The sequence below is a fragment of the Tachyglossus aculeatus genome, chromosome 21 (assembly GCF_015852505.1).
Source record: "Tachyglossus aculeatus isolate mTacAcu1 chromosome 21, mTacAcu1.pri, whole genome shotgun sequence".
Lineage (NCBI taxonomy): Eukaryota > Metazoa > Chordata > Mammalia > Monotremata > Tachyglossidae > Tachyglossus > Tachyglossus aculeatus.
The window spans coordinates 253,128-322,121 of NC_052086.1; the positions used below are offsets into that span (position 1 = coordinate 253,128).

Here is a 68,994-nt window from a genome sequence, read left to right on the forward strand (position 1 = left end):
AACAAAGGCCTGGTTGTGCTCGGCCTGTTCGGGGAGGAGCTTCCAGTGGGGCTGGGGGAACGGTGGCTGCTAGGGGATTTATTGAGTGCTCACTGCAGGCAGAGCACTGGACTAAGCGCTGGGGAGAGGACAACATGACATCGTTGGTTGACATGATCACTGCTCCCAAGTAACTTGCAATCTAGACGGGGAGACGATCACAATGTAAGGAAAGGCAACAGGTATTTAATCCCCATTTTACAAATGAGGCAACAGAGAAGTTAAGGGACTTTCCCAAGGTCACACAGACTATAAGTGTTGGAGCTGGAATGAAAACCCACGTCTTTCGACTCCCAAGGCCATGGTCTTTCCACCAGGCCATGTTGATTCTATTGGCTCTCACCTCTGCACTTGGATCCGTCCCCCTTAAACACTTGCTATTCAGTCCACCCTCGCTCCACAGCACATATGTATTTATTCTGATACCATGTCATTGCCCTAGCTGTTACTTATTTTGATTCCTGGTTCTCCCTCTACCCTGTAAGCTCCTAGTAATAATAATAATAATAATGGCATTTATTAAGCACTTACTATGTGCAAAGCACTGTTCTAAGCGCTGGGGAGGTTACAAGGTGATCAGGTTGTCCCATGGGGGCTCACAATCAATCCCCATTTTACAGATGAGGTAACTGAGGCCCAGAGAAGCTAAGTGACTTGCCCAAAGTCACACAGCTGACAATTGGCGGAGCCGGGATTTGAATCCATGACCTCTGACTCCAAAGCCCGTGCTCTTTCCACTGAGCCATGCTGCTTCTCTTAGAAGGCAGGGATCCTATAATAATAATAATGATGGTATTTATTACGTACTTACTATGTGCCAAGCACTGTTCTAAGCACTGGGGAGGTTACAGGATGATCAGTTTGTCCCATGCGGGGCTCACAGTCAATCCCCATTTTTTTACGAATGAGGGAACTGAGGCACAGAGAAGTTAAGTAACTTGCCCAAAGTCACACAGCTGACAGTTGGTGGAAGCGGGATTTGAACCCCTGACCCGACTCCAGAGCCCGGGCTCTTTCCCACTGAGCCACGCTGCTTCTCCAGTAAGCACTTAATAAATGCCATTATTAATATTAATATTATTATTACCCATTTCTGTATTGTACTTTCCCAAGTTCCCTGGTGTGCCCTCGGTAAGTGCTCAATAAACACCATTGATTGTTTGGTTGAGGGAGTACCCAGAGCCTTGAGGAGGAGGCAGGAGCAGAGGGATCCAGTGGATGGGAAAGCCCAAGGGCCGAGGGAGATCCATTGGAGCCATTCCGGATTAGAGGAAGACCTGGGAATGTCTACTCCGGGGTGTTGGGGGCAAGACAATGGGGAAGGAATGCTAAGCTGCCAGCTCTTTATGGGCAGGGAATGAGACTGTTTGCTATATTGTACTCTCCCAGACGCTTAGTACAGTGTTCTGCACCCAATAACCGCTCAATAAATACAGCTGAATGAATGAATGAATGAATAGCAAAGACCTTTCTCCAGCCGGGAGCCTCCCCACCAAAGAATCACTGTGACGTGGGTGAAGAGTTAACTGTGCGCCCAGCACTCTCCTAAATCCCGGGGAAGATCCGGGATCATCAGGTCAGTCATACCTGGAGATCGGTCTAACAGGGAGGGAACCCCCATTTTACAGGTGAGGAAACTGAGGCACACAGACATTAAGTGACCAGCCCAAGGTGACACAGCAGGGAAGTAGTGCAACCAGGATTAAGGCCTCAAGAGTGGCAGGGGTAAAAAGGGTCTTACCTGGAATAATGAAAATGACAAAGTACCCATTCATTCATTCATTCAATCGTATTTATTGAGCGCCTCCTGTGTGCAGAGCACTGTACTAAGCGCTTGGGAAGTACAAGTTGGCAACATAGGTTCACTTGAGTCACGCATGTCTAAACAAAACCTCATCTTGAGCAACCAGCATGGCTCAGTGGAAAGAGCACGGACTTTGGAGTCACAGGTCATGGGTTCAAATCCCAGCTCCGCCAATTACTAGCTGACTTTGGGCAAGTCACTTAACTTCCGTGTGCCTCAGTTACCTCATCTGTCAAATGGGAATTAAGCCTGTGAGTCCCCCGTGGGACAACTTGATCACCTTGTAATGTCCCCAGTGCTTAGAACAGTGCTTTCCACATAGTAAGTGCTTAATAAATGCCATTATTATTATTATAACCCTAAAAGTAGGTGTGACTAATTTACTTGATATTCTAGCATCTGATTTTTCCAGATTATCCAGATTTTCATTTGACAGCTATTACATAAAAAAATCTGCACAGCTTCTGAAAAGTCCAGGGGGTTTCTGCTTAAGCTCACCATTCATGCATTCATTCAGTCATATTTATTGAGCGCTTAAAGTGTGCAAAACACTGTACTAAGCGCTTGAGAGAGAACGATATGACAACAAACAGACATAATCCCTGCCCACAACGCGCTCACCGTCTAATCAATCAATCAATCGTATTTATTGAGCACTTACTGTGTGCAGAGCACTGTACTAAGTCCTTGGGAAGTACAAGTTGGCAACATATAGAGACAGTCCCTACCCAACAGTGGGCTCACAGTCTAGAAGGGGGAGACAGAGAACAAAACCAAACATATTAACAAAATAAAATGAATAGAATAGATATGTACAAGTCAAATAAATAGAGTAATAAATATGTACAAACATATATACATATATACAGGTATATATGTCAAGCAAGTATTTATTGGGCATCCCAATGTTTATCCCCGTAGTCGACAATTGTATCAATAGCGCTGTACTCGACAACTGTATCAATGCCCAGGAAGCATACGCTTCTTTATCTTGCCTTTCAATACTGGTGGGGGGTGGGAGAAGGGACAGCGGGCACAGACTAAGCCCAATTTGGGGGGCGCCGGCTGGGCTGCCCAGGCATCACCTATTATGCAACACATGAGGAGGAGGGGGTGAGGAGGATAGAAAGGTGGATATGTGGCAAAGTGCCTAAATTATGGAGTGAAAAACAATACACGTGAAAGTGAGCATGCCTTCTCCTCCACCGTCCCTGGCTGTGCTGCCTTCTCCGTCCTCTCTGGCTGTGCCCTCTTCAACCACTCGCTCCATGATGGCTCCTTCACCTCTGCCTTTAAACATATCCACTTCTCCACAGCCCTCATAATAACCTTCCCTGGACTCGCTGTTTGTCCAGCCATTGCCCCCGCTCCCTTTTCTCCCTCCATGGACAGGTCCCCCCCAACCCCCAAAATCCACTAAAACTGCTCTTCAATGTTACCACTGACCTCCTTCTGGCAACAACGTACAGAGAGACGGGCCCATGGGATGGTGATGAAAGCAATTACCTCTTTATTGGATGAGAAACTCCATCTTCTCCAGTTTCCTGCCCTGTGCCACCATCAGGGCTGAGCAGAGGGAGGGTGGAAGAGGCAGCAGGGTGTGAGCGCGGGGGTCTGTCTATCGGCAGGCCGTTCTGGGGGTGACGAGTGACGGGGAGTGGGGCACGAAGGCATCTTCTCGCTCCATCCCCAATTGAACCCCATGGAAAGTTACAGGGGAGAGGGCATCAGTTCTTTGAAACAATCTGATGGTGGGGTGCAAGGGGCAGCTCTCTCTTGGCCCCAGCGTTGGGGACCCCCTCCCAACTCCACACTGGGCTGATGGCAAACACCCAGAAGCAGGAAGACTGGGTATCTTGCAGCCATGGAGTTGGAGAGGCAAGCATTCGAGTCTGCAGAGGTGCCAGGCTTGGGCCTCACGCTGCTGCTTCATCGGGGAGCTGGGGAAAGATGGACAGGGAGGACTGGGTGGACTGGGGGCACCGGGCAAACTAAGTGGACCAGGGAGAGTGGAGAGAATGGGAGTACGGGGTAGAGTGGGTGAACTCGGCCAGAGAACAGAAGATGTCTCCCTCGTTTGTTCAATCATTCATTCACCTGCCCTTGATTATCTACTGAACACACGCCAAGCTCGCTGAGCACCTGCCAAGCTCAGTAATAATCATCACTGTGGTAGTTCTGTGATTACTGTGTGCCAAGCACTGAAACAATCACTAGAGTAGATAGAGGATAATCAGGTGGGACACAGTCTCTGACCCACATGGAGCTAACAGGGTAAGGGGGAGGGAGGACATGCATTGCATCCCCATTTTACAGGTGAGGTAAGTGAGGCACAGAGAAGTGAAGTGGTTTGCCCAAGGTTACACAAAAGGCAAGTAGCAGAACCTGGATTAGAAGCCAGTTCCTCTGGCTCCTGGGTCTCTGCTGTATCCACCAGCGCTTAGAACAGTGCTTTGCACGTAGTAAGCGCTTAATAAATGCCATTGTTAGTATTATTAAGCCACTTGGCTTCTCTGGCTTGTGTTTTATTAGAGAAGAATGAAGGAGAGGCAGTGTGGCTTAGTGGATAGAGCACGGGTCTGGGGGTCAGAGGGCTTGAGTTCTAATCCCCGCTCTGCCACATGTCTGCCGTGTGACCTTGGGCAAGTTACTTAACTCCTCTGGGTCTCAGTTACCTCATCTGTAAAACGGGGATTAAGAATGTGAGCCGCACGTGGGACAGGGATTGGGTCCACCCTGATAAACTTGTATCTACCCCAGAGTTTAGAACAGTGCTTGGCACATAGTAAGTGCTTAAAAAGTACAATAATAATAATATTATTGGCACATACTGCTTAGTGCACTGCGTTGGGCTGGGCTGGGCCCAGAGTGCTCTCAGAGGCTTTGGGCAATCCCAACTCAGAAGGCCTGAGGGCAGTGGGTCCCTACTGAAGGCAGGGTGGTCTGCAGGGACGATGGATCGGCGCGGTCAGTCAGGGGAGGGGGACGGCAAAGACGTGGTGGGTGGAGACGGCTCAACAGCACCCAAGTCACCACTTCTGGCCTAACTCCTAGGGCTCCAGTGCCCTCTATGCCCACCTCTGCCCGTTTCTTCCCCTCCTGTGGCACCGTAGCCGCAGTGCCTCGCCGCTGGGTAACAGAGAAGCTTTAAGTTTTTCTAACATCCGAAGTTGTGGGTACACCACCTAGAAGCAGCGTGGCTCAGTGGAAAGAGCACGGGCTTTGGAGTCAGAGGTCACGGGTTCAAATCCCAGCTCCGCCAACTGTCAGCTCTGTGACCTGGGGCAAGTCACTTCACTTCTCCGGGCCTCAGTTCCCTCCTCTGTAAAATGGGGATTAAGACTGTGAGCCCCCCGTGGGACAACCTGATCACCTTGTAACCTCCCCAGCACTTAGAACAGTGCCTGGCACATAGTAAGCGCTTAATAAATGCCATCATTATTATTATTAATAATTATTATTATGGTACTTGTTAGGTGCTTACTATGTGCCAAGTACTGTTCTAAGCGCTGGGGTAGATATAAGCTAATCAGGTTGGACACAGTCCTTGTCCCATATGGGGCACACGCTCATCAATCCCCGTTTTACAGATGAGTAAACTGAGGCCCGGAGAAATTAAGTGACTTGCCCAAGGTCACACAAAAGCTCAGTGGCAGAGCAGGAATTAGAACCCAGGTTCTTTTGGCTCCCGGGCCCGTGCTCTATCCACTAAGCCACACTGCTTCTCTGTTCCCCACATCTGCTCCCGGGCCCTCTGGTTAGGCAGAGTGGGGTCGGGGGAGCATTCAGAGTTTCTCTGCTCCAGCCCAGGCGGTCTGGAAGACAGCAAGGACCCAGACAAGGTCCTTCTGTCACTGCTCACCTTAGATCGGTCTCTCCTGAAGGGCGCCGGGAACCCCCCGTGGAGGATGCGGAGTCTGGGGAAAAGCCCTCGGACTGCTTCAGAGAGCTCCCAAAAGTCCTTGTTCACGCTGATGTCCTACAAGGAAAAGTCAGGAAGCCCAAATGTCCCTCACGGCTGGGCCCGGGAGTGGCCAGGTCACTGTGGTGGCCCGGTCCATCTTGCCACAAGTCCTCACTCGGTTGGCCCTGTGCCAGTGAGGCTAGGGAACCCAAAGTGCCCACACCTCTCTCTGAATGGCCTCTTCTTCCTCCTCCTCCTTCCTCCACTGCAGTGGCTAAGTGGGTGCAGCCAAACTGCCCCCCCCAAGCCCCGAGGGTCCGGGCCCGCAGCAGAGACGCCAGTGCCAACCGTGGGAACTGACCCGGGGTCCACCTGGCCCCCCAGCACTGACCGTGAAGTCCAGCATTTCCAGGGAGGACCGTGCATTGGCCTGGATGGACTTGAGGACCCTGACGCTGCCCTCGCTCCGCATGGGATTCCTGGCCATCTGGGAGTCACCGAAAGCGGGAATGTCGGGTTCGGGGGTGGGGGGGAGGGAGCCCATTCGACCACCCGGAGGCTTCTGGATCCACCCTCCCCATCTCCGAGGGAGGGGGAGGAGCAGTCTCGCACTCCTTGCTGACCCAGGAGTGGCTGAGGACTGAGAAGTTCTGAAATTACCTCTAGCAAACCCGCTCACCCTGTCCCAACTCTGTCCCAACAAACCACAGCTGCCCTCGACCCCTTAACCCAGAGACCCCGTGGATCCTGGCCCACGGACGGGGCTGGGTATCTCTGCTGTGCCGGGCTGGGTGCGGCGTGGGAAATCGCCTGAGGCAGGGCCTCTGGCTTTTGGGGACCACAAGGACCACAACCCGACCTCTGGAAGATCCTGCTTGACTCAGGATCCACCATGCTGGGCCTGGAGCGCCTTAGGGTGGGGGTCCCACCCGGTGGGCCTGGGATTCCCCGTCCTGCGCCCAGAGCGCCGTGCAGCCAGGGATCGGACCGGCTCAGGATCCACCATGCTGGGCCCGGGGTGCTGTGTGTCCCAGAAGTCCCCGCCCTCATGTTGGGTGGCTCGGGTCAGCGGGGAGCCAGGCGGGACAAAGCCGTGGCAGAGCCCCTGACCCTGCTGCAGGATGCCCCCACCCCTTCCCCGTGCCACGAGCCCCCGGCCACCCTCCGAAACCTCACTCACCACCAGGGTCCTGAGGGTTCGGTTTTCTCGGAGGCCTGATGCCAAGCGCAAGGCTCCGGCTGGGGAGATGCGGTTGTTGCTACAAATCAAATGGGCGAGTTGGGGGTGACGATCTCCCAGGTGGCTGAAGTGCCAGCTCCGACCTCCTCGCCCCTCCTATCCCAAGCCTCCCGGGACCCCCGGGAAGGCAGATGGGCCCACCCCATCCACTCCAGGCTGCAGACCCAGGACAGGGCAGGGTCCTGTATCCGGGCCAGGGGCAACCCCACCATCCGGGCACTCCTTACAAGGGGTCTTATACACCCCAAACCCCCTCTGTCCCCAGCATGTCCCCAGCCTGGAATCACCCCAACCCTAATTCATCAGACCACCGCTCTCCTCACCCCTCAATTAATTGCCAACACCCTAGTCCCAGTCACCCCTCACGCCCCCAACTGCTAACAGCACTTAAAGATATATATTAGTCTGTCCCATTATTTATAAAGCTCCACCGTCCTGGCATACTTATACTACTATCTCCTGCTACATCCTCGCTTTCCTTCTGCTCCAACACTATCCACCACCAATTCTTGTTTCTAGTCCTCCTGCAATGTAAGCTCCTTGAGTTGAGGGGTTATTTGTCCTGTTACTACAGTACCCGCCCAATACTCAGCACAGTGCTTAGGGCCCAGCAAGAGTCCCAAACAAGCCCAGAACTGCTGTGTGATCGCTTAACCTCTCTGGGCCTCAGCTTCTTCTTCTGGGGATGAAAGCACAGCTTTCCCACCCTTTCAGACCGCGAGCACTTCATTTCGGCTGGTTCCGGTTATCCTGAACAGTCCCTAGGACTTATCACGGGGCTTAGCCCACAGTGAGCGCCAAATGGGCCCAGGAACAGTGTGAGGCGTGGGGCACAGCAGGCCCTCACCTGACGTCCAGCTCCTCCAGTACGTTGTTCCCTCGCAGGGCCACACCCAGGGCCGCGGCCCCCGGGTCCCCAAACCCGTTGTATGAGACATCCAGGACCTTCAGGAAGATGTTGGCCTGCGGGGGACAGGGGGTGGGGCCCCATACCCCAGGGCCCTCTCCGTCTCGCCCCCCCAGGGAGAGCTGCAGGTGACCCCGTCCCACCCCCTCCCTCCACGCGACTTGGGCTTTGGGGACGGGCGGGGAGGGTCGGTCCCCATGGGACCTGCTCCCCACCAGGCTCGCTGCAGGGGAGCCACACAGCAGGGCACTTTGGGGGTGCAAGCGTGAGCACCCCTTCCCATCCGCTGGGTTTACCTCCAGGCCTCGGGCCAAGGCCACGGCCCCGGGACTGTGGAAGTGGTTCCAGCTCAGGAACAGCTCCTTCAGGCCCGTGTTTTCAGCCAGAGCTCGGCCAAGGAACTCTCCTTGGGAGAGGAGTCGTGGTTATTAGCCAGGCGGCCGGCCGGGACCAAAGAGGCCAGCGGTTATTATCGATAATAATAATGATAACGGTATTTGTTAAGCACTTACTACGTGCCAAGCACTGTTCTAAGTGCTGGGGTAGATACAAGTAAATCAGGTTGGATACAGTCCCTGTCCCACATGGAGCTCAGTCTTAAGCCCCATTTTACAGACAAGGGAACTGAGGCCAAGAGAAGTTAAGTGACTCGACTAAGGTTACACGGCAGACCAGTGGCAGAGCCAGGATTACAGCCCTGGTTCTCCTGATTCCTGGGCCTGTGCTTGGCCATTGACTTCTCCCGTGGGACTCTCCTGGACCCTCACCCCCTACCCAGCCCCCACTCCCAGGTCCCAGGTTTGGTTTCCACTAGCCAAGAGCTAGTGGAAGTCACACAAGGCAATGCTCCCAAGGGGCGTTCAATAACGAGCCAACCGCTCCCCCGGAAAACCCAAGGCCGGTCACTCCGGCCTAGATGTCGGCTCCGCTCCGATCTGCCCGGCCAGGGGTGGAAGTGGGGGACGGGGAAGGGTTCCGTACCCGCCCGATCATCCAGCTGGTTGTGGCTCAGATCCAGCGACTCGATCTTGTGGTTGACGAGGAGGCTGTCGGCAAGGTGAGCGGCGGCCCGGGTGCCCAGGTGGTTTCCGGAGAGGCCGAGCCTGAGCAGGGTGGAGTTGCCAGGCAGCGCGGCACACAGCGCCTGGATCCCGCCATCGCCCAGCTTGTTCTCCGATAAATCCATGTCTGCCTAGGACGGAGGCACAGCACTCTAAGATGGGCTGGGGAGACCACCGAGCCCGGACCCTCTGGGGGAGGAGGGGGTGGGGGGCGTGTGTATTGGGGGGCTGACCCAGGCGTCCAAGAGGCCTTCCCTGACTAAGCCCGCCTTTCTTCTCCCACTCCCTTCTGCGTCACCCTGACTTTCCCCCTTGTATATCCCCCCTCCCAGCCCCGCAGCCCATACCTACATATCTGTAATTTACTTATCTGTATTAATGTTGGTCTCCACCCGTCTAAACTGTAAGCTCGTTGTGGGCAGGGGATGTGTCTGTTTATTGCTGTATTGTACTTTTCCCAGCACTTAGTACAATGGTGCTTTGCACATAGTAAGCTCTTAATAAATGCCATCATTATTATTATTACAGAAAGCATTTAATACGATTGAATAAATGAATGAATGACAGGCAAGAATTAGAAGGGCCTCAATCTGCAGTATTTAAAGTGACTATCATTTGTTTGCCTTGAGTGATAACAAAGTGATATCATTTGATAACCTTGAAGACGGAGAACATGAGGCTAATGCTTCTAGGGCATTCTCCCAAACCCCTAAAACAGTGCTCTGCACAGAAGGCACATAATAAATACTAACCCATCAGGAGCATTTACCGGGCACCTATTGTGTCAAGAGCACAACAGAACTAATAGATTCCATCCCTGTCTTCAAGGAGCTTACAGTCTAGCAGGGAAGACAGACACTAAAATAAACTAAGTGTAGGAGGAAGAAAGAGAAGCAGGTATGTGTGTGTTAGGGCTTAAGTCTCTATAAAAATTGCCACAGAGAGTTGTGAGTTGACCAGTGCCAGGGCACACGTGTTGCAATCGCAGTTGGGGGCTATAACCCGGGAGATGAGCCATGACTCAGGGAAGGCTTCCTGGAGGAGATGTGACTTTAGTAGGGCTCTGAAGGTGGGGAGAGCGGTGGTCTGTCAGATAAGAAGGGGGAGAGAAGAAGGATGTGAGCAACGGGTCGACGGAGGGAGAGGTGGGAGGGAGAGGTGAGAGTGAGGCACAGCGAGTGGGCTGGCGCTAGATGAGTGAAGTATGCAGCCCGGGTTGTAGTGAGGGGGAGCAAGGATAGTGTGGAGTGGGGAATGCCAAATGACTGCCTTAAAGTGAGGAGTTTCTAATAATGATAATAATAATAATAATGGTACTTGTTAAGCGCTTACTACGTGCCAAGCACTGCCCTACTGAGAGCTCACCTCCTCCAGGAGGCCTTTCCAGACTGAGCCCCTTCCTTCCTCTCCCCCTCGTCCCCCTCTCCATCCCCCCATCTTACCTCCTTCCCTTCCCCACAGCACCTGTATATATGTATATATGTTTGTACATATTTATTCCTCTATTTATTTATTTATCTTACTTATACACATCTATTCTATTTATTTTATTTTGTTAGTATGTTTGGTTTTGTTCTCTGTCTCCCCCTTCTAGACTGCGAGCCCGCTGTTGGGTAGGGACCGTCTCTATATTTTGCTAACTTGTACCTCCCAAGCGCTTAGTACAGTGCTCTGCACACAGTAAGCGCTCAATAAATACGATTGATTGATTGATTGTTCTAAGCGATGGGGTGGATGCAAGTTCATCAGGTTGGAATTAGTCCCTGTCCCACATGGGGCTCACACTCTTATCCCCATTTTACAAATGAGGAGACTGAGGCGCAGAGAAGTTAAGTGACTTGCCCAAGGTCACACAGCAGAGGAGTGGCGGAGCCGGGATTAGAAAGCAGATCCTTCATTCATTCAACCAATTGTAGTTATCGAGCGCTGACTGTGTGCAAAGCACTGTCCTAAGTGCTTGGGACAGTAGAGAAGCTGCGTGGCTCAGTGGAAAGAGCACGGGCTTTGGAGTCAGAGGTCATGGGTTCAAATCCCCACTTTGCCAAATGTCAGCTGTGTGACTTCGGGCAAGTCACTTAACTAATCTTTGCCTCAGTTACCTCATCTGTAAAATGGGGATAATAATAATAATAATAATGGCATTTATTAAGCGCTTACTATGTGCAAAGCACTGTTCTAAGCGCTGGGGAGGATACAAGGTGATCAAGTTGTCCCACGTGGGGCTCACAGTCTTAATCCCCATTTTACAGATGAGGTAACTGAGGCACAGAGAAGTTAAGTGACTTGCCCAAAGTCACACAGCTGACAAGTGGCGGAGCCGGGATTTGAACCCTTGACCTCTGACTCCAAAGCTTGTGCTATTTCCACTGAGCCACGCGGAAGACTGTGAGCCCCACGTAACCTCCCCAGCGTTTAGAACAGTGCTGTGCACACAGTATGCGCTTGATAAATGCCATTATTATTACTATTATTACTACAATATAACAATAAAAAGACACATTCTTTGCCCACAACAACCTCACAGTCTAGAGGGGGAGAAAGACAGAAATATACACAAATACATAAATAAATTATACACGTACACAGATATATGCATATGCGCTGTGGGGATGGGAGGGAGGGTGAATAAAAGGAGCAAGTCAGGGTGACAGAAGGGAGTTGTAGAAGAGGAGAGGATGGCTTTGTCAGGGAAGGCTTCTTGGAGGAGATATGCCTTCAATAAGGCTTTCAAGTCGGGGAGAGCAATTATCCGTCTGATATGAGGAGGGAGGGGATTCCAAGACAGAGGAAGGATGCGGCCAAGAGGTCAGTGGCAAGACTGAGGCACTGACAGAAAATTAGAATTAAAGGAATTAACTGTGTGGGCTGCGTTGTAGTAAGACAGTAGCGAGCTGACTCCCAAGCCCGTGCTCTATCCACCAAGTCATCGACGCGGAAGCTGACGGCCAACTATCGTTAAGTTTTTGGGGAGCGGGGAGATGTGCGGGCGATGGCGGGGGAGGCTGGACCATCCCATCCCCCCAACAATGTCATGGAGCCCCCCAAACCGGCGCCAAGCCCTGGCTCCTCTGGGCCCAGCCACCCCCGGCTCCCCACCGGAAAGGAAGCAGTTTTCCTTCAGCATCCCAGCGACGGCCTCGGCCCCGGCGGCGCTCAGCACGTTGTCCCGCAGGTTGAGTTTGACGATGCAGGTGTTGTTCGTCAAGGTCTCTGCCAGCGCTCGAGCGTCCTGGTGTCGAGGGTGGGGGGGTCTGGTTACGGCTGGTCCCTGCAGGAACCTCCCCTTTTCATTCACTCGTTCAATCGTATTTATCGAATGCTTACTGTGTGCAAAGCACTATACTAAGCGCTCGGAAGAGTACGATACAACAATAAACAGACACATTCCCTCCCCCTTCAGCTCTCCCTCACTGGCCACCGGCCCCTTGACCTGCTTCCCCCCTTCTAGTGCCGCTGGGGTCCTGCACCCCTGGCCCGGGAGGGAAGGAGAGGCAGTCTCATAGAGGAGGAACATCCCACAGTTTTCCCACAGATGAGGAACAGCCCTCGGACCCCAGGAAACCTCAGGGCCACTTCCCTGCAGCAGATTCCCCCAGGGCCTCGGCTCCCTGGTGGGCTGGGGGTCGCCACGGGCCAGGGGCCGGGGCTGGACCACGGGCTCATTCCGGCCTGTGCTGGCCAGCGAGGAAAAGCCCACAACTAAATTTGGGGGCCGGAGCTGGACCACAGGCTCATTCCGGCCTGTGCTGGCCAGCGGGGAAAAGCCCACAACTAAATGTGGGGGCCGGAGGTGGAGTGGCCAGTGAGGGAGAGCTGAAGGGGGAGAGAATGTGTCTGTTTATTGTTGAACACAACCAGAGGAAGCAGTTTCACCTGACTGTGGCTTCCCGTCAGGGGTCCTGCCTGTCAGTGGCCAGTGGTCAGCGGGTCCCCAGCACACCCCAGATTCTGAGGTGACCCACCCGAGGCGTCCCACTCCCGGCCCTTACCTGGGGCCCCAGCCCGTGATGCGGCAGCGACAGCTCCGAGTCAGTCACGTGGCGGAAAAAGGCAGACACGGGCACCGTGCCGTAACCCCGGCAGGCTGCCATGTACCGGGCTGCCTGCGTAGAGCCTGGTGCTCCCTCGGCCTCTACACGGGTGACAGAGGAGCAGGACGGAAACAAACAAACGATGCCCCCACATCCACCCCTGAGGGGTTGCCATACTCCCGTTTGGGAAGGAGTAAAGGGGAAGATTCATTCATTCATTCAATCGTATTTATTGAGCGCTTACTGTGTGCAGAGCACTGTACAAAGCGCTTGGGAAGTACAAGTTGGCAACATATAGAGACGGTCCCTACCCAACAGTGGGCTCACAGTCTAGAAGGGGGAGACAGAGAACAAAACAAAACATGTTCACAAAATAAAACAAGTAGAATAAATATGTACAAGTAAAATAAATAGAGTAAGATGCCAGTTACTGGCGATCGGGCACTGCTGTGGACAGGCCATGGTGTCTTATTGGGTAGAATCATGCATGCTGCACATCACTGTAGTAAGCACCTATCATGTACAGGCCCAGGACCGGGCCCTTGGGAGCAAACAACAGAACACAAGGTTCCCTGGCCTGGAAGACCAAACAATTTCCTGAGAAGGACCAACAAGCCCGGAAAAGGTACACAGAATGGCAGCACGATGAAGGACAGAGACACGAGGGCTCAAAGCAAGAGCAAGCAACGAGCCAAGGGATAAATGATATCAGCTGAGCGCTACAGGAGCTGTCGGGCTGATGTGACCAGAAAGTAGAGGGTGTGTGGGTATGTGGGTGCAGGGGAAGGGGAAGCTCCTGGAAGCGGCAATTACCAACAAACGAAGGAACCTGGAGTCAAAGATGGCTCGACTGCAGAGGAACATCAAGAGCTAAACGCTCAAAAGCTTTAGGTGGTCTCAGGTGACCGTGAGAATCCCCCCAGCCGCCTGCGGAATACCTTCGAGGTCCAGATCGGTGTCTGACCCTTCCGCGGCCTCAGAACGGTCCTCCATGCAGTCCTCCACCTCCTCCTCGCTCTCCGTGGAAGATCCCGGCAGGACAGCTGCATCCTCTGAAGGCTCTGAGCAGCCACCGGCATCCAGGGCGGGCTGGAAAAGCAAGCAGAAATGATGCAGGGTCTCACCCAGCTCGCCATCCTGTTGGGGTGAAGGAGGGCGCGATCCCAGGGCCTGGCCTGGGCACCGGGAGGAAGGGAAGGAAGGAAGGAACGAGGGCCTAGGAATGCTGGCCCTGGGCTCAAGGGGAGCAGCGTGGCTCAGTGGAAAGAGCCCGGGCTTTGGAGTCAGAGGTCACGGGTTCAAATCCCAGCTCTGCCAATTGTCAGCTGTGTGACTTTGGGCGAGTCACAACTTCTCTGTGCCTCAGTTACCTCATCTGGAAAATGGGGATGAAGACTGTGAGCCCCAGGAGGGACAACCTGATCACCTTGTAACCTCCCCAGTACTTAGAACAGTGCTTTGCATTTAGTAAGCGCTTAATAAATGCCATCATTATTATCATCATCATCAATCGTATTTATTGAGTGCTTACTATGTGCAGAGCACTGTACTAAGCGCTTGGGAAGTACAAATTGGCAACAATATTATTATTAAGGGGATGGGAAACTGGGACCAAAAAGCTCCTCCTCCTCTTCCTCACAAGGTGGGGCCCCCCGAGCTCACCCCCCCAGCACACATACACCAAGCAGCAGCACGACCTCAGTTACCTCATCTGGAAAACGGGGAATTAAGACTGTGAGCCCCCCGAGGGGCAACCTCATCACCTTGCAACCTCCCCAGTGCTTAGAACAGGGCTTTGCACATAGTAAGCGCTTAATAAATGCCATCAATATTATTATTAAGGGGATGAGAAACTGGAACCTAAAAGCTCCTCCTCCTCTTCCTCACAAGGTGGGGCCCCCCGAGCTCACCCCCCCAGCACACATACACCAAGCAGCAGCACGACCTGGTTCTTCCCGGAGCTGGGTCCAGGCCAGGAGGGGGAAAATGACAAGTTTTTCTTAAATGAGTTCAAAAGGAGCAAACCACAGGCCGAGCTCCCTGTGAGGAAGGGCTGCCCGCCTCTCCCTTCACCACAGGTGGGCCCGGCCAACCTCCAGAGTGGGGGGACAGGGAAGATGGGGGGGAGTCACGAGCCGGGGGTCCCGATCGATCAATCAATCAATCAATCAATCGTATTTATTGAGGTAGAGGGAGGACACAGGAGAGGAGTCCATCTCTCAGACCTCAACGCCACCGCTCATCGCGAAGCTCCAGCCGTCCGGACTCTCAGCGCCCCCCCGCGGCGGAGGCGGAGACCACCGCGGCCCCCGCTCACCGCGGCAGCCAATAGGGAGGGCTGTTGAGACAACCGACGTCCAGCTCAGCCAATAGGAGCGAGGCAGGGGCGGGGCTTGAGCGCCGGGACCGGTTTGTTGCCCGTTGCCATGGCACCCGCGCTCGGAGGGTGGGGCGGGCGCCGTAGGAGGGAAAAGCTTATTCATTCCATCGTCTTTATCCATTCATTCATTCAGTCGTATTTATTGAGCGCTTACTGCGTGCAGAGCACTGTACTAAGCGCTTGGGAAGAACAATTTGGCAACATATAGAGACAGTTCCTACCCAACATTCATTCATTCATTCGTATTTATTGAGCGCTTACTGTGTGCAGAGCACTGTACTAAGCGCTTGGGAAGAACAATTTGGCAACATATAGGGACAGTTCCTACCCAACATTCATTCATTCATTCAATCGTATTTATTGAGCGCTTACTGTGTGCAGAACACTGGACTAAGCGCTTGGGAAGTCAATCAATCGTATTTACTGAGCGCTCACTGTGTGCAGAGCACTGGACTAAGCGCTTGGGAAGTCCAAGTTGGCAACAGGTAGAGACAGTCCCTACCCAACAGTGGGCTCACAGTCTAAAAGGGGGAGACGGAGAACAAAACCAGACTAACAAAATAAAATAAATAGATGTGTACAAGTAAAATAAATAAATAGAGTAATAAATATGTACAGACATATATACATATATACAGGTGCTGTGGGGAGGGGAAGGAGGTAAGATGGGGGGCATGGAGAGGGGGATGAGGGGGAGAGGAAGGAAGGGGCTCAGTCTGGGAAGGCCTCCTAGTTGGCAACATAGGGAGACGGTCCCTTCCCAACAACGGGATCACAGTCTAGAAGATCCCGGACGTTCGGGTGGCAGTGGATCATTTGCATGAATCCCCCTTCTAATAATAATAACAATAATGATGGCATTTGTTAAGCGCTTACTATGTGCAAAGCACTGTTCTAAGCGCTGGGGTGGATACAAGGTGATCAGGTTGTCCCACGTGGGGCTCACAGTCATCATCCCCCTTTTACAGATAATAATATAATAATAATGATGGCATTTGTTAAGCGCTTACTATGTGCAAAGCACTGTTGTAAGCGCTAGGGGAGGTTAAAAGGTGATCAGGTTGTCCGGCGTGGGGCTCACAGTCATCAACCCCCTTTTACAGATGAGGTAACTGAGGCTCCGAGAAGTTAAGTGACTTCCCCAAGGGCACACAGCAGACACGTGGTGGAGCTGGGATTCAAACCCATGATCTCTGACTCCAAAGCCCGTGCTCTTTCCCCTGAGCCACGCTGCTTCTAGACTGTAAGCCCGCTGTTGGGTAGGGACCGTCTCTATATGTTGCCAACTTGTACTTCCCAAGCGCTTAGTCCAGTGCTCTGCACACAGTAAGCGCTCAATAAATACGATTGAATGAATGAATGAATCCGCACAAGGACAAACTCCCACCCGGGTGCCACCGTGCCCCAAGCCTAGAGAAAACGAATGAGGGAGGGATCCTCTTCCTAGACCCTCCCCACAACAATCAATCAATTGTATTGATTGTTCCTTCCCCATGAATAATAATAATGATGGCATCTGCTAAGCAGCATTCAATCCACTCGCCCCCTCCTACCTTACTGGCTCAATCTGAAACCTCTGTTCCTCTAATTCCACGTTAATAATAGTAATAATGATGGCATTTATTAAGCGCTATGTGCAAAGCATTGTTCTAAGCACTGGAGAGGATACAAGGTGATCAGGTTGTCCCACGTGGGGCTCACAGTCTTAATCCCCATTTTTTTTTTTACAGATAACTGAGGCACAGAGAAGTTAAGTGACTTGCCCAAAGTCACACAGCTAACAAGTGGCGGAGTCGGGATTAGAACCCATGACCTCTGACTCCCAAGCCCGGGCTCTTTCCACTGTGCCACGCTGCTTCTCTAGAGAGAAGCAGCTTCAAAAGAGAAGCAGCATGACCTAGTGGAGGGAGCCCGGGCCGGGGAATCAGAAGGTCGTGGGTTCTAATTCCGACTTCGCCCCTTGTCTGCTGCGTGACCTTGGGCAAGTCACTTCACTTCTCTGGTCCTCATGTTACCTCATCTGGAAAATGGGGATGAAGACTGTGAGCCCCACGTGGGACAGCCTGATTACCTTGTATCCACCTCAGCGCTTAGTACATTGCCCGGCACAACATAATTATTATTATTATCATCAATCGGTTGATGATTGATGCATCATGAAGCAGCATGGCTAAGTGGAAAGAATACGGGCTTTGGAGTCACAGGTCATGGGTTCGAATCCCTGCTCTGCCACTTGTCAGCTGAATGACTTTGGGCAAGTCACTTATCTGTGCCTCAGTTACCTCATCTGTAAAATGGGTATTAAGACTTTGAGCCCCCTGTGGGACAACCTGATCACCTTGTAACCTCCCCAGCGCTTAGAACAGTGCTTTGCACATAGTAAGAGCTTAATAAATGCCATTATTATTATTAATATTATTATTAATCGGTGAGTCCTTACAGCATGTAGGGCACTCGTACTCCCCGCAACGCGGACATCCCCCGACCCAAATGATTATATGGCATTTGGTAAGCGCTTACTATGTGCCTAGCAGTGTGTAACCTTGTAACCTCCCCAGCACTTAAAACAGTGCTTTGCACATAGTAAGTGCTTAATAAATGCCATTATTAATGAATGTCATTATAAAGTACAGTTCTAAGCACTTGGGGGAATACAAGGTAATCAGGTTGTCCCAGATAATAATAATAATAATAATGACATTTGTTAAGTGCTTACTATGTGTGAAGCACTGTTCTAAGAGTTAGGGAGGTTACAAGGTGATCAGGTTATCCCACGGGGCACTCACAGTCTTAATCCCCATTTTAATAATAATAATAATAGTATTTATTAAGCACTTACTATGTGCAAAGCACTGTTCTAAGCGCTGGGGAGGTTACAAGGTGATCAGGTTATCCCACGGGGGGCTCACAGTCTTAATCCCCATTTTAATAATAATAATAATAATGGTATTTATTAAGTGCTTACTATGTGCAAAGCACTGGGGTAGTTACAAGGTGATTAGGTTGTCCCACGGGGGGCATTTTAATCCCCATTTTACAGATGAGGGAACTGAGGCCCAGAGAAGTGAAGTGACTTGCCCAGAGTTACACAGCTGACAAGACGCAGGGCCGGGATTGGAACCCATGACATCTGACTCCAAAGCCCGGGCTCTTTTCACTGAGCCACACTGCTTCTCTTATCCCTCCTTCATTCATTCATATTTTCAATCATTTATTGAGCACTTACTGTGTGCAGACCACTGGACTAAGTGCTTGGGTGAGCCCCACGTGGGACAACCTGATCTCTTTGTAACCTCCCAAGCGCTTATAACAGTGCTCGACACATAGTAACCACTTAATACATGCCATTCTTATTCTTATTATTATAAATACCATTGATTAATTGATTGATTTTGGGCAACTATTGCTCTGAAAAAAGGAAAGTCCCCATGCTTAGATATCTAGCATATGCATATCCAGAAAATCGGGTTACCAAATTTTTGGTTGGGATAAACATTTAGAGGGGTGTGCTATTTATATTCAAGTCACTATGTATATATGTTTGTACATATTTATTACTCTATTTTACTTGTACATATTTATTCTATTTATTTTATTTTGTTAATATGTTTTGTTTTGTTCTCTGTCTCCCCCTTCTAGACTGTGAGCCCGCTGTTGGGTAGGGACCGTCTCTATATGTTGCCAACTTGTACTTCCCAAGCGCTTAGTACAGTGCTCTGCACACAGTAAGCGCTCAATAAATACGATTGAATGAATGAATACAAGTCAGCAACATATTTTTCAGATGAGGGAACTGAGGCCCAGAGCGGGCAAGTGACTTGCCCAAAGTCACACAGTAGAAAAGTGGCGGAGTTGGGATGAAAGCCCACGATTTCTGACCCCCACGCTCTTTCCACTGAGGCGTGGTGCTACCCCGCTCCTCGGCCTCTCCGACATCACGACTGCGGGATGTCTTCCTGATTCATTCATTCAATCGTATTTATTATAATAATAATAATAATGGCATTTGTTAAGCACTTACTACGTGCAAAGCACTGTTCTAAGCGCTGGGGGGGATACAAGGTGATCAGGTTGTCCCACAGGGGGGCTCACAGTGAATCCCCACTTTACAGATGAGGGAACTGAGGCACAGAGAAGTAACTTGCCCAAAGTCACACAGCCGACAGTTGGCAGAGCCGGGACTTGAAACCATGACCACTGACTCCAAAGCCCGGGCTCTTTTCCACTGAGCCACGCTGCTTTATTGAGCGCTTACTGGGTGCAGAGCACTGGACTAAGCGCTTGGGAAGTACAAGCTGGCAACATATAGAGACGGTCCCTACCCGACAGCGGGCTCAGAGTCTAGAAGATGACCTCAGCAGTGAGGTAGCCCCCCGTCCCCCGCCCCTCGGCAGAGCGGCCTTCGTCTGGCCCCCTCCGAACCTCTCGGAGGCCGGTCCGCCTCCGGTCACCCCGAGATGACGGCCCTGCAAACCGTGAGGAGGGGTCCGGCCTAGCTGCTGACTCACGAGGCCCATGGAGGATCTGGGGACCGTCCCCCGCTGCGGGGACCTGCTGGATTATAAAACCGAGAAGTATGTCATCACCCGGAACCGGCGGGTGGGCGGCCTGCACCGGCTCGCCCAGCTCGCCATCCTGGGCTACGTGCTGGGGTAAGGGCCAGGCCGCAGCAAGAGAGGAGGTGGGGGGGAGGCAGGCGGGGAGGGACCCCCAGGAACCCCGGTACCCCCGAGACCAAGGGGACCGGTCCCGTTCATCCCCGCAGGGCCCGGGCTGCTATCCAAAAGAGGCGGGGAGGAGGAAGGGACACACATACAGGCCTCCCCCGACCCACCGCTCCAATCCCCTGGGCCCAGTTTCCCCCCGATTCAAAGCCCTCTTCCAATCTTACATTCTCCAGGAAGCCCACCCTAAATAACTTCCCAAACTCCAGGCTCAGCATTCATTCAATCGTATTTATTGAGCGCTTACTGTGTGCAGAGCACTGTACTAAGCGCTTGGGAAGAACAATTTGGCAACTTATAGAGACAGTTCCTACCCAACATTCATTCATTCAATCATATTTATTGAGCGCTTACTGTGTGCAGAGCACTGTACTAAGCGCTTGGGAAGAACAAGTTGGCAACATATAGAGACAGTTCCTACCCAACATTCATTCATTCATTCAATTGTATTTATTGAGCGCTTACTGTGTGCAGAGCACTGTACTAAGCGCTTGGGAAGAACAAGTTGGCAACATATAGAGATGGTTCCTACCCAACATTCATTCATTCAATCGTCTTTATTGAGCGCTTACTGTGTGCAGAGCACTATACTAAGCGCTTGGGAAGAACAATTTGACAACATATAGAGACGGTTCCTACCCAACATTCATTCATTCAATCATATTTATTGAGCGCTTACCGTGTGCAGAGCACTGTACTGAGCGCTTGGGAAGAACAATTTGGCAACAGATATAGACAGTTCCTACCCAACATTCACTCATTCATTCAATTTACTGAGCGCTTACTGTGTGCAGAGCACTGTACTAAGCGCTTGGGAAGAACAAGTTGGCAACATATAGAGACGGTTCCTACCCAACATTCATTCACTCATTCAATCGTATTTATTGAGCGCTTACTGTGTGCAGAGCACTGTACTAAGCGCTTGGGAAGAACAAGTTGGCAACATAATAGAGACGGTTCCTACCCAACATTCATTCATTCATTCAATCGTATTTATTGAGTGCTTACTGTGTTCAGAGCACTGTACTAAGCGCTTGGGAAGAACAAAAGTTGGCAACATATAGAGACGGTTCCTACCCAACATTCATTCATTCAATCATATTTATTGAGCGCTTACCGTGTGCAGAGCACTGTACTAAGCGCTTGGGAAGAACAAGTTGGCAACATATAGAGACGTTTCCTACCCAACAGCGGGCTCACAGTCGAGGAAGTCATCCAACCAACAGCTTCACTTATGTACCAAAGCCTAACCTGAACACCTTGTAACCTCCCCAGCGCTTACAACAGTGCTTTGCACATAGTAAGCGCTTAATAAATGCCATTATTATTATTATTATTATTATTACCCCTAGTGCTCGCCTACAGGCATATTTTGTAATTATTTGCACATTCATTTATATATTCATTTTTCTACCAACATTAACGTACCCTCCTGAGCACTTAGCACAGTCCTCCGCAAAGAGTAAAAGCTCAATAAATACTACTGATTTTCTTACACACACCCTCACCCATATTCTCATTGCATCCAATGGGTGCTTGGCCCTGCACAGCAGACAGAAGACGCATTCACGCCCATGTACTTTAAACACTCAGTACAGTGCTCCGCACACAGTAAGCACTCAATATGATTGGATGAGTGAATGAATGAATGGGGAAGTTGGACGTTGAATGAATGGGAAAGTTGGATGGGGAAGTTGGCGTGGGAGCCGGTGGAGCCGGGATTCGAACCCATGACCTCTGGCTCCCAAGCCTGTGCTCTATGATTGGATGAATGAATGAATGAATGGGGAAGTTGGACGTAAAATATTTAAAATTAGCAGAGCCGGGATAAATATTTCCAATTAATGCATGGGTGAGAATGGATAGAAACCTGCAAGTATGGAGGAGGTTGGCTTGAAAGGAGTGAAGCATGGGACCCTAGAGAGGATAATGGAGGTTGGGTGGGGGATTACGGGGGGCCGGGGACCCACGATCCCTGTCCTTCCACGGGGCTTCCCCTCTGGCTCCCTGCGCCCACCCTTCTGCCCACGGAGGAATCTGAGCCAGGACTCGGGGCAGAGGGCAGACAGGGGGGAATCTTCCCACCGGCCTGGGCTTTCACCCTGATCTCAAGCCATGCTAAGCAGCTTCCTCCTGGGCCTTGGGGACCGGGACTGTCCCTTGTCCCACCCGCCACCACCTTCTCCCTGGGCATCTGGGACTCCCTGCCAGGTGCAACACAGGTCTGCCCCGGGGAGGCTGCCCTGGGGGCTCGGGGGGTAAGTGGTGAGCCCGGGCTCCACAGCGTCGCGATACGGTCAGGGTTTCCTCTCCGTGTTCCCCCCACCGGCCTCCACCACCACACCTGGCCAGCTGGGCCCTCCTAGCCAGGAAGGGCTACCAGGAACGGGACTCGGACCCCCAGGTATCGGTCATCACCAAGCTCAAGGGTGTCTCAGTCACGCGGGTCAAGGAGTTTGGGGACAAGCTGTGGGACGTGGCTGACTACGTGAAGCCCCCGCAGGTCAGTGCGGCCCCCGCTCGGGGTGGGAGCGTGGGGCCGGGCCGTCGCTGGGCCTGCACAGATTCCCTGGTAGAGAGGATGGGGGAGGGCCAGCCTGGGAAAAGGTGGGGGGTCATGTGGGGGCACATCACCCCCTCCTCCAGGTCTGGGCTATCAGCAAGATGCTCCACCTAGGTGGCACAGGGTAAGCGAACAGTGGTGTAGTGATAAGGGGAGGACAGTATGAGGGCCAAGGGAGGGGGTCTCATCCCAGCCTGAACCTGATGCCTGTCTCCCTCTGACTCCCTCCCTCCCCAGCCTTTCTGCCCCCCCCCCCCCCCCGGCCCCCACGCCTTACCCACCAACACTGAGCTCTGGGTTCAACCCTCTCCCTGATCAAAAAGGACAGAAGGCTCATTAAATACAAGGATCAGTCTGCTTCTTTCCTCACCTGTAGCAGCAGAGACTCGGTCCTAGGCCGGAGTTGGGGGGCAGAGCGGGGAGCAGCCCCAGACCCCCAGCCTGCTGGTCTGGCAGGCTGCATCAAGCCTGAGTCTCCTTCCTTCCTAGGGTGAAAATACGTTTTTCCTGGTGACCAACTTCCTGGCTGTGCCCAGGCAAGTCCACGGCCTATGTCCCGAGGTAAGTAACCCCCTTCCCCCCCCCCACCCAACAAACTACCCATCCTCCTCCCTCTGGGGTGGCGGGAGTGTCCAGGCAAGGGGGGCAGGGTGGGAAGAAGGGTCCATCACCACCTGCCATCCCCCTGTGGCATAGAAGAGCCTGGGGCTGATGGTGGGTCCCTGCCCACCGAAGTGGCCAGTAGGCACAGACCCCGGAGACACAGAGAGGAGCACCAGAAAACATTTTTGATTAGTATATTTTGGACATATAATCGGGAGGACTAATTCTCTGGAGAAGACACTAATGCTAGGAAAAGTCCAGGGAAAACGAGGAAGAGGCAGACCAGCAGCTAGATGGATAGAGACCATAACAACTATAATGGAGGAATCATTAGAAAGGTTCATTCATTCATTCATTCAATCGTATTTGTTGAGCACTTACTGTGTGCAGAGCACTGTACTAAGCGCTTGGGAAGTCAGAGGATGGGGCGTCCTGGAGAAAGTATACCCATGGAGTTGCTATGAATTGGAAATGACTGGACAGCACTTAATAATTAAAAATAACCCAGGGAGCTTCCAGTTTACCCAGGGGGTGGGCATGAAGGATAGGGTCTGACCCCGATAAACTGACCCCACTGCCTGCGGCGGGCACCCTGTCCTAACGAGCTTCAGGATGGGGAAAGTCAGCATGAGACCAGTACGGGAACCTCCCCCCAACACTTAATAATTGCCATTCACTGCACTTGTTCTGTCCCTCCCTCCCCCCAGCATCCCTCTGTCCCCCAGGGGCATTGTGTAGGAGACCTGGACTGTCCTGCTGGAGAGGGAGTGACCCATGGACATGGTAAAGGCGCCCCATCCCTCTTCTGGCTTGGGCTCCCTCCCCGGGGGTGGGGTGGGGCCATGACCTGAGCTACTGCTGCTGTTCCTGAGGAGGGCTGTGTGTCTGTCGGCTCAGCTCTGCCCCAGGACGGCCAGGGGACCTCAGCCAAGTCACTGCAGCTCTCCGACCCTCAGATCCTCAATTGCACAATGGGCGGTAAACTCCCCACCCCTCCACCCCTGGGATGCTGTGAAGGAGACCTGAGGGGACACTACCTCCTGGCCTCTGCAACTGGACATCTGGGAGAGGGCGAGGAGGCTCCTGGGCCGGGCTGGGAGAAAGCAGAAAGGAGGCAGGGGTTGAGGAGGAAGGAGGGATGGAGTCCAAGACACAGCTCCTCGGGTCTTTCAGGGATAAAGACGGGGAAATGCGTGGCATTTAACTCAACCCACTCCACCTGTGAGGTGGTGGGCTGGTGCCCCGTGGAGAGCGGCTCCGTGTCCAGGTAAGGGCGAGGCTGCACAGAAAACCCAGGCCGAGGGGTACGGGAGGCTCCAACGGGCACCCCACCCCCACCACGCCCCGGCAGACTTTTCCCCACATCCCCCTGCCCTCACCCTCTCCAACCCACCCACCCACCCTCAGCGGATGCGTCCTGCAGACAGGAGACTCCAGTCTGCCCCGGGGTCAGGGGCAGGGAAGGGGCCGGGGCCTACCCAGGGTGGGCGGGGGTCCGCCTCCCATCCCAAGCAGGTTGTTTCCCCCTGCAGGAGCGCCCTTCTAGCTGAAGCGGAAAACTTCACTCTGTTCATCAAAAACACCGTCACCTTCGCTAAGTTCAACTTCTCCAAGTAAGTGACCCCCAGCCCGTCGGTCCCCCTGGCCGGTGGCACGAGTGGCCATCGTTCAGACGGAGCTCAGTGTCCCCTGGAGAAACTGACTGGCACGGTCCCTGCCCTCCAGGGGCAGCCAGGCTGATGGCAAACTTGCCCAGCATCTGATGGCAAATGCCCGAAGGTGAAGAGATGGGAGACAAGAAGCATAAGATATAAGTACATGGTAAAATACAAAGGGATCACAGAGCTAGTCAGCAGACAGCCAATAGTCACCAGCCGACGGCCAGCAGATGGCTAATAGTCACCAGCAGCCGGCCAGTGGCCACCAGCAGGCAGATAGCCAATAATAATAATAATAATGGTATTTGTTAAGCACTTACCTCGTGCCAAGCACTGTTCTAAGCACTGGATACACACAGGGTGATCAGGTTGGACGCAGTCCCTGTCCCACATGCAAGTCACATTCTCAATCCCCATTTTACAGATGAGGTAACTGAGGCAAAGTGAAGTTAAGTGACTTGCCCAAGGTCACACAGCAGACAAGTTGCCAAGCCGGGATTAGAACCCACATCTTCGTGCCCTTGCCACTAGGCCATGCTGCTTCTCTGCCAGCAGATGGCCGGCTAGCAATCAGGGGTATTTATCAAGGGCTTTCTGTGTGCAGAGCACTGTACTAAGCGTTTGGGAGAGAAGAATGAATAAGATAATCGGTAAACACAATTCCCATCCTCGAGGTACTTTCAGTCGGGTGCGGGGAGGCAGCCAGCAGCCTGTGGCAGCTAGTGACAGCACACAGCTGGCCCACAGCAAGCCAACAGATGACTGCTAGCCGGACAATAATTGTCAGGTGGCCCAAGGCTGATTCACTGCCAGAGTGCTTGGGGTCTGTGGTGATTTCGGGACCGGGCTGGTTGGGGGGGAAGGGAGTGGTGAGGAGGGGGGCAACCAGATAGAGGGGGCTGCCATCCCTTCCACCCAGCAAGTCACCATCTGTGCCCCCTGCTCTCAACGACTCTTCCAGCCATGTGGTCCCAGCTCTGGTCTGTGGGCCTTGCTGAGGTCAAAGATTACCACCATTCTCCACTGCCCCCCGCCCCGACCTCCCGCAAACCATGTGCATCACAGGTCAAACATGCTAGAAGCCAAGGAGAGCACCTACTTAAAAGGCTGCCACTACGACCCCCAGTCCAGCCCGTTCTGCCCCATCTTCCGGGTGCACGACATGGTGGAGGAGGCTGGGGAGACCTTTGGATCCCTGGCCCCGCTGGTAAGGTTCCCTGCTTCCCCAGGAGATGCAGAAATATCCATTGGAATCATTTAGTGAGCACCCACGGGGAGCAGTGTGCTGTGTTGGAAGCCAGGGGTAGCCTTCCCCTCCCAAAGGGGGTGATGCTGTGACCAAAATCGTTCACAAATAGAATGGTATGAGTGAAAACCAAATGGGCACAGGAGCGCACACCAGGCTCTCTGCCCGCCTTGGCCCAGCCCGCTCCAGACTCCTGGGCCGGTAGATCCCCAGCCGGCCCAGCAGACGGGAGGAGGGGAGAGGAAGGCTGCCGGGGGTGGGGGGCTGCCGATGGGGTATCCTGCCTTCAGGGTGGAGTCATCAGGGTTCAGATCGACTGGGACTGCGACCTGGACCTCGCCTCCGATGAGTGTCGGCCTCGATACTCCTTCCGGCTGCAGGAGAGGAACTACAACTTCAGGTGTGTGGGGCCCGGTCAGCCCCCGCCCCAGACCTGCCCCATTGAAAGCCTCAGCCCTGCTCCCCCCAGCCCCGCTGACTTCTCCTCTCCACAGCCGGGACTTGGGAGCTGGGATTCCCGGCCTGTATTGTTGCCAGGAAAAAGAGAGCGGCTAGGGTGGCGGGGGAGATGCAGGGTGGTTGGGTGGGTGGGTGGCGGGAGGCCGGGGGGAGAGATGGGAGGGAAGGGGCAGGATCAAAGTCCTGGAACAGGACCATCATACACAGGAAGGAGGGGGAAGGAGGGATGGAACGAAGCCCTGCAGCAGGTACATCTCACACAGGACCGCGTCTTACTGGTGGGAGCCCGAGGGGCGAGAGGCCCGCAGCCTCCTCAAGGTGTATGGGATCCGCTTCGACATCCTGGCCCGCGGGCAGGTAGAGGGCTCTGCTTGGAGGGAGAAGAGCTGGGGGAAAGGCCGAGGCTCCCGATGCGGAACAACTTACCCAGGACGGGGCAGAGCCGTGGCTCTGGGAGGGAGAGTCAGGGGCTGGGGTGGTCAGCAGAGCGTGCACTTTGGGGTCAGCGCTGGGGGCAGGTGTGAGGTGAGGCTTGGGCTGGATGGTTGACCCTTCCCCACAGTGGCAGCGCCCAGCTGGGGGCACCGCATGCAGCAGCCCCCCGCCCCCCCGCAATCCTAATGAGGATGGTGAAAATTCAGGGTGACGGAGACTTGAGGTCTTGGTCCGCTGGCCCTGTCCCCTGACCGGATAGGAGAGCGGGCCATTCAGCCATTCACACCTGACCCAACTTTCTCTCCATGAGCCCGCCTGCCAGCCCCTCCCTGCTGGGAAGCCCATCCCCCACGGGCAGCGGGGAGCCCTGTGAGCAAGCACCCCTCTCTTCTAGGCTGGGCGATTTGGGGTCATCCCGCTGGCCGTCACTCTGGGCACGGGGCTCGCGCTGCTGGGAGCCGTGAGTAGCTCCCTTCCGTGCGGGTCTCCCTCTAGTCTCTTCAAGCCCTTTCCTGCAGGCCTGCCCCCACCCCAACTCAGTGCCCCCCTCACCTCCTGGGGGGAAGGAAGCAGGGAAGGGTGGAGGGGGGGGTTACAGCCCCCATTTCACAGGTCAAGTCCTTTGCCCAAGGACACACAGCCGGTTGGCCTGTGATGTGGGGTCACCAAGGGGCATTAATGTGTCACTCGCTCGGACACATTCCGAGCTGGGTAGGGGACAGAGAGGACCAGGGAAGTGCCCCCAATCACCACAGGCCTCCATAGCCCTGCTCTTCCACCCCGTGTCCTCATACAGGCCACAGTCCTCTGTGACATGCTCCTGCTCTACCTGGACGGGGAAGCTGCCTTCTACTGGGGGGTGAAGTATGAAGAGGTGTGGGGGCCCCTCCGCCTGCCCCAGTCCACCCAATACTCCCATGGGGTTCTCGGGGGTGCGGGGGGGCTGCCCTGGAGAATGACTCGCTAAACCTTGGACATGATGGAGGGCAGGGGAGGGAGTGGGACTGGGTGTCCTGGATTGAACGAGGGTTCTCCAGGCCCCTCAGTCCTGCCCCCAGGGAGACCCCAGGCAGGGTGTGGGAGGGGGGATGGGCTGGCTTGGGGGGGGCAGTGAAGCCCTTGGTGTCTCTCTCAGGCTAAGGCTCCCAAGAACCCCAAAGGCTCGCTAGAGGAAGCTCCCTGCTGAGCACCATTTCATCTGGTTCCATCTTGTCCCGATTTGCCCACCCCTGCACGGGGAAGGAAGAGGCGACCCAATCTGACCCTGTTCGACCCAGTTCAGCCCGGCCCGCCGACGGCTTGTCCCAACCTTCCGCTCACTGCAGACAACGCCACCGTTCTACAATCACATCTTCTACAAAAGGCCTTCCCTGGCCGCACTCAGCCCCACTGGGAAGCGTGTGGATTCCCTCTGCCGAGTGGGCAGACCAGCCGGAGCGAACCACACCCTGGTGCTCAGGCCAGCCTCCACCTCACCCCCTCCGGGCCCCCGGCCCACCCCGCCCCAAGCCCCCAAGGTCCCCCCGGGGTTTTGGACGAGAGTCAACCGAGGACAACTACGGAATCTGTTTAGAATAAACCTTCCAGGAAGAAATCAGGGTTACCTGTTCCAGCCCCTCAGTGGGCGAAGGGGTCGGTGGGCGAGAGGGTCTGCGGGCCGTCCCACCTGAACCAGGTAAGGGAGCAACCGGACCCTCAGCTCCTTGGGAAGGGGAGGGGCTGCTGCACCGTATCTGCCCCATCACCACCTGTGAGGGGGATGGGGGAGTGCGCGGGAGCAGGCCCTGACCCACCCTGGGGCCCGAGGGCCATCTGCTCGGTTGGGTCCTAGGGTGACCCTAGGGCTGGGGGTCCCGTCCGGGTCAGGGACCGTGACCGACCCAATTAACCATTATCCGCCCAGGCGCCTACTGACCTGCTGGGAATAGAGTAAGTGCTTAACAAATACCACCACTGTTCTTTTTCTTAGTCTTATTATTAGGGGTGGGGGGCAGGGGGCAAGGAGGAAGGCAGAGGGAACTCGGCAGAGGGCGGCCCGGGGGCGGGGGGGTCCCAGCTGCCTTGTTGGTGGCAGTGAAGGCTATTGGGGGTGGCGCATTCCTGCTAGCACGGGTGGGTCGGGTCCGGTCCGGCATGGGATCACCTGTCGGCGGCGGGGTCCGGAGTCTGCCGGGCCGGGGGCTGCACAGCCTGCAGCGTCTCGTCGAGGCTCCCGCTCGGAAACACCACATAGCGGGTGCCCCCGTCCGGTCGCGGTTCGTGTCGGTTCTCCCTGCTGTGCAGGATCCCGTAGCCGAAGTACACCAACAGCCCTGCAGCCGGGGGAACGGGGGTGGGGGGCGGGATCAGCCCGGCCGGGGACCCGCCGACACGGGGGAGGACGGCCCGGCGCGGAGCCCCGGGCAGGGACGGTACTCACCCACCAGCAACCAGATGGCGAAGCGCACCCAGGTCATGGGGCTGAGCTTCAGCATGAGGCATACGTTGAGCAGGACACTCAGCGCCGGAGTCAGGGGCACCAGGGGGATCTGAGAAGCAAAACGCGGGGACCGACTGGGGCGGGAGCGGAAGGTCTCTTCATCCCAAAGTCTCTGGGAAATTCCAGAAGGCCCCGGGGGCGAGCGAACACCATGGACGGGCCCGGGAGGGGAGGCTGTGGAGTCCAGAGTAGGCCCCAAGCCAAGGGTGAGCTGAGGCTACAGAGCGATAAAGGTGCCAATCCCCACCCGAGAGGGCCGCTTGGGCACGGGGAGAAGCCAGGGGTACCTACCTGGAAGGTGTCCGGGGTCTTCTGCTGCTGGTGAGCAGAGAGTAGCAGGAGGCTAAGCAGGAACACCAGGCCGCAGGGCAGGAGCAGCAGGGCAGAGCCCCAGGCCGGCAGGCTGGGCCCCGCGAAGGTGAGGACGCAGCCCAGGGCCACGGCCGAGCCCACCAGGGCCCCCACGGCAGCGGGCACCAGCGTCCCGGGCCAGCGGCGGCTCAGCGAGCCCAGGAGGGGTCGGAAGGCGGCTCTGAGCTGGCCAGGCCGAGGAGCTCCCTCCGGCTCGGCCTCCACCAGCTGCAGCTTGTCCGAGAAGGACTCATATTCCTTGGGGGCGGGGGTGGCAGGGCTGGGGCCACCGGGGGTGTGGCCTTCCTGGGCACGACCCTCAGGGGAGGGGCCCGCGGGGTCAGGGCCGGGAATGGGACTGGAGCCGGGACCCGCCCGAAAGCGCAGGACCGTGACGCTGGCCGCCACGAAGGTGTAGGCCAGGAGGGTGCCGATGGAGAGGAACTGTACCAGGGCCTCCAGCTCCAGCAGCAGCGCCAGCAACGCCATGAGGAGGCCGAACACGGCGATGCCCGCCACGGGCACCTGCGTCCGCGGGTGCAGCCGGGCGAAGGCGGAGAAGAAGAGCCCGTCTGCGGCCATGGCATAGGCGATGCGGGGCAGCGAGAAGAGGTTACTGAGCAGGACCGTGTTCATGGCTGCGGGCGAGACGGCGTCCGGGGTCACGGGCCCGCCCCGCCAGTAGGGACGGGGGCGGACGGGCTGAGGGGGGACTCCCTGGGAGGAGGCGGGGAGGGGGAGACCTCTCAGCTATGAGCCGAAACTCCTCCCGACGCCCCCTGCTCCCAACCTGCCCGGACCCCTTGGGGGTCCCAGCTCCGGGAACGGGGGAGAACCGAGTCGCAGGGACACTAGCCTGACCCGTGCCCTCTCCAGAGGACACCTTTCTATGGTATCCGCGGAGTGCTTAGTACGTGCCAGGCACTCTCCTAAACGCTGCGATAGATGCAACTTAAATTGGACACATAGGCCCTGTCCCACGGTCTTAATCCCCATGTTACAGATGAGGCAACTGAGGCCCAAAGAAGTGAAGTGACTCGCCCAAGGTCACACAGCAGAAAAGTGGCAGAGTCGGGATAAGAACCCAGGTCCTCTGACTCACGAGCCCTGGCTCTTTCCATCAGGCCATGCCGCTTCTCTAGCGGTAAATCTAGGGGTCCTGCCTTTCCCTACGCCCAGTCCCCTGCCCCAACCGCACGGGGTCTTCTCCTCCCCAGCCTCAGCCGTCGCCGTCAGCCACCCACATCCTCCCCACACCAGTTTCCCCCACCCCCCGGCCCCCTGCCTCCTTCCTTTTCCACCCACGCTATCCCATCATCCACACTCTCCCTCTCCCCGCCACTCCCCTATCCCTTCCCACCGCCCTTCCCGGTCCTCCCCATCTCCCCCTCACCGCAGAGGGAGCCGACGGCCACAAGAAATCCGGCCCAGCCGTAGCCACGCCGGTAGAAGGCGTCGGCAAGGGCCGACTCGGGGTCCAGGCGGTGCCACGGCACCATGAGAGTGAGCGCGGCAGCAACCAGCACGTAGGTGGTGGCCGCCAGCCCCAGGGCAACGGCGGTGGCCCGGGGGACGGACCGGCGGGGGTCTCGGGCCTCCTCACTGGACGCGGCGATGACGTCGAAGCCCACGAAGGCGTAGAAGCAGGTGGCCGCGCCGGCCAGGACCCCGGAGGCCCCGAAGGGCGCGAAGCCCCCCTCCCGCGGCCCCCAGTTGGCCGGCTGGGCCAGCGCAAACCCCAGGACCACCACCAGCAGGATCACGCCCATGCTGACGGCGGAGAAGGCGTGGTTGAGCCACGAGGAGGCCCGGGCGCCACAGGCCACGCCAGCTGAGGCCACCAGCAGCACGCCGGCCGCCAGGAAGTCGGGCGAGTGCGCCAGGAAGGGCACCTGCCAGTGCCCCACGTGAGCCTCGGTGAAGTTGCGCACCCGGTGGCCCAGGATGGCGTCCAGCGTGCCGCTCCAGGCCCGGGCCACGGCCGCCCCTCCGGTCAGGTACTCCAGCAGCACGTTCCAGCCGATGAGGAAGGCCCACAGCTCGCCCACGGACACGTACGTGAACACGTAGGCGGAGCCGGTGCGGGGCACGCGGGCCCCGAACTCAGCGTAGCACAGGGCGGCCAGCAGGGAGGCCAGCCCGGCCGCGGCGAAGGACACGGTCACCGCGGGGCCGGCCAGCTCTTTGGCCACCGTCCCTGTGAGCACGTAGAGGCCGGACCCGACCATGCCCCCGAGGCCCAGCAGGGCCAGGTCGGCCGTGGACAGGCAGCGCTGGAACGAGGTCTCCATGAGGTCGGCGTCCAGCGTCTTCAGCCGGTGCAGCTTCCTGCAGAGGTGGGCCAGGTCGGCCGCCGAGGGCAACCGTGGGGCCATGGGGGTGGAGGGCCGGGCCCCGGGGGCGCCTCCACTGCCTGGGGGTGGGGAGGAGGGAACCGCGAGTCCTCAGGCCCGGGGGTCGTGTCCGCGGTCCTCTCCCACACGCCCGACACGGGGCTCCGCACGCCGGGGGAGCCGACTAGACCGAAGGCTCTGCGACGGCGGGCGTCGGGTCTTGGATCCCGCAGGGGTTATCCCCAGCGCTTAGCACCGACTACGCAAGTGGCCGGCCAGACTCAGCTCCTCGAAGGCCAGGATCCTGTCATCTCATTCCAATGCGAAGGCGAGGCCGGCCGAGGCAGGGCCAGCGGTGCCCGGTTCGAGCCGCAGCCCAGCGCCAGCTGGGTAAAAAGTTGGGCTGCGGGGTGGACCCGTTCCCGTTCAGTGGATCCCAGATGGCTGTGCCGGAGGAGGCCACAGGATCCCTGGGTGGGATGTGTCAGAATAGCCTCCTGCTCCCCTGGCAAACTCTTCCAACCAAACAGATGTCAAGCGGCATCCAGAACCCTAGAAACAGACATTTGAGAATCAATGTGTGCCCAAGTCTGGTTCCCAAGAGGCCCCAGCTCCCCACGCCCTGGAAGACGGCTGTAAAAAGCTTCACTGTATCAGAGGGCTGTAAAAAGGTTCACAGCTCCTCAGGCTGAAGAAGCAGTGCGGCCCCGGGTCTGGGATTCAGGAGGACCTGGGTTCTAACTCCAGCTCCGCCGCTTGTCAGCTGCGTGACCTTGGGCAAGTCTCTTAACTTTTCTGTGCCTCAGTTCTCTCATCTGTAAAATGCGGATTAAGACTGTGAGCCCCACGTGGGATACGGGCCTGTGTTCTACCTGGTTAGCGTGTATCTACCCCAGCGCTTAGTATAGTGCCCGGCGCATTGTAAGCACTTAGCAAGTACAATGAAAAAAAGAAAACCGAGGGGATGGATCGGCCCACCCCGGTGACGTCGGGAACTCGACCCAGACTGGAGATGGGCGACACAGAGCTGCGCTCAGGCACCGAGTTGCGATACCCAGGCGGGACACTGATCAGTCACCCTCTTCTAGACTGTGAGCCCACTGTTGGGTAGGGACTGTCTCTATATGTTGCCAACTTGTACTTCCCAAGGGCTTAGTACAGTGCTCTGCACACAGTAAGCACTCAATAAATACGACTGAATGAATGAATGAAAGCAGACTGGGAAATAGAAGAGCAAATCAAGCAGGTCAGCACAAACTCTTAGATTGTTAGCCCCATGAGGGACAGGGACTGTGTTTAATTTCCACCTGTGTATATTCTCCCAGTGCTTAGCACAGTGCTCTGCACATAGTAAATGCTTCACAATAATAATAATAATGATTGTGTTAATTGTTAAGCACTAGAATGTGCCAGTCACTGTAATAATTGCTGGGTTGTGTTGAACACAGTCCTGTAAGTGCTTAATAAATGCTATTATTATTATTATTATTATTATTATTATTATTATTATGTAGGGCTCCCAGTCTCAATCCCCATTTTACAGATGAGGTAACCCGGGCACAGAGAAGTGACTTGCCCAAGGTCACACAGCAGATAAGTGGCAGAATAGGGATTAGAACCTGGGTCCTTCTTATTCCCAGGTCCATACTCTATCCACTATGCAATGCTGCTTTATAAATACTATTACTAGTATTCCTCCTCTAGAAGCCAGTTAGACAGGGACTTGTATTATTATAGTGCACTCTCCCAAGCGCTTAGTACACTACTTTGCACACAGTAAGCGCTCAATTAATACTAATGACTGATTAACTGACACAGTCTGTTCAGGAGCTGTCCTCCTCCTCCTCCAGAGCTATTAAGTGTGAGACCTGCCCAAAGGCCACATGCAGCTTCCCCACCATTTCCAGGAGAGTCATTAACAGGCCTGACTTCCATGGAATGGCAAGATAAGATCAGGGACAACATTGGAGTTCTGCTCCTCTTAATTAGAGTGGGTGGATGGATGGAGGGAGGAGAACAGTACACAGCAGAAGACCCAAACAGCTGCTGGTACAGAGCTGAAATTGGCAAAGTGAAAGGCAGGAGGGTGAAGGAAACCATTTAAGGGCTTGGTAAAAAACAAAGCCTCGGACCAGAAGGCATTAAGCAGAAGAACCGGAGTCAAAGGCTAAGGACAGACCAGCATGGTGCACTGCCATGGAGAACAGAGTGTCTCTCTGAGCAAAGTTTTGCAAGGAAGGAGGGACAGAGAAGAGAAGGCGAAAACAGCACCAATGCAAAGACTAAGCAAGACAACAATAATAATAAATGTGCTGTTCGTTAAGCGCTTACTTTGTGCCGGACGCCGTACTAAGCGCTGGGGTGGATATGAGCAAATTGGGTTGGACAGGGTCCCCATCCCATGTGAGGTTTACAGTCTCAATCCCCATTTTAGAAAGGAGGGACCTGAGGCACGGAGAAGTGAAGTGAATTGCTCAAGTTCACACAGCAGACAAGTGGCAGAGCCAGAATTAAAACCAAGGTCCTTCTGACTCCCGAGCCCAGAATCTATCCACTACTCCATGTAATATTAATAACACAACATGTAGGCCATTTTTGTGTGCACAAATGGGCGGGGTTTGTGACTCCACATTGGCTTCCTCAGTCAGTGGGTCAGTCATTCTCTCTCTCTCGCTCTGTCTCTCACACACACACACTTTCATGGGTGAATTTCACTGAGTGGTGTGCTCTAATATGAAGGACAATTATACATATGTTTGTATGTATGTGTATTTAGTACTTCCCAAACTCTTAGAACAGTACCCTTCCCATTATAAGCACTCAATTTATATTGTTGATTGTCTTACTACCTTGCTTCGCTCATTTCGCACTACAACTCTACACCTTCCTCATCTATAATTTATATTTTTGTCTCTCTCCTCCATTAGATTGTGAGCTCCTTAATAATAATAATGGCATCTATTAAGCCTTTACTAAATGTCAGGCACTGACGATACAAGTTAATCAGGTTGGACACAGTCCCTGCCCCACATGGGCCTCATAATCTAAGTAATAATAATAATAATGGTATTTGTTAAGAACTTACTCTGTGCCAGGCAATGTACTAAGCTCTGGGATGGACACAAGAAAATTGTGTTTGACACAGTCCCGATCCTATGTGGGGCTCACAGTCTCAAACCCCATTTTATCGATGAGGTAACCGAGGCACAGAGAAGTGAAGTGACTTGTCCAAAGTCGCATAGCAAAGTAAGATGTAGAACAGGCATTGAATTTCCATTTTACAGATGAGGAAATTGAGGCACAGAGAAGTTAAGTGACTTGTCCAACGTCACTATAGACAGCACAACCATCCTTCCCATCTCACAAGCCCATAACCTTGGTGTCATCCTTGACTCCGTTCTCTCATTCAACCCACATATCCAATCTGTCACCAAATCCTGTTGGTCTCACTTTCACAACATCACCAAGAACCGCCCTTTCTTCTCCATCCAAACCGCTACCATGTTAATCATCAATCATCATCAATCATATTTATAGAGCGCTTACTATGTGCAGAGCACTGTACTAAGCGCTTGGGAAGTACAAATTGGCAACACATAGAGACAGTCCCTACCCAACAGTGGGCTCACAGTCTAAAAGGGGGAGACAGAGAACAAAACCAAACACACCAACAAAACAAAACAAATAGTATAGATATGCACAAATAAAATAGAGTAATAAATATGTACAAACATATATACATATACACAGGTGCTGTGGGGAAATACAGTCATTCATCCTAACCCGCCTATATTACCACATCAGCCTCCTTTCTGACCTCCCAAACTCCCGCTTCTCCCTCACTTCAGTCCATACTTCACTCCGCTGCCCGGATTATCTTTCCACAGAAACGTTCAGGGCATATCATCCCCCTCCTCAAAAATCTCCGGTGGCTGCCTATCCACCTCCGTATCAAACAAAAACTCCTCCCGATTGGCTTTAAAGCTCTCCATCACCTCGCCCCCTCCTAGCTCACCTCGCCCCTCTCCTTCTACATCTCAGCCCGCAAACTTCGCTCCCCTGGTGCCTCGATTTCTCCTGTCTTGCCACCGACTCCTGGCCCACGTCCTACTTCTGGCCTAAAATACCTTCCCTCCTCAAATCTGCCAGACACTCTTCTCTTCTGCAAAGCCCTAATGAAGGCGCATCTTCTCTAAGAGGTCTTCCCAGACTAAGCCCCCCTTTTCCTCAGCTCCCACTCTCTTCCGTGTCACCCTGACTCGCTCCCTTCACTCTCCCACACTCCTTCCAGGCCTCACAACACTTAAGTATACACGTATATATCTATGATACTATTTATTTACATTAAGGACTGTTTACTTGTACTGATGTCCGTCTCCCCCCCCACCCCACCCCAGACTGTGAGCCCATTGTGGACAGGGATCGTCTCTCTTTATTGTTGCACTTTACTTTCCAAATGCGTAGTACATTGCTCTGCACACTAAGTGCTCAATAAATACAATTGGATGAATTAAGCAATTGGCATAGCCAAGATTAAAACCCAAGTCCTCTGTCTCCAAGGCCCCTGCTGCTCTTTCCACTAGGCCATGCTGCTTCTCCTTGAAGGCAGGGATCTTGTCTACCAACTCTGCTATGTAGTACTCTCCCAAGTTGTCTGTAAGGTGCTCTGTATGCAGTAAGTGCTCAATAAATACCACTGACTGATTGATGGATTGGGTGAGGGGGGATCCAGGGTTGGATCTCCTGATAATAATAATGATGGCATTTATTAAGCGCTTACTATTTGCAAAGCACCCAATTCCCCATGGCTCTCCACTGACTGTTCCAGAACCATCGCTACTGGAAAGAACCAGGGCCTGGGAATTAAAGGACCTGGGTTCTAATCCCAGTTCCACCTGTTGGGTCACCTTGGGCAAGTCACTTGACTTCTCTGTGCTTCAGGTACCTCAGCTCTAAAATGGGGATTAAATAATGATAGTGCTTAGTACAGACAGTACTCTGCATATAGAAAGCGCTCAATAAATACGATTGATTAATTGAGAAGTTCAGTATAAAATGCCATGGAATCATCTAGCTGGTAGATCAAGTGAAATATTCTATTTATTTTATTTTGTTAGTATGTTTGGTTTTGTTCTCTGTCTCCCCCTTCTAGACTGTGAGCCCACTGTTGGGTAGGGACTGTCTCTATATGTTGCCAACTTGTGCTTCCCAAGTGCTTAGTACAGTGCTCTGCACACAGTAAGTGCTCAATAAATACAATTGATTGATTGATTGAAAGGTTTGAGCTGTAGACTTGGGAATCATTTGCAAAAGAAGTGGTAGTTGAAATCTTCTGAGCTAATGAGCAGCCCAGGAGAATGAAAGTACAGTGAGGAAAATAATAATAATAACAATAATAATAATAATAAAAGTAATATAATAGTAAAAGTAAATAGTAATAGTAAAGTAAAATAATAATAAAAGTAATAATAAATATCATTATTTAATGATAGCATTTATTAAGCGCTTACTATGTGCAAAGCACTGTTCTAAGCGCTGGGGAGGTTACAAGGAGATGAGGTCGTCCCACGGGGGGCTCACAGTCTTAATCCCCATTTTCCAGATGAGGGAACTGAGGCCCAGAGAAGTGAAGTGACCTGCCCAAAGTCACACAGCTGACATTTGGCGGAGCCGGGATTGGAATTAAATCCTACTCTCTCCTACTTAGACTGTAAATCCCAAGGGGGACAGCGACTGTGTCTTAATCTGATTAATTTGTGTCTACCCCAGGGCTTAGAACAATGTTCGACAACAGTAAGCGCTTAACAAGTACCATTAAAAAAAAAAAGAAACACACGGGCGCTTCTGTAGACAAGCGCATGGGGAGGTCAGCCGATGCGAGACCCAGAGACCGGGCACTTAATTCATTTATTCAGTAGTATTTATGGAGCGGTTACTGTGTGCAGAGCACTGTACTAAGCTCTTCATCATCAATCGTATTTATTGAGCGCTTACTGTGTGCAGAGCACTGTACTAGGCGCTTGGGAAGTACAAATTGGCAACACATAGAGACAGTCCCTGCCCAACAGTGGGCTCACAGTCTAAAAGGGGGGGGCCAGAGAACAAAACCAAACATACTAACAAAATAAAATAAATAGAATAGATATGTACAAGTAAAATAGAGTAATAAATATGTACAAACATATATACATATACACAGGTGCTGTGGGGAAGGGAAGGAGGTAAGATGGGGAGGATGGAGAAGGGGACGAGGGGGAGAGGGAGAGGAGATCTTGGGAAGTACAAGTCGACAACATATTTACAATTGATTGTAAACTGCTAACATCACATACTGTGGGTTGGTAATTAGATGGTCAGATGTATTTATTGAGCACTTGTTGGGGGACGGGGGGGGTGGTGTTTATCAGTGGATGTAAGACCCCCAGAGGAGGCACTTAGGGAAGGGTAGCAGAGGGGAGAGACTTAAGGGCCTCAGTCCAGGCCCTTGCTGTGAGGGCCCCCATTCAGGCCCAAACCCAACATCCTCTAAGCAAACGTCCGGACATGAAGGCAAGGGAATAAAAGGAAGAAGGCAAGGGAATAAAAGGAAGAAGGCAAGGGAATAAAAGGAACCAGGCAAGGGAAAAAAAAAAAAAAAGCAATCTCTAGTAAGGCAGAAAATGGATGCGGGAGTGCCAAGGTGGCGGCGCTCACGGATGACAGGTGCGAGTTGATTCAATCATTCATTAACCTGCTAGGATGGAAACCTCCGAGGGCGGGGGAGGAGGAGGCGAGTGTAATATTCATTCGATCATATTTACTGGGCGCTTACTGTGTGCAGAGCGCTGCAGTGGGCACTTGGCACTCTTCCCCGCCACCTTCCTTGTCCCTCTGAAAACCTGCCCCGTCCAGCCGGCTCAGCAGCCCGGCCTGTCAATTAAGTGGAAACGATTTGGGCACTGGGAATTGGGCATTGGGTGGGGCTGGGGGGGGTTCTCGCCTCTCGGCCCCCAACATCATCATCATCAATCGTATTTATTGAGCGCTTCCTATGTGCAGAGCACTGTACTAAGCGCTTGGGAAGTACAAATTGGCAACATATAAAGACAGTCCCTACCCAACAGTGGGCTCACAGTCTAAACATAGTAAGCGCTTAATAAATGCCATCATCATCATCAATCGCATTTATTGAGCGCTTCCTATGTGCAGAGCACTGTACTAAGCGCTTGGGAAGTACAAATTGGCAACACATAGAGACAGTCCCTACCCAACAGTGGGCTCACAGTCTAAACATAGCAAGCGCTTAATAAATGCCATCATCATCATCATCAATCGTATTTATTGAGCGCTTCCTATGTGCAGAGCACTGTACTAAGCGCTTGGGAAGTACAAACTGGCAACACATAGAGACAGTCCCTACCCAACAGTGGGCTCACAGTCTAAACATAGTAAGCGCTTAATAAATGCCATCATCATCATTATTATTATCTGGCAAGCGCTTAGTGCAGTGTTCTGCGCACAGTAAGCGCTCAATAAATACGATTAAATGATGATTCTGGCCCCAGGGATCGGGGCGGAGGCCTTCAGCATCGCCACTGGCCCACTTGGGGATTTAGGAGCCCAGGGGTTGGGCTAGGGGAGTGTGGAGGGAGAGAGGAAAGGGGAGGTCGAGGAAGAGGATGGGGGCGAGCAGGGGTCCACCGCCCCCCACCTCGGGGCCCGAGGTACCCACCTGCTCGGTCCGGCTCGGCTCGGCTCGGCTCGGCTTGGCCCGGCTCGGCTCGGCTCCCTGGGCTGGGTCCGCCCCGCCCCGTGGTTGCCTTGGCTGAGGATTGGTTGCCGCGTTAGTCGTAGGCCACCGAGCAGGCGGAGCCAAATTGATAATTTGGAGACCCCTCGGGGTCTCCACCTGACCCCCATCACCATCATCAATCGTATTTATTGAGCGCTTACTGTGTGCAGAGCACTGTACTAAGCGCTTGGGAAGTACAGATTGGCAATATATACAGACAGTCCCTACCCAACAGTGGGATCTCACCCCGTCCATTCTTATTATTGTACTCGGTAAGCGCTTACTATGTGCCCAGCACTCTTTTAGACTGTGAGCCCACTGTTGGGTAGGGACTGTCTCTCTATGTTGCCAGCTTGGACTTCCCAAGCGCTTAGTACTCGGTAAGCGCTTACTATGTGCCCAGCACTCTTCTAGACTATGAGCCCACTGTTGGGTAGGGACTGTCTCTATATGTTGCCAACTTGGACTTCCCAAGCGCTTAGTACTCGCTAAGCGCTTACTATGTGCCCAGCACTCTTCTAGACTGTGAGCCCACTGTTGGGTAGGGACTGTCTCCATATGTTGCCAGCTTGGACTTCCCAAGCGCTTAGTACTCGGTAAGCGCTTACTATGTGCCCAGCACTCTGCTAGACTGTGAGCCCACTGCTGGGTAGGGACTGTCTCTCTATGTTGCCAGCTTGGACTTCCCAAGCGCTTAGTACTCGGTAAGCGCTTACTATGTGCCAAGCACTCTTCTAGACTGTGAGCCCACTGTTGGGTAGGGACTGTCTCTATATGTTGCCAACTTGGACTTCCCAAGCGCTTAGTACTCGGTAAGCGCTTACTATGTGCCAAGCACTCTGCTAGACTGTGAGCCCACTGTTGGGTATGGACTGTCTCTCTATGTTGCCAGCTTGGACTTCCCAAGCGCTTAGTACTCGGTAAGCGCTTACTATGTGCCAAGCACTCTTCTAGACTGTGAGCCCACTGTTGGGTAGGGACTGTCTCTATATGTTGCCAACTTGGACTTCCCAAGCGCTTAGTACTCGGTAAGCGCTTACTATGTGCCCAGCACTCTTCTAGACTGTGAGCCCACTGTTGGGTAGGGACTGTCTCTATATGTTGCCAACTTGGGACTTCCCAAGCGCTTAGTACTCTGTAAGCGCTTACTATGTGCCAAGCACTCTGCTAGACTGTGAGCCCACTGTTGGGTAGGGACTGTCTCTATATGTTGCCAGCTTGGGCTTCCCAAGTGCTTAGTACTCGGTAAGCGCTTACTATGTGCCAAGCACTATTCTAGACTGTGAGCCCACTGTTGGGTAGGGACTGTCTCTATATGTTGCCAGCTTGTACTTCCCAAGCGCTTAGTACTCGGTAAGCGCTTACTATGTGCCCAGCACTCTGCTAGACTGTGAGCCCACTGTTGGGTAGGGACCGTCTCTATATGTTGCCAGCTTGGACTTCCCAAGCGCTTAGTACAGTGCTCTGCACACAGTAAGCGCTCAATAAATATGATTGATTCTAAGCGCCTAGGGTAGATACAAGGTAATCAGGTTCATTCATTCAATCGTATTTATTGAGCGCTTACTGTGTGCGGACCACTGAACTAAGCGCTTGGGAAGTACAAGTTGGCAATGTATAGAGACGGTCCCTACCCAACAGTGGGCTCACAGTCTTAGAGAATAATAATAATAATGATGGCATTTATTAAGCGCTTACTATGTGCAAAGCACTGTTCATTCATTCATTCAATCGTATTTATTGAGCGCTTACTGTGTGCAGAGCACTGTAGTAAGCGCTTGGGAAGTACAAGTTGGCAACATATAGAGACGGTCCCTACCCAACTGTGGGCTCACAGTCTAGAAGGGGGAGACAGAGAACAAAACAAAACGTATTAACAAAATAAAATAAATAGAATAAATATGTACAAATAAAATAGAGTAATAAATATGTACAAACATTCTAAGCGCTGGGGAGGTTACAAGGTGATCAGGTTGTCCCACGGGGGGGCTCACAGTCTTAATCCCCATACCCATAGAGAAGCAGTGTGGCTCAGTGGAAAGAGCCCCGTTTTTGGAGTTAGAGATCATGGGTTCAAATCCCAGCTCTGCCAACTGTCAGCTGTGTGACTTTGGGCAAGTTACTTCACTTCTCTGGGCCTCAGTTCCCTCACCTGGAAAATTCATTCATTCATTCAATCGCATTTATTGAGAGCTGTGTGCAGAGCACTGTACTAAGCGCTTGGGAAGTACAAGTTGGCAACATATAGAGACGGTCCCTATCCAACAGCGGGCTCACAGTCTAGAATGGGGATTAAGACTGTGAGCCCCCCGTGGGACAACCCGATCACCTTATAACCTCTCTAGCGCTTAGAACAGTGCTTTGCACATAGTAAGTGCTTAACAAATGCCATCATTAATTAATTAATTAATCCCCATTTGACAGATGAGGTAACTGAAGCACAGAGAAGTTAAGTGACTCGCCCAAGGTCGCACAGCAGACAAGTGGCGGATCTGGGATTAGCAGCCACGTCCTCTGACTCCCAAGCCCGTGCTCTTATTAATAATAATAATAACAATAATAATGACATTTATTAAATGCTTACAATAATAATGGCATTTATTAAACACTTATGTGCAAAGCACTGTTCTAAGCGCTGGGGAGGTTACAAGGTGATCAGGTCCGACGGGGGGTTCACAGTCTTAATCCCCATTTTCCAGATGAGGGAACTGGGGCCCAGAGAAGTGAAGTGACTTGTCCAAAGTCACACAGCTAACAATTGGCAGAGGGGGGGATTTGAACCCATGACCTCTGACTCCAAAGCCCGTGCTCTTTCCACTGAGCCACACTCTTTCCACTAGACCATCTGATCCCCCCCCTCACTCCATCCGACACCCCCACCCCTCCACCTGACCCCCCTTAGTCCACCTGACTCTCCCCCCAAACCCTTTCCACCCGAAATGTTCACCCCAGTCTGCAGCCCTCACCCTCAAAGGGAGCACTACCGGATGCCTAGCGAGTCATCAGCCCAGAGAAGCCCCTAGGTCCTGGGTGCTGATCCCTACAGCACCTGGGGTCCCTGCTGGGTACTGACAGCTGTACTAAGAGCAGGCTGTGTGCAGAGCACTGTACTGAGCACAGAGCACTGTACTAGATAAAATGCTCAAGAAAGTGGCAAAATATTCTTCTCAACCCTTTTTGCCCTCATCTAGATGTACTGGTAGTGATACTGTACAGCCTATCTGGCTGTCACAGGATGTTCAGATGTACTAAATTCTATTACCCCTGCTACAACTGTTACCCCTGCTACAACTGTTTCTCCCATTATTCTCCATCAGGACAGCTGGTGCTTTTTCAGGGCACAGAATGAATCCTAGGTTTCATTCCACCTCTGTGCCAGGAGGCCTTCCCTGACCCATTTCCCCCCCTTCTGTGGTCAGGTCATAATAATAATAAATAGCATTTATTAAGCGCTCACTATGTGCAAAGCACTGTTCAAAGCGCTGGGGAGGTTACAAGGTGATCAGGTTGTCCCACGGGGGGGCTCACAGTCTTCATCCCCATTTTACAGATGAGTTAACTGAGGCCCAGAGAAGTGAAGTGACTTGCCCAAAGTCACCCAGCTGACAATTGGCGGAGCCGGGATTTGAACCCATGACCTCTGACTCCAAAGCCCGTGCTCTTTCCACTGAGCCATGCTGCTTCCTACAAGCTAGCTGCCTTAGCTTTCAGGATGTTACTGACTTCTCATTTTATTGTTTGGACTTACTCTTCCTTACTCTTGTGCATTTGGCAATTGATGCCAATCAGTCTTCTTCCAAATATAAGACTGTTGACAGCAAAGGTGACATATTTTATAGTCTTTTCTAAAATGCTTTCCAAGTTCCCGTCAATCAGTCGAGGGTATTTTGTGCAGAGCACAGTACTAAGCATTTGGGAGAGTACAATACTTCCAATTTAGTGCTCTACACAAAGGAGGCATCCAGCACAGTACTCAGGACACTGCAGAAGCCCAGCAAAATGCTCCAAATAAGGACCCGGTGCCCAGTGTTCCACATATAGCTGGCACCCAGTGCTCCACATACAGCAGGCACCCAGGACTCTGCACACAGCTGGTGCCCAGTGCTCCACACAAAGCTTGTGCCCACAACTCTGCATACGCACCCAGCGCTTCACACACAGCTTGTGCCCACAACTCTGCATACAGTGGGCGCTCAGGACTCTGCCCACAGCCAGCGCCCAGTGGTCCGCACGCAACCGGCCCTCAGGACCCTGCAGGTGCCCAGTAAGGAGCTCTGCACGTAAAAATCGCCCCATAAATGTGTGTATGTGACACAGCGTTGGGGGTTAGCATCCCCTCTCCTTACCAGACCCTCCCGAGCCGAGAAGTTGCCTCTCAGAACTGATGTCAGCCCCCCCTGCACCCAGCTGTGCCATCTCCAGGGGAGAATCCCAGGGCCAGCAGCCAATCAGACCCCGGCCTCCAGCACCGGGCTCGCTCCTGGATCTGCCCAAAAGAGGTCGAGGCCCGGCACCACCTCAGACGTGAGCAAGTCATTCCATCTTGTCCCTTCAACCCTGGCAACCTGCCACCCCAATGTGGCTGGGACCAAGATAATAATAATGATGGCATTTGTTAAGCGCTTACTATGTGCAAAGCACTGTTCTAAGCGCTGGGGAGGTTACAAGGTGATCGGGTTGTCCCACAGGGGGCTCACAGTTTTCATCCCCATTTTACAGATGAGGTAACCGAGGCCCAGAGAAGTGACTCGCTCAAAGTTACACAGCTGACAATTGGCAGAGCGGGGATTTGAACCCGTGACCTCTGACTCCGAAGCCGGGGATCTTTCCACTGAGCCACGCTGCTTCTCTTAAGATGAGCGGGCCCCGCCAGCCCTGTGAGATGCCCTACAGCTGGCAACCCTGCAGGATGACCAGCCCTACACCGGGGAAACGGTGGGGACCTGGCGGGGGGCAGTGGTGGGAAGGCTGCCGAGTGGATGGGGTGAAGACCCCCAATTTGAGGTCTGGGTGGCCACTCTGAAGCTTCTGGGGTCTGAGAGGAACCTGGGTGGGCCAGATGGCTTGGTGGGGGGGAGGGAGGGAGGAAAGTCCCCCAGGGCCCCACCAGCAGAAGCATTTACACCTGCTCTCTTGTCATTGTGGTCAGCTGCCTCTTCTGCCCCTGAACTCGGGGTCTCAGTTGAGTGCAAGGCCACAGAAGAGTGGGCCACAGAGGGGACAACTGTTGGCAGAGGGGACTGACCGCAGAAGGGGGCTGAACACAGGAGAGGTTCAGGGAAATTGCGGGGAGGTGGGGTGCATAGGATCCATTTGGGACAAGACACTCATTGCACACAGTAAACGCTTAACTAATGCTATTATTATCCTGGGGAAAGGATTGTGGGCCAGAAGGAAAAATTCCTCTTCTCGCCAGGAGAGAAGGTGGGCCTGGGAGGAGGGAGGATGGGAATCAAATCCCAGCTCTCCCCCAGGCCTACTAGAGAAACAGCGTGGCTCAGTGGGAAGAGCACAGGCTTTGGAGTCAGAGGTCAGGGGTTCAAATCCCAGTTCCGCCAATTGTCAGCTGTGTGACTTTGGGCAAGTCACCTAACTTCTCTGGGCCTCAGTTACTTCATCTGTAAAATGGGGATTAAGATTGTGAGCCCCTCGTGGGACAACCTTATCACTTTATAACCTCCCCAGCACTTCAAACAGTGCTTTGCGCATAGTGTTTAATAAATGCCATCATTATTATTATTATTACTGTGTGACTTCAGACAAGTCTCAACCTCTCTAAGCCTCCGCTTCCTCAGCTGTAAAATGGGGATAAACACCTTGCCCTCCCCTCCCTCTTAAACCGTGAGTACCCCACACAGACACATACACAGCTCGATATTGGCGGCGTCCGCTGCTGTTTTCTCTTCTGCCTCTGTCATCCCAGTCAAAGCAATTGCTCGGAGACCCCTCTCGTTGATAGCAGTGTGTTATGCCACGCTGGTCTCTCCTCAGCACGTGACCCCAAGTTTTCAGTTAGGATGCAGCTCTGTCTGAGGCCCTGTCCCCAGTGACTTCCTCCTGGTCAAATTCAATGGCCTCTACCTCCATCCTAATCCTCCTTGACCACTCAGCTGCCTTTGACACTAGGGACCAACCCCTTCTCCTGGAAACATTAACCAACCTTGGCTTCACTGAATCCGTCCTCTCCCGGTTCTCCTCCTCTCTCATTCTCAGTCTCTTACTGTGCTTATTGCATGCACTCATTTTCAGTCCCTCCTCTGTCTCTCACCTCCTAACTGTGGGAGTCCCTCAAGGCTCAGTTCTGGGTCCCTTTATATTCTCCGCTTGGAGAACTCATCTGTTCACACAGCTTCAACTATCATCTTCAGGCAGACGATTCCCAAATCTACAGCTCCAGGCCAGATCACTCTCCTTCTCTGCAGTTTCACCCTTCCACCTGCCTTCAGAACACCTCTTCTTGGATGCCAATCAATAGCTCAAACAGCATATCCAAAACAGAACCCCTTACCCTCCCACACAAACACTGTCCTCCTTCTGGCTTTCCGATCACCATCAATAACAGCACCATCCTCCAAATCTCACAAATCTGTAACCTTGACATTCATCTCTTTCAACCCACACAGCATGGCTCGGTGGAAAGAGCAACGGGCTTTGGAGTCAGGGGTCATGGGTTCAAATCCCAGCTCCGCCACTTGTCAGCTGTGTGACTTTGGGCAAATCACTGAACTTCTCTGGGCCTCAGTTACCGCATCTGTAAAATGGGGATTAAGACTGTGAGCCCCCTGTGGGACAACTTGATCACCTTGTAATCTCCCCTAGCGCTTAGAACAGTGCTTTGCACAGAGTAAGCGCTTAATAAATGCCATCATTATTATATTCAACCTATCATGAATTCCTATTAGTTCTACTTTCACATCTCTAGAATCTGCCCTTTTCTCTCCATCCAAACTGCAGCCACCCTAATTCAAGCACTTAGCTTATCCCACTTTGACCACTGCATCTGTCTCCCCATTTCAGTCCACACGTCACACTGCTGCCTGGATCGATTTTCTGAAAAACCGTTCAGTACGTATCTCCCAGTTCCTCCCAATTCCTCAAGAACCTCCGGTGGCACATCGAACAGGAATTACTGACCATTGGTTTTAAAGCACCCGATCGGCTTGCCCCCTTCTACTTTACTGGCTCATTTCCTGCTAAAACCCAATCTGCACACTTCCCTCCTCTACTGCCAAACTACTCACTCTACTTGGATCTCATCTATCTTTCCACTGACCCCTTGTCCACATCTTCCCTCTGGCATGGAACTCCCCCCCCCCTTCATATACGACAGACACCGCTCTTCCCACCTTCAAAGCCCTCCCTAAGCTCTCATTTCCCCTACCCACCCTCCCCTCTGTATCACTATGCCCTTGGCCATCATCATCAATCGTATTTATTGAGCGCTTACTATGTGCAGAGCACTGTACTAAGCGCTTGGGAAGTACAAATTGGCAACATATAGAGACAGTCCCTACCCAACAGTGGGCTCACAGTCTAAGGGCCATATAGCCCTTAAGCGTTTTGATGGTCACCCCGGCCCCATAGGATTTACATTCCTATCCTTACACTCTGCTACTTGCTCTATTTGTCATTTATTTTAAAGTCTGAAGGCCCCTTGTAGGCAGGGACCATGTCTACAACGCTACTGTATTTTCCTAACTGCTTAGCACAGTGCTCTGCACACAATAAGCACTCAATAAATGCCACCGATTGACCGGTTACTCTGTCTTCAAAACACCGCATCTGCTCCTCGGCTTTCAGCTCCCCAACTTCAGCTCTCCACTCTGTAACTGTCGGGGTGTCTCGCTGCGGTTCATTGTCCTGGCGAGTCCCCGCAGAGTTCTGCAGAGGCGAGCGGACCTTCGATGCTGGGGGCCCTCACTTCGGTGCGGAAATTCATCACTCTTGGTGCCGTCCCGCCGGTCGAGAGCGAGTGGGGCTGAACGGGTGGATTGGATCGAGGAGCCGGACACCGGGTCCACCTCCGGGACCGGTCTGCATCTGGAAAACCCCCTCCAAGCCCCACTCTCCTCCCCTTGGCTGACCCAGGCGCCCCAAGAAGCCCTCCCCTGGCACCCTTGAACCCACTGCAGGGGCTTAGTCGTGACCGTGTGGCCCAGGGGAGCACAGAGGTCACTTCCCTGAGACAAAGAGACTCCCACCTCACACTGGTGCAGAACTTTAATTGCTGCTTCAGCGGGGCAGTGGGTCACCTTCCGAACCAAGCTATGGACCCAAGCCAGGGCTTCTCGGGCTGCGTCCCCCGTCCGTCGGCGGGAGAGTGGGCTTGCCCCCCTGGCAACGCCACCCATGGGCTGGGATCACCCGGGTGCTCTGCCCAGGCCAGGGCTGGGACCAGCAATCAGCGAATCCCAAAACGTCAACGACCTCATTGAGGCCTGTGGCCCGGCCTCCCCGGGACCCTCATGAACCCTGGGGCCGGCCTGATGGTGGAGGGGGATCCAATCTCTCCTCGTTCCGCCTGTCCACCATCGCCTCGACTGGATGCTTCTCCAGGGCCCCGGGGGTCACAGGAAACTGTCCTGAGCCCGTGGCCCCGGGAAGGCCTGTCCCAGGAGGCACGCTCCACTCTCGGGAGCCAGTCAGGACCTCCATCACGAGGTCCATGCCGTCTCCTCTGTTCCTCAGGCTGGACTCAGGGGCCCGGCTCGGCCCCTCCAAATTCCCGCTGCTGTAGCTTCCGGATGAGCTCCAGCACGTTCATCTGCAAAGTCAGCTCCTGCAGCAGGGAGGGAGGAAAGGAGACGCTGACCTCTCTTTGGCCGCCCCAGGTTCACGGCCTAGTGGAAAAAGGGCAGGCCTAGAAGCCAGAGGACCTAGGTTCTTCCTGAACTCCGCCACTTGCCTGCTGTGTGACCATGGACAACTCACTTAACATCTCTGTGCCTCGGCTTCCTCAACTGCAAAATGGGGACTCAATACCCGTTCTCCCTCCTATACAGACTGTGAGCCGCATGTGGGGCAGGGACTGTGTCCGACCTGATTAACTTATATTCACCCTTGTGCTTTGAACAATGCTTGACAGAGTAAGCACCTAAACACCATAAAAAAAAAATGCAGCGAGGCTTAGTGGGAAGAGCCCGGGCTTAGAAGTCACAGGTCATGGGTTCTAATCCTGACACTGCCACTTATCTGCTGTGTGACCATGGGTAAATCACTTAACTTCTCTGTTCCTCAGTTCCCTCATCTGTACAATGGGGATGAAGATTGTGAGCCCCACATGGGACAACCTGATTACCTAGTATCTACCCCAGCACTTAGAACAGTGGTGGCACATAGTAAGCGCTTAACAAATTCCAACATTATTATTGCCAAGGCCCTCTTCTCCTCAGCTATGCCCACCCTCACTCTTGGTTGTGGGGAAAACCAAGAACCTGTGAGGCCTAGGGACAGGCTAGGGGCGGGCAGAGGTAGGGGGACCCAGCGGCGGGTGGCTGGCCCCCAGTGCCCCGGCGCCCTACCAGGGCTCCCGGAGATCGGCTCTGGACCTTGAAATGGAGGAAATCCCAAGAGAGGCAGGAGGGCCGGGGTACCTCAACAGCGAGGTGAGGGTGTCCCAGGGTCAGCTACAGGCATTTCAACAGACCCAAAAGATGGGGAGGGACCCAAGATCAGTTTCAGGAGGATTCCCACATCCCCGAGGGGCAGAGAGGTTCCTGGGGTCAGTTTCAGGGGGTTCCAACAATCCAGAGGGACAGGGGTCCCGGGGTCAGCCCCGGAAGATTTCAACAATGCCGAGGGACGGGGGGTTCCAGAGTCAGCTCCACGGGGTTCCAACAGCCCAGAGGGGCGGAGGGGTCCCGAGGTCTGTGGTATCCACCTCGGGCTGGATGGTTGTGGGGGTCGCAACAGCAGCTGGGGGGACAGAGACTCGGGAACGTTGGCGAAGGGTCGTGTCTCCCCGGGGGGCAGGGCTCCTCAGGTTATCCCAAGCGTGCCCTGACCTGAGGATTCGTGGTCACATAGAAGCCCGTGACTCCGGCCTTCTCCAGTGTGCTCTGCTGGTCGGCCACCTTCTGGTCCAGCTCCAGGACGATCTTCTGATCCATCATCTGCTGCTCCTCTTTGACCCGCTGCTCCAAGGCCTGCCAAGAGCGGGCCAGATGTGGTTAAGTTGATGCCGGGCCAGGCCAGAGGGAAAGGTTCCATCTCTCATCCTATCCTGACTGGATTACTGCATCAGCCTCCTCTCTGATCTCCCATCCTCCTGTCTCTCCCCACTTCAGTCTATACTTCACTCTGCTGCCCGGCTCATCTTTGTGCAGAAACGCTCTGGGCATGTTACTCCCCTCCTCAAAAATCTCCAGTGGCTGCCTGGCAACCTACAAATCAAGCAAAAACTCCTCACACTCGGCTTCAAGGCTCTCCATCACCTCGCCCCCTCCTACCTCCCTTCTCTCCTTCTACAGCCCAGCCCGCACCCTCCGCTCCTCTGCCACCTCTAACCTCCTCACTGGGCCTCGTTCTCACCTGTCCCACCATCGACCTCCGGCCCACGTCCTTCCCCTGGCCTGGAATGCCCTCCCTCCACACATCTGCCAAGCTAGCTCTCTTCCTCCCTTCAAAGCTGAGAGCTACTGAGAGCTCTCCTCCTCCAAGAGGCCTTCCCAGACTGAGACCCCTTTTCCTTCTCCTCCTCTCCATCCCCCCACGCTACCTCCTTCCCCTCCCCACAGCACTTGTATATATATTTGTACAGATATATTACTCTATTTTACTTGTACATATTTACTACTCTATTTATTTTGTTAATGATGTGCATAGGGCTTTAATTCTATTTGTTCTGATGATTTTGACACCTGTCTCCATGTTTTGTTTTGTTGTCTGTCTCCCCCTTCTAGACTGTGAGCCCGTTGTTGGGTAGGGACCGTCTCTATATGTTGCCGACTTGTACTCCCCAAGCACTTAGTCCAGTGCTCTGCACACATTAAGCGCTCAATAAATACTATTGAATTGAATGAATGAAGGGGACAGGAATGGGTGGGCCCGGCTGGCACTTTGGATGAGGACGTGATGTGAATCTTTCAGCTCTGGCCCCAAGGAAAGTCCATCCTGTGCTGCATCCGATTCATCGGTCTTTATATCTACTGCCCGTCTATCCGTCCGTCCAAACTGCTCTCTTGATCTCTCGCACCTCCCCTTGTGTGGCCCCCCTGCGCTCCCATCCCTAAGCCTGTCTCTCACCCGGCCTCCTGCATTCCTCCTCTTCCATTTTTCCATACGATTCTGATTCCCCAAACCCTGTGACTCTCCACAACAGGGGGTGGTCACTCAAGGGGTGACTGAGAAGCACCATGTCCTACTGAATGTCCTACATGTCCTAGAGAAGCAGCGTGGCTCAGTGGAAAGAGCCCGGGCCTTGGAGTCAGAGGTCATGTGTTCAAATCCCGGCTCTGCCAATTGTAAGCTGTGTGACTTTGGGCAAGTCACTTAACTTCTCTGGGCCTCAGTTACCTCATCTGTAAAATGGGGATTAAGACTGTGAGCCCCCCCGGGGGACAACCTGATCACTTTGTAACCTCCCCAGTGCTTAGAACAGTGCTTTGCACATAGTAAGTGCTTAATAAATGCCATTATTATTATTATTATTACTGGCTACAGCATGGGCCCGGGAGACAGAAGGACCTGGGTTCTAATCCCAGCTCTGCCACTCGTCTGCTGAGTGACCTCGGACGAGTCACTTAATTTCTCTGGGCTTCGGTTCCCTCATCTGGAAAACAAGGATGGAAACATAGGGCTATGGACTGTGTCCAAACTGATTAGCTTGCATCTACTCCAGCCCTTAGTAAAGTGCCTGACATACGATAAGTGCTTAGCAGATACTAAAGGATAATAAAAAAGGGGCCGGGAGTCCTCTATTTATATAGTCCTCTATTTTTTTACTTCTCTATTTATTTTATTCGTACATATTTATTCTATTTATTTTATTTTGTTAATGTGTTTTATTTTGTTCTCTGTCTCCCCCTACTAGACTGTGAGCCCACTGTTGGGTAGGGACCGTCTCTACTTGGACTTCCCAAGCACTTAGTCCAGTGCTCTGCACACAGTAAGCGCTCAATAAATACGACTGAATGATTGAATGACTGAATGAATGGCTGGCATCAGGCAGATGCTTGGCATTCACTGCTTTTATCCGGGCCTGCGGGGAGTCCCCCGGCACCCCGTCTCATGACGGGGTTCTCTCAGCTGTGTCCTCTCTTGGCCTCCCTCCTGAAACGGGCCTATAGCCGGTGGACGGAGCCGAGTCCAGATCCGGGCAGCAGAGGCAGGGACACGGAGCTCAATGCCCGCGGGGGCCCGGGCGGCCCTGTCCCTTTCTTCTCCCCACCCGGTGCCCCCCTACACCTCCATAGCCAGACCGGCCCTGGGCCGCGCCTCTCCTACCTCCTGCTCACGCTGCTGGGCTGCTCGGAGCAAAGCCAGGTTGTGGGGCAGACAGCTCTGCTGGGCTTCCTTGTGCCTGTGCAGCATGGCCTGCCTGAGCCCTGGTGGGAAAAAGCGACACACACGGCTGCTCACCCCTGCCCGGACCCCCGACCTCCTTCTACTGCCCAGCCCGCACCCTCCGCTCCTCCGCCGCTAATCTCCTCACCGTTCCTCGTTCTCGCCTGTCCCGCCATCGACCCCCGGCCCACGTCATCCCCCGGGCCTGGAATGCCCCCAATCCCTCTGCAAATCCGCCAAGCTAGCTCTCTTCCTCCCTTCAAGGCCCTGCTGAGAGCTCACCTCCTCCAGGAGGCCTTCCCACACTCAGCCCCTTCCTTCCTCTCCCCCTCGTCCCCCTCTCCATCCCCCCATCTTACCTCCTTCCCTTCCCCACAGCACCTGTATATATGTATACATGGCTGTACATATTTATTACTCTATTTTACTTGTACATATCTATCCTATTTATTTTATTTTGTTGGTATGTTTGGTTCTGTTCTCTGTCTCCCCCTTTTAGACTGTGAGCCCACTGTTGGGTAGGGACTGTCTCTATGTGTTGCCAATTTGTACTTCCCAAGTGCTTAGTACAGTGCTCTGCACATAGTAAGCGCTCAATAAATACGATTGATGATGATGATGATGATGATGATGACCGCCGTCGGGTCAGGAGATTCGATCGTCAGGGCGGGAGATTCGATCGGGTCGGCTGAGGGGAGGTCGTGCCCCGGCCCGAATCGGAGGGAGGGGCGGAAGGAGCTGGCAGGGTGCCCTGCTGAGCCAGAAAGGGATGTCCTCGACACAGACCAGAGCCGACCACTGTCCTCATCACCTGAAGCCCACCGGGCAGCAAGTTTGTGCCTCTGGAAGCAGCGTGGCTCAGTGGAGAGAGCCCGGGCTTGGGAGCCAGAAGTCGTGGGTTCTAATCCCGGCTCCTCCACTGGTCAGCTGTGTGACTTTGGGCAAGTCACTTCACGCAGCGTGGCTCAGTGGAAAGAGCCCGGGCTTTGGAGTCAGAGGTCATGGGTTCAAACGCCAGCTCCGCCAACTGTCAGCTGGGTGACTCTGGGCAAGTCACTTCACTTCTCTGGGCCTCAGTTCCCTCATCTGTAAAATGGGGATGAAGACTGTGAGCCCCACGTGGGGCAATCTTATCAACTTGTCTCCTCCCCAGCGCTTACATCAGTGCTTTGCACGTAGTAAGCGCTTAAAAAATGCCATTATCATTATTATTACTATTATTCTCTGGGCCTCAGTTTCCTCATCTGTAAAATGGGGATGAAGACTGTGAGCCCCACATGGGACAACCTTGATTACCTTGTATCCCCCTCAGCGCTTAGAACAGTGCTTGGCACATAATGATGGCATTTATTAAGTGCTTACTATGTGCAAATCATAACACAAATCATGTGTTAAGCGCTTAACAAATACCAACATCATTATTATTATTATTATTGGGAAGCAGCGTGGCTCAGTGGAAAGAGCCCGGGCTCTGGAGTCAGAGGTCACGGGTTCAAATCCCAGCTCCGCCAACTGTCAGCTGTGTGACTTTGGGCAAGTCATTTCACTTCTCTGTGCCTCAGTTACCTCATCTGTAAAATGAGGATGAAGACTGTGAGCCCCCCGAGGGACAACCTGATCACCTTGTAACCTCCCCAGCGCTTAGAACAGTGCTTTGCACATAGTAAGCGCTTAATAAATGCCATTATTATTATTATTATTATAAACCCCTGACTCCCAGGACTGTAGGGCCACTGGGTTCAACCGGGGGCCCACCGGAAAGTGGGGATGACAGAGGGGCAGCAGGACTGGGGGTGGTGAGGGCGGGATAGGTCCTCCGCGTCCCCCCCCGCAATGTTGCCATCTGCGGGGGCCTGTCTCACCAGGTCATCATCATCAATCGTATTTATTGATCGCTTACTTTGTGCAGAGCACTGTACGAAGCGCTTGGGAAGGACAAGTTGGTAACTTATAGAGCCAGTCCCTACCCAGCAGTGGGCTCACAGTCTAAAAGGGGGAGACAGAGAACAAAATCAAACATACTAACACAATAAAATAAATAGAATAGATACGTACAAGTAAAATAAATAGAGTAATAAATATGTACAAACATATATACAGGTGCTGTGGGGAAGGGAAGGAGGTGAGATGGGGGGGGATGGAGAGGTCAGGGGTCTGTATTCTGAAACACCAGCCCAGAAACAGGGTGGACGGCGCAACTCCTCCCCCCGGGACCCCGAGGGCCCGGTGCCCGCAGCTCACCACGGTGCTCGCTCTGCAGCTTGAGCCGCTGGCTGTACAGGCTCCTCTCGGTGAGGTGCTGGATCTCCAGCAGGCCCTGCACGATCTCGAACACGGTGCCGTCCAGCAGGGCCAGGGCCAGGTCGCTCAGCAGCGTGTAGGACAGCCGCTGCTGGCACGAGCTGCGGGCGACAGACGGCCGGCCGGCCGCTGAAAATCCACCTAACGTCCCCACCCTGGGACGGAACCCGGGCCTCTCCTGCCTCTTTCTTTCTCTATATCACATCCGTGTCTTAGTACAGTGCTCTGCACACAGTAAGTGCTCAATAAATACGATTGATGATGACCAACCTCCCCACCCACCATCATTCATTCATTCATTCATTCAATCGTATTTATTGAGCGCTTACTGTGTGCAGAGCAGTGGACTAAGCACCAGCAGCTGGACGGACAGGGACTTGGGAACGTTGGCGAAGGGTCGCGTCCTTGGACACAGTCCCTGTCCCATGTGGGGCTCATTCATTCATTCATTCAATCGTATTTATTGAGCACTTACTGTGTGCAGAGCACTGGACTAATCAATCAATCAATCGTATTTATTGAGCGCTTACTGTGTGCAGAGCACTGGACTAAGCACCAGCAGCTGGAAGGACAGGGACTCGGGAACGTTGGCGAAGGGTCGCGTCCTTGGACACAGTCCCTGTCCCATGTGGGGCTCATTCATTCATTCATTCAATCGTATTTATTGAGCGCTTACTGTGTGCAGAGCACTGGACTAATCAATCAATCAATCGTATTTATTGAGCGCTTACTGTGTGCAGAGCACTGGACTAAGCGCTTGGGAAGTACCAGTTGGCAACGTATAGAGACGGCCCCTACCCAACAACGGGCTCACAGTCTAGAAGGGGGAGGCAGACAACAAAACAAAACATGTGAACAGGTGCCAAGTCATCAGAATAAAGAGAAATAAAGCTAGAGACACATCATTAACAAAATAAAATAAATATTCAATCGTATTTATTGAGCGCTTACTGTGTGCAGAGCACTGTACTAAGCGCTAGGGAAGTACAAGGTGGCAACATATAGAGACGGTCCCTACCCAACAGTGGGCTTAATTGCTTAGTACAGTGCACTGCACCCACTAAGCACTTGGGAAGTACAAGTTGGCAACATATACAGACGGTCCGTACCCAACAGCGGGCTTAAGCGCTTAGTACAGTGCTCTGCACACACTAAGTGCTTCGGAAGTACAAGGTGGCAACATATACAGACGGTCCCTACCCAACAGCGGGCTTAAGCGCTTAGAAAGTTGCTCTGCAATCAATTGTATTTATTGAGCGCTGACCGTGTGCAGAGCACTGTACTAAGCGCTTGGGAAGTACAAGTTGGCAACATACAGAGACAGTCCCTACCCAACAGTGGGCTCACAGTCTAGATGGGGGAGACAGAGAACAGAACCAAACATATTAACAAAATAAAATAGATATGTACAAGTAAAATAAAGTAATAAAAATGTACAAACATATATACATATATACAGGTGCTATGGGGAAGGGAAGGAGGTAAGACTGATGGCGGCAGTTGTTCCGGATGGCTACCAAGTCGCCGGGCGACTAAAGAATTAGACAAAATGTGACTGCCGAAAGTTTTAATAAAGTTTTTATTGGTAAGGCCGAAGACCGACTAGGGGGTAACACAACCGGCAGGATCATTTCCTTAAGGGAAAAGGACTCACATCACCAGCCTGGCTGGGCCAGAGGCCTGACTAGACTAGACTAGAGAAGCAGCGTGGCTCAGTGGATTGATAAAATAAATCAATCAATCAAATCAATAAATACGATTGATTGGAAAGAGCCCGGGCTTTGGAGTCAGAGGTCATGGGTTCAAATCCCAGCTCCGCCCATTGTCAGCTGTGTGACTTCGGGCAAATCACTTAACTTCTCTGGGCCTCAGTTACCTCAGCTGTTAAAATGGGGATGAAGACTGTGAGCCCCACGTGGGACAACCTTGACTACCTTGTAACCTCCCCAGCACTTAGAACAGTGCTTTGCACATAGTAAGCGCTTAATAAATGCCATCATTATTCTCTGGGCCTCAGTTCCCTCATCTGTAAAATGGGGATGAAGACTGTGAGCCACCCGTGGGACAACCTGATCACCTTGTAACCTCCCCAGCACTTAGAACAGTGCTTTCCACATAGTAAGCGCTTAACAAATGTCATCATTATTCTCTGGCCTCAGTTCCCTCATCTGTAAAATGGGGATGAAGACTGAGAGCCCCACATGGGGCAACCATGGTTACCTTGTAACCTCCCCAGCACTTAGAACAGTGCTTTGCACATAGTAAGCGCTTAATAAATGCCATCATTATTCTCTGGGCCTCAGTTCCCTCATCTGTAAAATGGGGATGAAGACTGTGAGCCCCACAACCTTGATGACCTTGTATTCCCCCCCCACGGCCCCCGGTGCTTACAACAGTGCTTGGCACGTAGTAAGTGCTAATAAACGCAAACATTATTCTCTGGGGTTCAGTTCCCTCATCTGTAAAATGGGGGTGAAGACTGTGAGCCCCAAAACCTTGATGACCTTGTATCCCCCCCGGTGCTTAGAACAGTGCTTGGCACGTAGTAAGTGTTTAATAAATGCCATCATTATTCTCTGGGCTTCAGTTCCCTCATCTGGAAAATGGGGATGAAGACTGTGAGCCCCACAACCTTGATTACCTCGTATCTCCCCCCCCACCCCCACCCCGGTGTTTAGAACAGTACTTGGCACATAGTAAGCGCTTAATAAACGCCATCATTATTCTCTGGGCCTCAGTTCCCTCATCTGTAAAATGGCGATGAAGATTATGAGCCCCACAACCTTGATTACCTTGTATCCCCCCACCCCCACCCCGCTCCCCGCCCGGTGCTTAGAAGAGTGCTTAATAAATGCCATCATTATTCTCCGGGCCTCAGTTCCCTCATCTGTAAAATGGGGATTAAGACTGTGAGCCCCAAAACCTTGATGACCTTGTATCCCCCCTGGTGCTTAGAACAGTGCTTGGCACGTAGTAAGTGTTCAATAAATGCCATCATTATTCTCTGGGCTTCAGTTCCCTCATCTGGAAAATGGGGATGAAGACTGTGAGCCCCACAACCTTGATTACCTTGTATTCCCTCCCCCACGCCACCCCAGTATTTAGAACAGTACTTGCCACGTAGTAAGTGCTTCATAAACACCATCATTATTCTCTGGGCCTCAGTTCCCTCATCTGTAAAATGGGGATGAAGACTGTGAGCCCCAAAACCTTGATGACCTTGTATCCCCCCCCGGTGCTTAGAACAGTGCTTGGCACATAGTAAGTGTTTAATAAACGCCATCATTATTCTCTGGGCCTCAGTTCCCTCATCTGTAAAATGGCGATGAAGATTATGAGCCCCAAAACCTTGATTACCTTGTATCCCCCCCCTCCCCCCGGGTGCTTAGAAGAGTGCTTGGCACGTAGTAAGTGCTTAATACATGCCATCATTATTCTCTGGGCCTCAGTTCCCTCATCTGTAAAATGGGGATGAATCAATCAATCAATTGTATTTATTGAGCGCTTACTGTGTGCAGAGCACTGTACTAAGCGCTTGGGAAGTACAAGTTGGCAACATATAGAGACAGACCCTACCCTACTCACAGTCTAGAGGGGGGAGACAAAGAACAAAACCAAACATATTAACAAAATAAAATAAATAGAATAGATATGTACAAGTAAAATAGAGTAATAAATATGTACAAACATGCATATATATATATATACAAGTAAAATAAATAGAGTAATAAATATGTACAAACATACATACAGGTGCGAAGGGATATACAAGGATGAAGACTGCGAGCCCCACACCTTGATGGCCTTGTATCCTCCCCCGGCGCTTAGAACAGTGCTTGGCACATAGTAAGCGCTTACCAGCGTGGCTCTGTGGAAAGAGCCCGGGCTTTGGAGTCAGAGGTCATGGGTTCATATCCCAGCTCCGCCGTCAGCTGTGTGACTTTGGGCAAGTCACTTCACTTCTCTGCGCCTCAGTTCCCTCATCTGTAAAATGGGGATGAAGACTGCGAGCCCCACACCTTGATGACCTTGTAAAATAATAATGGCATTTATTAAGCGCTTACTATGTGCAAAGCACTGTTCTAAGCACTGGGGAGGTTACAAGGTAATCAGGTTGTCCCACGTGGGTCTCGCAGTCTTCATCCCCATTTTACAGATGAGGGAACTGAGGCCCAGAGAAGTGAATCAATCAATCGTATTTAATGAGCGCTTACTGTGTGCAGAGCACTGTACTAGGCGCTTGGGAAGTACAAGTTGGCATCGTATAGAGACAGTCCCTGCCCAACAACGGGCTCACAGTCTAAAAGGGAGAGACAGGGAACAAAACCAAACATACTAACAAAATAAAATAAATAGAATAGATAGGTACACGTAAAATAAATACAGTAATAAATATGTACAAACATATATACAGGTGCTGAGATGGGGGGGGATGGAGAGGGGGACGAGGGGGAGGGGAAGTGACTTGCCCAAAGTCACACAGCTGACAATTGGCAGAGCCGGGATTTGAACCCCATGCTGCTCCCAGACTGAGCCCCTTCCTTCCTCTCCCCCTCGTCCCCCTCTCCATCTTACCTCCTTCCCTTCCCCACAGCACCTTTATATATATATATATATATATATGTTTGTACATATTTATTACTCTATTTTACTTGTACATATCTATTCTATTTATTTTATTTTGTTAGTATGTTTGGTTCTCTGTCTCCCCCTTTTAGACTGTGAGCCCACTGGTGGGTAGGGCCTGTCTCTCTATGTTGCCAACTTGGACTTCCCAAGCGCTTAGTGCGGCGCTCTGCACACAGTAAGCGCTCAATAAATACGATTGATGATGATGATGCTTCTTGTATACCCACCCCCGGCGCTTAGAACAGTGCTGGGCACGTAGTAAACGCTTAGCAAATGGCCTCCTGACTGTTATTGTTACCTGGGCAGCTCGTTGACGAGGGCCTGGAGGGAGGAGAGCAGGCGGTAATGCCGCTCCTGCTGCCGGGCCCCTCCGCACGGCTCCATCGCAGACCCCCGAAAGACCGACCACCCAACAGATCGACCGACCACCCCCGTCCTCACCCGCCCCTTCCGCCAGGAAGCCCCGGGGATTGACCGAAAAACCAGGCCAAGGGCGGGACAACCGCTCCAGGCCAGAGCCAACGGCAGCCGGAGCGGGGGGCGGGGTTTCCCTATTCATTCATTCATTTATTCAGTCATTCATTCATTCATTCAGTCAGTCAGTCAGTCAGTCAGTCCACCGTACTTCCAATTCATTCATTCATTCGTATTTATTGAGCGCTTACCGTGTGCGGAGCACTGGACTCAGCGCTTGGGAAGTCCCAGTTGGCAACATCCAGAGCCGGTCCCTACACAACAGCAGGATCACAGTCTAGGAGGGGGAGACAGACAGCAAAACAAAAAACGTATTAACAAAAGAATAAATATATGATCAATCAATCAATCAATCATATTTATTGAGCGCTTACTATGTGCAGAACACTGTACTAAGCGCTTGGGTAGTACAAATTGGCAACATATAGAGACAGTCCCTGCTCAACATCGGGCTCGCAGTCTAAAAGTCTATAATAATAATGATAGCATTTATTAAGCGCTTACTCTGGGCAAAGCACTGTTCTAAGCGCTGGGGAGGTTACGAGGTGATCAGGTGGGCCCACGGGGGGCTCCCAGTCTTCATCCCCATTTGACAGATGAGGGAACTGAGGCCCAGGAGAAGTGAAGTGACTTGCCCAAAGTCACACAGCTGGCAATTGGCAGAGCCGGGATTTGAACCCATGACCTCTGACTCCAAAGCCCGGACTCTTTCCACTGAGCCACGGTATTTATTGAGCGCTTACTGTGGGCAGAGCAGGCGTTTGGGAAGCACGAGTCGGCAACGTATAGAGACAGTCCCTACCCAAACAGCGGGCCCACAGTCTAGAAAGGGGAGACACACAACAAAATAAAACATATGGACATTCATTCAGTCATTCAATCGTATTTATTGAGCGCTTACTGTGTGCAGAGCAATGGACTAAGCGCTTGGGAAGCACAAGTCGGCAACATAGAGAGACGGTCCCTACACAACAACGGGCCTACAGTCTAGAAAGGGGAGACACACAACAAAATAAAACATGTGGACATTCATTCATTCATTCAATCGTATTTATTGGGTGCTTACTGTGCGCAGAGCACTGGACTAAGCGCTTGGGAAGTCGGCAACATCTAGAGACGGTCCCTACCCGACAACGGGCTCACAGTTGAGAAGGGGGACACAGACAACAACAAAAACCACGTTGACATTCATTCATTCAGTCGTATTTATTAAGCGCTTACTGTGTGCAGAACACTGAACTAAGCGCTTGGGAAGTCCAAGTCGACAACATATAGAGACGGTCCCTACCCGACAACGGGCTCACAGTCGAGAAGGGGGAGACAGACAACAAAACAAAACACGTGGACATTCATTCATTCAGTTGTATTTATTGAGCGCTTACTGTGTGCAGAGCACTCGACTAGGCGCTTGGGAAGTACAAGTTGGCGACATATACAGAGCGATTACTGTATGCAGAGCACATTATTCAGTTCAATCATTCAATCATTGCCATTCAATGGGAAGCAGCGTGGCTCATTGGAAAGAGCCCGGGCTTGGGGTCATGGGTTCTAATCCCAGCTCCGCCGCTTGTCAGCTGTGTGACTTTGGGCAAGTCACTTTGCTTCTCTGGACCTCGGTTACCTCATCTGTAAAATGGGGATGAAGACTGTGATCCCCACATGGGACAACCTGATGACCTTGTATCCTTCCCAGCGCTCAGAACAGCGCTGTGCACATAGTAAGCGCTTAACAAATGCCATCATCATCATCATCATCAATGAATTAATGAAGGAGAGACGGAGACCGAGAAACCGACAGAGAGTGAGCGTGCCTCCGATGGGGAACTGATGGGCCGTTTCTCCGCCTCCGTCACGAATGGGGTTGTGGTGTTTGCTGGAGCACGTGTGTGACACTGAACAGGAAGTGGTTGGGGGGCAACCAAACAGTCCAACAGTCAGAGCATCTATCACTGGGCTGCCTGCCATGTGTGTCAATGGAGACTGTGTAGTATGCGTGACTCTGCGGGCTTGAATGGAGAACGTGTGCATGTATGTGTGTATATGCATAAATGAAGGGATATGTGTACGCACATTCCTCTCGCCGCCGACCCCTCGCCCTCGTCTTGCCTTTGGCCTGAAAACACTCTCCCCTTCATTCGTTCATTCATTCAATCGTATTTACTGAACGCTTACTGAGTGCAGAGCACTGGGCTAAGCGCTTGGAAAGTACAATTCAGCAATAAGGAGAGACCATCCCTGCCCACACCGGGCTGACAGTCTAGAAGGGGGGAGACGGACAGCAAATCAAGTAAACAGGCATCACTGTAAATAGAATTATAGATATATACCCATTAAAACAAGTAAACGGGTATTACTATATATAGAATTACAGATATGTACATATTTACACAAATGCTGTGGAGCAGGGAGAGGCGGGGGTGAAGGAAAGGGAGCCAGTCAGGGTGACACGGAGGGGAGGGGCCCGCTGTTGGGTAGGGACCGTCTCTGTATGTTGCAACTTGTACTTCCCAAGCGCTTAGTACAGTGCTCTGCACGCAGTAAGCGCCCAATAAATATGATTGAATGAATGAATGGGAAGGCTTCTTGGAGGAGGTGAGCCTTCAGTAGGGCTTTGAAGGGGGGAAATGGGATTGTTTGACGGATTGGAGGAGGGAGGGCATTCCAGGCCAGAGGTTGGACATGGGCCAGGGGTTGTCGGGAGGACAAGGTGAGAAGGTTAGCACCAGGGGAAGAAGAGAGTTGAGGTAGGAGGGGGCAAGGTGATGAAGAAGCAGCGTGGCTCAGTGGAAAGAGCACGGGCTTTGGAGTCAGAGGTCGTGGGTTTGAATCCCACCTCCACCCCAAGTCTGCTGTGTGACCTTGGGCAAGTCACTTCACTTCTCTGAGCCTCAGTTCCCTCATCTGTAAAAATGGGGATTAAGACTGTGAGCCCTACGTGGGACAACTCGATCACATTGTATCCCCCCCAGCGCTTAGACCAGTGCTTCGCACATAGTAAGCGCTTAACAAATGCTATTATTATGGAGAGCTTTAAAGTCAATAATGAGGAGTTTTTGTTCCATACGGAAGTGGATAGGCAGGCACTGGAGATTTTTGAGGAGGGGAGTGACACGCCCAGAACGATTCTGTAGGAAGATAATCCGGGCAGCGGAGTGAAGTACGGACTGAAGTGGGGAGAGACAGGAGGTTGGGAGGTCAGAAAGGAGTCTGATGCAGTCATCCAGTCAGGAAAGGATAATTGTACTACCGTGGTAGCGGTTTGGATGGAGAGAAAAAGCGGATCTTGGTCTCCCCAAATCCCTCCCTCCCCAAATCCAACCGACAATTACTCTGCTCCTCGTTCAAAGCCTTATTGAAGGCACACCTCCTCCAAAAGCCATCTCTGACTAAGCCCTCCTTTCCTCTCCTTCCACTCCCTTCCCTGACTTGCTTCCTTTATTCATCCCTCCTCCCAGCCCCACAGCACTAAAGTACAGATCTGCAATTTATTTCTTTATATTAATGTCTCTCTCCCCCTCTAGACTGTAAGCTCGCTGTGGGCAGGGAATGTGTCTACTTATTGTTACATTGTACTCGTCCAAGCACTTGGTACAGTAAGAACTCTCTAAGTACGATTGAATGAATAAATGAATGAAGTGTTCCTGAATATGCGGCTTTATGCCTCCAAATCTGAATGCATGTGAATGCCTGAGGCGAGATGCCAAGTGCGTGGGTATCTGCCTGTTTTTGTGCATGGGTTGTGTCTGGGTGCCGATGTGTATACGTTTGTGTGGGGGGGGTCCTGAGTAGATGTGGGTCTGCCTGTGTGTAAGAATAGGAAGAGGCAGAAGAATAGAAAAGCAGCATGGCTCAGTGGAAAGAGCCCAGACTTTGGCGTCAGGGGTCATGGGTTCGAAACCTGGCTCTGCCAATTGCCAATTGCTTAACAGATACCATCATTAGTATTAGGGAGAAGCAGTGTGGCTCAGTGGAAAAAGCACGAGCTTGGGAATCAGAGGTCAGGGGTTCAAATCCCGGCTCAGCCAAATTGTCAGCTCTGTGACTTTGAGCAAGTCAATTAAGTCCTCTGTGCCTCAGTTCTCTCATCTGTAAAACGGGGATTAAGACTGTGAGCACCCCCCCCCCCCCCATGGGTCAACCTGATCTCCTTGTTACCTCCCCAGTGCTTAGAACAGTGCTCTGCACACAGTAAGAGCTTAATAAATGCCATCATTAGTATTATAAGCAGGGTCCGTGACTGTGTGGAACTGTATAAGTGCGTGGGAAGGAGGGGATTTCTGAGAACTGTGTGGATTTTCAGAGTCGTTTTGTATCTGAATGGGTGTGTGTGTCTCCTCTTCCTTCCTGCCTTTTAGGGCCTGTGTTTCCATCCTCTGTCTCCTTCTTTTTCTCCTTTGCTCTCTTTCTCCCTCTCTGTTTTCTGGCAGGATGTAGCACGCTGGGTGGGTGGGTGGGTGGGGAGACGGGAAAGGATACAGAAGAAGTAACACGAGAAATAACACTTTTAAGGACAGCCTGAGTTTTGTTCGCCGTCAACTGAAGGCTGGAAGACTGCCCTGGTGCGCGAAATGGAAAATCAATCAATCGTATTTATTGAGCGCTTACTGTGTGCAGAGCACTGGACTAAGCGCTTGGGAAGTACAAGTTGGCAACATATAGAGACAGTCCCAACAGTGGGCTCACAGTCTACAGGCTTAAGGTTGATTTCTTCTAATTTCTGCGGTGCCCCCTCCGGTTTCCTGATCCATCCTGGAGCGGTGCAGGCCTGGAGGCTAGGGAACAGGCTGGGAAGCTGGGGATGGGAGGGGTAAGGAGAGGCCTTGAGGGGAACGGTAGGGACTGTCTCTATATGTTGCCAATTTGTACTTCCCAAGCGCTTAGTACACTGCTCTGCACACAGAAATCGCTCACTAAATACGATTGATTGATTGATTGGAAAGGGAGGCCCCATTCCTTCGTTCTGGAATGACGCGGATGGTTCTCCCGCTGGGAAACCGAGGGCCACCAGGGGGCAGTACAGGCTGCCCCATAAAGGAGTGGCCTGGCCCTTTAAGGGGGCTGAAGTTGGGGAGGGTGGGGGGATTCAGGGAGGAGGGGGGACACCGCCGGACCTTCCCCGGAACGTTTGCCCTCCTGGAGACAGAAGCCGGGATCAGCCGGCCCCTGTATATCTGTATATATGTTTGTACATATTTATTACTCTATTTATTTATTTATTTTACTTGTACATATCTATTCTACTTATTTTATTTTGTTAGTATGTTTGGTTTTGTTCTCTGTCTCCCCCTTTTAGACTGTGAGCCCACTGTTGGGTAGGGACTGTCTCTAGATGTTGCCAACTCGTACTTCCCAAGCAATTAGTCCAGTGCTCTGCACACAGTAATTGCTCAATAAATACGATTGATGATGATGATGATGATTCGTTTAGTCCAGTGCTCTGCACACAGTGGGCGCTCAATAAATACGAATGAATGAATTCAATCGTATTTATTGAGCGCTTGCTGTGTGCAGAGCACTGGACTAAGCGCTTGGGAAGTCCAAGTTGGCAACACAGAGAGACGGTCCCTACCCAAGAGCGGGCTCACAGTCTTGAAACAGTAGGCCGTCCCCCCCGGGGAGTTAATAATGATGCCATCGGCGCTTAGAACAGTGCTTGGCACATAGTAAGCACTTAACAACTACTATTATTATTAAGCGCTTACTATGTGCCAAGCACTGTTCTAAGCACTGGGGAGGTTACAAGGTGATCAGGTTGTTCCCCGGGGGCTCACAGTCTTCATCTCCATTTTCCAGAGGAGGGAACTGAGGCACAGAGAAGTGAAGTTCTAAGCGCTGGGGAGGTTACAAGGTGATCAGGTTTCCCCCTGGGGGCTCACAGTCTTCATCTCCATTTTCCAGAGGAGGGAACTGAGGCACAGAGAAGTTCATTCATTCATTCATGCAATCGTATTTATTGAGCGCTTACTGTGTGCAGAGCACTGTACTAGGCGCTTGGGAAGTACAAGTTGGCAACATATAGAGACAATCCCTACCCAACAGCGGGCTCACAGAATAATAATAATAATAATAATAATGGTATTTGTTAAGCGCTTACTATGTGCAGAGCACTGTTCTAAGCGCTGGGGGGGATACAAGGTGATCAAGTTGTCCCACGTGGGGCTCACAGTCTTAATCCGCATTTTACAGATGAGGGAACTGAGGCTCAGAGAAGTTAAGTGACTTGCCCAAGGTCACACAGCAGAGATGTGGCGGAGCCGGGATTCGAACCCATGACCTCTGACTCCAAAGCCCGTGCTCTTTCCAACGAGCCACGCTGCTTCTCCTAGAAGTCACCCAGCTGACAATTGACAATTGGCAGAGGCGGGATTTGAACCTGTGACCGCTGACTCCAGAGCCCGGGCTCTTTCCACTGAGCCACGCTGAGTTGGGGAAGGGGAAACTACCGGCAGGTCCCAGGGGGCCTTGGATGATCCTGAGTCACCGGGGCAGAGGCAGGGCTGTTGGACAGTTGGTGTTGAATCAAGGAGGGAGAGTCAGGGATGGATAGGGGACAGTGGGGGTGGGGGGGGGTGGTCCATTCTGGATCACTAGGAAGACCCAGGTAGGAGAAGCAGCGTGGCTCAGTGGAAAGAGCCCGGGCTTTGGAGTCAGAGGTCATGGGTTCAAATCCCCGCTCCGCCAATTGTCAGCTGTGTGACGTTGGGCAAGTCACTTCACTTCTCTGGGCCCCAGTTCCCTCCTCTGTAAAATGGGGATGAAGACTGTGAGCCCCACGTGGGACAACCTCATCACCTTGTATGCCCCCCACAGCGCTTAGAACAGTGCTTTAGCTTTAATTCTATTTGTTCTGACGACTTGACACCTGTCCACATGTTTTGTTTCGTTGTCTGTCTCCCCCTTCTAGACTGTGAGCCCCCTGTTGGGTAGGGACCGTCTCTACATCATCATCATCAATCGTATTTATTGAGCGCTTACTATGCGCAGAGCACTGTACTAAGCGCTTGGGAAGTTGCCAACTTGTACTTCCCAAGCGCTTAGTGCTCTGCACACAGTAAGCGCTCAATAAATACGATTGAATTAATGAATGAATGAATGAACAGTGCTTGGCGCACAGTAAATGCTTAACAAATACCATCATTATTTATTTATTATTATGAAGAGGAGAGTGTTAGAGGTGCGGGATAGTCTCAGCTGGATCACAGGAGTAGAGTCAGAGATGTAGAGGGGAGAGTCAGGAGGCTGGGGTGGTCTGTATTGGGTCACTGGGGAGAGTCAGGTATGGAGAGGAGAAGGTCAGGAGTGTGGGATGGTCCACGATGGGTCACTGGGGAGCATCAAGGATGGAGAGTGGAGAGTTAAAGGGGTTGGATGGTCTAGACTGGATTACGGGGGAGAGTCAGGTATGGAGAGGAGAGGGTCAGGGGTGTGGGATGATCCCTGCTGGGTCCCTGGGGAGAGTCATTTACAGAGCGAGAGAGGACAGTCAGGGGTGTGGGACGGTCCATGCTGAGTCCAGTGATGGAGAGGAGAAAGTTACGGATGTGGGATGGTCCGGGCTGGCTCTCTTGGGGAAAGTTAGAGATGGAGAGGGAGAGAGCCACGGGGTGTGGGACGGTTGATCGCTGAACACAAGAGTGGATGTACACGCCTAGTTCTCCCCCAAGCTCCTGATGTCGCCGTCGTATTCAGGCCTGGGCTGGGGGACCCGGGGCTGAGCGGGCCGGGGGCTGATCCGGAAGTCGCTGCCCAGGGGTGACCTAGTTCGGGCTGGGGAGTCTATAAAAGGAGCCCCATCGGCCCCGGGACACTGAGCGTTTTTAAAAAGAATGTTCCGCGGAGTCTCTTTCCATAAGCCCTTGGGAAGCGAATCCGTGGTTTGGCTGTTCCCTGCTACGAAGGCCTTCCCGCAGCCGCTCCGCCCCACCCCCTCGATTCTGACCATGGGGTCCCCCTCTCCCAGCCTCAATGCTATTCATTGATTGATTGAATGATTGGGGATCGTGGTTTGTATGCCTGTAAGCATAGGAGTGCTAGTGTGCATCTGTATATGTTCGAATGTTTGCGTACGTGTGTTTGTGTAAGTATATGGGTATGTGGGTACATATGTTTGTGTGTATCTGTGTGTGCTTGGGTTTATGTGTGCATGTGAAGAATTGGTTTATGTGTGTTGAATATATGTATACATGCGCGTGTGTGTGTGTGTGTACTGGAGTATACTTTTGCGAGTGCATGTACAGTTACGTGTGACTGCGTGGAATCCTGTCTTCTCCCTCCTGGAGACGATCAGCTGCCCGAGGTCAGGGACAGGAAAGCCCTATGGGGCCGAGTCAGGACTCCCCTTTCTCCCCTCCTCGCCAGGAGCTCAGGGACACGGGCCCAAGTACTGTTTGAACTTGGGGTGTGTACGGGGGGGGAGCAGAAAAGGAGGTTCTGGTGGAAAAACAACGGATTAGTTTTCCCCAGCTGAATCCCGGGGACACAGCTGGGATCTGGGGACACCGGGCCCATCGTCCCACAGCCGGGATCCGGGCATCGGCCCCCCCGGGCCCTCAGCTGGGACCTGGGAAGGACGTCAGAAGGAGAGCCAGAGTGAAGCCCCTTATTTCCAGTCTCCCTTTCTGTAGGCCCGGATTCGCGGAGGCCAGGCCTAGTGGCAGAGAATCCCAAGGGGGGGGAAATTCCCAGAAGGGGGGGAGGCAGAGAGGAGCGGGGCCGGAGGAAAGGGGGAGGGCTGTTTCTCTGAGGCAGAGGGGGGCGAATAGAGCTGAAAAATGACCACTCCCCCGCCCGCCCCCTGCCCCAGCAATGGCGAGTGCAGTGGCCGGGCCCACATCCGGATCTGAATTGGTTGTTCCCAGTGGAAAGTCTCATTTGGGCAGCGTGTCCACTACAGGCTCCTGAAGCGCAGTGTCCTGCAGGGTGGGGCCGGACCAATGCCGCCCGCCCTCAGGACTGTCCGGCGGGGCCCTGCCTCATCCTCCTCCCGTCCCCGGAGGGTCCCCCCTCCTAGGCCCTAATAGGCTCCCAAGGCCCACCGCCACCCCGCCGGGCTCAGAGCCGAGCCAGAGGAGCCCGCGCCCCCTCCCCTCACCACAATC

At 52.8% G+C, this 68,994-nt stretch overlaps 4 protein-coding genes across 11 annotated transcripts; 1 reads left to right on the forward strand and 3 right to left on the reverse strand.

The window, feature by feature from the left end:
* Positions 1–3,244: 3,244 nt before the first annotated feature.
* On the reverse strand, positions 3,245–15,282 carry LRRC74B (leucine rich repeat containing 74B). 2 transcript variants are annotated; one of them, XM_038763033.1, is made up of 11 exons: positions 15,212–15,282; positions 13,925–14,075; positions 12,945–13,087; positions 12,052–12,184; positions 8,876–9,082; positions 8,191–8,300; positions 7,835–7,950; positions 6,928–7,006; positions 6,139–6,234; positions 5,706–5,822; positions 3,245–3,783 (listed from the first exon to the last, which is right to left on the reverse strand). In XM_038763033.1, the coding sequence occupies exons 1-11, from the start codon at positions 15,227–15,229 to the stop codon at positions 3,760–3,762; spliced, it is 1,194 nt and encodes a 397-aa protein (XP_038618961.1). In that variant the 5' UTR covers positions 15,230–15,282; the 3' UTR covers positions 3,245–3,759. The 2 variants fall into 2 exon arrangements, with proteins under 2 accessions (XP_038618961.1, XP_038618962.1); XM_038763034.1 differs by lacking the exons at positions 12,945–13,087; positions 13,925–14,075; positions 15,212–15,282 and having other exon boundaries at positions 7,835–8,300; positions 8,876–9,086; positions 12,052–12,134.
* Positions 15,283–19,777: 4,495 nt separating this feature from the next.
* On the forward strand, positions 19,778–28,795 carry P2RX6 (purinergic receptor P2X 6). 5 transcript variants are annotated; one of them, XM_038762885.1, is made up of 13 exons: positions 19,778–20,018; positions 22,392–22,593; positions 23,143–23,214; positions 23,964–24,039; positions 24,154–24,234; positions 24,430–24,523; positions 24,789–24,869; positions 25,980–26,121; positions 26,451–26,560; positions 26,883–26,976; positions 27,449–27,514; positions 27,851–27,928; positions 28,190–28,795. In XM_038762885.1, exons 1-13 carry the CDS (start codon positions 19,882–19,884, stop codon positions 28,238–28,240), a joined length of 1,284 nt encoding a protein of 427 aa, XP_038618813.1. In that variant the 5' UTR covers positions 19,778–19,881; the 3' UTR covers positions 28,241–28,795. The 5 variants fall into 5 exon arrangements, with proteins under 5 accessions (XP_038618813.1, XP_038618814.1, XP_038618815.1 ...); XM_038762886.1 differs by having other exon boundaries at positions 22,443–22,593; XM_038762887.1 differs by lacking the exon at positions 27,449–27,514.
* An 87-nt stretch (positions 28,796–28,882) lies between these two features.
* On the reverse strand, positions 28,883–39,962 carry SLC7A4 (solute carrier family 7 member 4). 3 transcript variants are annotated; one of them, XM_038762882.1, is made up of 5 exons: positions 39,929–39,962; positions 31,278–32,769; positions 29,825–30,522; positions 29,478–29,582; positions 28,883–29,366 (listed from the first exon to the last, which is right to left on the reverse strand). In XM_038762882.1, exons 2-5 carry the CDS (start codon positions 32,257–32,259, stop codon positions 28,992–28,994), a joined length of 2,160 nt encoding a protein of 719 aa, XP_038618810.1. In that variant the 5' UTR covers positions 32,260–32,769; positions 39,929–39,962; the 3' UTR covers positions 28,883–28,991. The 3 variants fall into 3 exon arrangements, with proteins under 3 accessions (XP_038618810.1, XP_038618811.1, XP_038618812.1); XM_038762884.1 differs by having other exon boundaries at positions 29,108–29,366; positions 29,474–29,582; XM_038762883.1 differs by lacking the exon at positions 39,929–39,962 and having other exon boundaries at positions 31,278–32,773.
* Positions 39,963–48,411: 8,449 nt separating this feature from the next.
* On the reverse strand, positions 48,412–59,856 carry LOC119942512 (protein DGCR6-like). The gene is made up of 5 exons (XM_038763340.1): positions 59,721–59,856; positions 54,734–54,894; positions 52,433–52,533; positions 49,993–50,133; positions 48,412–48,767 (listed from the first exon to the last, which is right to left on the reverse strand). The coding sequence occupies exons 1-5, from the start codon at positions 59,804–59,806 to the stop codon at positions 48,684–48,686; spliced, it is 573 nt and encodes a 190-aa protein (XP_038619268.1). The 5' UTR covers positions 59,807–59,856; the 3' UTR covers positions 48,412–48,683.
* Positions 59,857–68,994: the final 9,138 nt, after the last annotated feature.

Bases quoted from the DNA above. Each gene is read 5' to 3' on its own strand.
- LRRC74B (XM_038763033.1), bottom strand. The intron at 6,235-6,927 runs GTGAGTGAGGTT...GGTGACTCCCAG, and splicing joins GAACCCTCAGGACCCTGGTG to ATGGCCAGGAATCCCATGCG. The intron at 3,784-5,705 runs GTGAGCAGTGAC...ATCTTTCCCCAG, and splicing joins TCAGGAGAGACCGATCTAAG to CTCCCCGATGAAGCAGCAGC.
- P2RX6 (XM_038762885.1), top strand. From the start codon at position 19,882: ATGGAGGATCTGGGGACCGTCCCCCGCTGCGGGGACCTGCTGGATTAT. The intron at 26,122-26,450 runs GTAAGGTTCCCT...TCCTGCCTTCAG, and splicing joins TTGGATCCCTGGCCCCGCTG to GGTGGAGTCATCAGGGTTCA. The intron at 26,977-27,448 runs GTAGAGGGCTCT...CCTCTCTTCTAG, and splicing joins ACATCCTGGCCCGCGGGCAG to GCTGGGCGATTTGGGGTCAT.
- SLC7A4 (XM_038762882.1), bottom strand. From the start codon at position 32,259: ATGGCCCCACGGTTGCCCTCGGCGGCCGACCTGGCCCACCTCTGCAGG. The intron at 30,523-31,277 runs GTGAGGGGGAGA...TCTCGCCCGCAG, and splicing joins GGCCGTCGGCTCCCTCTGCG to CCATGAACACGGTCCTGCTC. The intron at 29,367-29,477 runs GTGGGTGAGTAC...CCCCGGCTGCAG, and splicing joins GCTTCGCCATCTGGTTGCTG to GGCTGTTGGTGTACTTCGGC.
- LOC119942512 (XM_038763340.1), bottom strand. From the start codon at position 59,806: ATGGAGCCGTGCGGAGGGGCCCGGCAGCAGGAGCGGCATTACCGCCTG. The intron at 50,134-52,432 runs GTAGGAGAGGCG...CGCTCTTGGCAG, and splicing joins CCCAGCAGCGTGAGCAGGAG to GCCTTGGAGCAGCGGGTCAA. The intron at 48,768-49,992 runs GTCAGGGCACGC...TCCCTGCTGCAG, and splicing joins ATGTGACCACGAATCCTCAG to GAGCTGACTTTGCAGATGAA.